This window comes from Adiantum capillus-veneris, chromosome 29 (assembly GCF_014529385.1).
Source record: "Adiantum capillus-veneris isolate H3 chromosome 29, ASM1452938v2, whole genome shotgun sequence".
NCBI lineage: Eukaryota > Viridiplantae > Streptophyta > Polypodiopsida > Polypodiales > Pteridaceae > Adiantum > Adiantum capillus-veneris.
The window spans coordinates 99,388,409-99,460,497 of record NC_140959.1 but is presented as its reverse complement, the minus strand read 5'-3'; the positions used below and the strand labels follow the sequence as shown (position 1 = coordinate 99,460,497).

General features: G+C 42.0%; 1 pseudogene; it reads left to right on the top strand.

The window, feature by feature from the left end:
- Positions 1-43,846: 43,846 nt before the first annotated feature.
- On the top strand, positions 43,847-44,510 carry LOC147419650 (uncharacterized; annotated as a pseudogene).
- The last annotated feature ends 27,579 nt before the right edge of the window (positions 44,511-72,089 follow it).

The following is a 72,089-nucleotide window of genomic DNA, read 5'->3' as shown; positions in this document are numbered from 1 at the left end:
GTGTGCACCAATGTGGGTTGCAGGGCGGCTTGAGAGAGAGAGCTCTTTGGTTGGGTGCAGTTGCATGCGAGTGGGTGGTGGGTGAGAGCGGGCAGGTGAGTAGTTGCGTGAGTATGAGAGCACCCCACACTTACACCACAGTTCGTTATGCAGGAAAGGAGTGAGAGGGATTAAAAGAAAAAAAAAAAATCCACCAGTGTTTACTTCTTGTGCATAAAGGCTGCATGCAACCCGCGTGAACTTGCTAAGAAATAAGACGTAGTGATAGCCGTTTTTCGGCTCTCTGTAATTGCCATAGTGAGTTATCTCACCCTATCAAATCACTCAAACACTGTGGTTACCCTCACCCTTTCACTGTATATAGCTGCGTGTGAGTTAGGAGACTTTTCCTATATCTCCTTACTGAAATAAAAAACCCTCAATTAGCTAGTCATTGGGCTAGTTGAGCCAAAAAAATAAAAAATATAAGTATATTATGGCCCATGCGTATGTAAATATTTCTTTGTATATAGGGCCTAAATAAAAGATTTTTTCATAATTATTTTGGTATTTATTTAAATATTTCTACCTAGGTGTGTGTTATTTATGCTCTGTACATTGCCTCACCATTACCACAATTTTTCTTACCATTTTTCATACTCTTTATTCCATATAGAAATATTTTCATGTAAGCTTCTCTTATATTTGGTGTAACTCCACCCCAACAAAAATCCAAAAAAACTAGTTTTATTTATGTGTATATTTTTTCACTATTGTGATTTTTCCCTTCCTACATCTATTTTGTTTTTTTTCTAAAAAATTAGAACACAGAAAATATTTATCTTTTTATGATAGCCTCATAATGAGAGAGATTTCTTTTGACCCCTTTATATTTTTTCCACTTATATTATTTATATTTGACATGTACATATTTTAGACCCCTCAATATTTGATTTTCTTAGTTGTACTATTCACTTATATCATGATCTCAACAATATCTTCAATTATAGACCTACCAAAAAAGGTCAAGGGTAGGTGGCATGCATACATGCACTATGGAGGGATCACTCTTGGAGGTATTCAAAAGAATCATCCAAAGAAGGACCCCACAAGGACCTTGTGCAGTGGAAAACAACGGTCGGTTTTGCTGAATTTTTAAAGTTCACTTGCTTTCCGAATTTGAAAAGGTGATATAAACCAAAGTTGTAGCTCGTGGGCTGAACTTTTGCCTCAATTTTTTTCATATTTTTTTGAGCTACGAGCTGTGAGCTATGATTTTATTAGTGGACCCCAGTTTTCCCATGCTATGCAGCCACACTCTCTCTTCCACTTTATCATTTTCCTCTTTCACACACACTTCTCCACTCATCATCCCCACCTCTCTCACCACTCCTCTCTACACCCTACTCACCTTCTCCTCAACCTTGAAGAATAAGAGAAACCATGGTGAACTCATACCTCCCACACACAATTCCATTCCAAAATTGACCACCTAGTCTCATTTTTCCTCCTCCAAATTACCCATATCTATCAAAAAAACCACAAAATTCAGCCTCTTCTCTTAAAAGACAGCATCATGGTGGTTGATTACTCAGCTTCAATTACCTTGTCTCTCAAGGAAGGTCAAGAGTGGAGAAAAAATGTACCGTCAAAGCTAGTGGACCGTCAACAAGCGTCAAAATTAGCCCTACTCAAGACACTTGGAGCATCAACCTTGTAAGAAATCCACCTTTTCTTACCTCTTAAGAGTTTTTCTTCCTTATTTGTATCCTACATGGATACTCCCATTGTAAATATCCAATTCCATTTGCAAATTAATACTAACTATACTAATACTAACCCACTATGAAAAGTCCTATCACCTCCATTTCTCTCCTCTCTCTTTCCCCACCAACTTCTTGATAATTCCAAGCAAAAAAAATTAGATAAATTGCTGAAAATCTAACCCAACCATGGTTAGAGGAGTAACCCTAGCCTTCAAAATTGCTATAAAAGGAGGGTGTAGCTAGCACAAAAAAGGGGGAAGAAAGAGCACTATGCTATAGCTTGAGAAGCCAAGCTCAACCTCTTGAGAAGGAGCTCTTGAGTGGAATCTCATTGGCATTAGGCATATGTATGTGTTGTATCAGGGGTGATTAGCAAGGGAACTCTATGCCATTGTAAGAGAGAGTGATCATTCAATTGAGAGTAGGAAATCTATCATTTCTCCTACCAGTGTAAGCCCAACATTTGCTGAATCAAGGAGGGTGAATTTGGACTAAGCATGGATACCTTGTCTCCCTTCCAACGTGAAGTCATGGACGATAATGATGTGTAAGTGTCTTGGTGTTTTATTTAAGTTCTTGATAGCTTGTCTCCGGGTATTGTTATCAATTTAGCCATAAATCCCACATGCAGTAAGAGGGCGACGGGGTGGAGAGGACTCCCTTTGCCTTAAGACAGTGATTGGGGTGGCTTTTTTCTTGTGATGTGTTGTGGTGTAATTTACTCAGGCTATGTTGAACAAATACTAATCTCACTTTAATTGGTCATGACAGATTTGTAAGAAGGCATTAGTGCAACAACCACCCCCTTTCCCCTTCTCTCTCTTTCTTACATATATATATTTATGTTTGCTTGATCATTAACGATACACTTCAAAGCAGCCCGAGCACCATCTCTCTCTCTCTCTCTCTCTCTCTCTCTCTCTCTCTCTCTCGTGTTTTAGTGTGTGAGAGTGTTCCATTGGTGTTAGGGTTAGTGTAAATTCCTTGCTTGTTTGTGGGTTGCTCTAACGATTCTCCTCTTTTGCTTCCTAGTTCGCTCTTAAACTAGGTGGTGCCCCTTTTGTAGTTGGGATTTGGCTGGGGGTTTGTTGTTTTGGTTTGTGTTGTGTTGTGCCCCAGCCCCATTGAGCAGCACGGGAGCCTTGAAGGGTGTCTAGAGGTTGCTCTTCTTGTTGCCCGCCCCGGACCGCCTCAAATTGGTGCCCCCACTGAGGAAAACAACTCGTGTATGTTTTTGTGTAGGAGCAACTTTTAGCATAGTCAAGTAGTTTGCATGAATCACAAGAGTTTGTATGATCCTTTCATTCCCATTGCAAGGCAAAAGATACACATAATTGTTAGTACTAAGTTGCAATTTCAACGGGTAATTCGTAGGATTTTAGGTCCTCTTAGGTTAGCCGAGATAAACACTTCGCTAAATCCTTTTATTTTGTCTCTTATTAGGTACGATATTAGCTTGGACGTCTATATTTTTGTGTTATTTTAAGCATTAGGACATGCATAGGCCATGGATAATGGACCGGGAATAGAGGTTTTCCCTTTCATTTTACTCCACACATTAGAATAAACGTTGCAATTAGTAGAAAGATCCATTTTCAACAACGAATGGTGTTCATGTTTGGTGCCCAAAGAGTAGGAGAAATTCTTGCATCACCAAACCCTGTCATTCTACCTCTCATCAACTACCACACTTCTTTTGATGTACATGTGTTCATTTTATTTTAAAATGAAGTGCAGCCCGGCAAAATAGTGTGTATGTTTGTTTTTCCTTTGTCCAAGTTGTTACAAGAAACAAAAAACGATCATTTGTTCTAGCAGGGAATGTGTGTGCAGTGAAAGTTCAATCCTTAGAGATCTAGCTCTATTACCAATTGAGTTGCAGGAGCAAGTAGTAAGGCGTCTCCCTCATAACAAGGGGTGGTGAAGTTAAGACGAAAGGTCCTACGCGTGGATTCCATTTTCTTCTTGTTGTTGGGCACTAAGGAAGACCACGCATTCATCCAACTAGTGTGTGCCCTAAGATTGGTAAATAGAGTGAAATTTGGCGTTTGGCGAGTGCATTTCACCATTGAGGAAGACTCTTCAGGAAACTTGCGGCCAGAGTTCATGCTTCATAGACTCACATTTGGTGAATTTTTTCCTCATTTGCGTCTTATTGATAGTCTTCCTTTCGCTTTCAACAAAGGAGATAGGGAGCTATTCAGAGCTTGTCTTAATAAAGAGAGCATAGAGAAGATTGCAAATTTGTATAAATTCTCATCCTTCTCTACTTTCTATGACACTTTGTTCATAGAGACATTGTAAATCTCTTTATGCTTTTGAATGATTGAACCATAATCCTAAGGAGTTTTTGTCCAGGAATTTTGTAGCGCAAGTGGAGTCTTTAAATCTTGCAAACTTGATTGGACTTGATGAGGATGTCTTTATGAAATTGTGAGAAGGTTGCCTCACTCCGACTGTGAGGAACTCGAAGGAAAGGAGCTCCTAGTCAATTGCTACTTTCTCACGGCCTTCGACGAGCATGAAGATCTAGTTTTTATACAAACCGCTTGTGCATTGGGAATTGTAGAGCAAGTGCAATTTATCACTTGGGACGTGGTTGCTCTTTTGGATCCAGAAAATGAAGTTCTAGAGATTTCTGTTTATCGCCTTAGCTTTGAAGAATTTCAACCCTTCTTAGAGCTCATCAATAGTCTACCTTTTTGTTTTGATCAAACAAATCGAGACCTCATTGAAGCTTGGATAGCTGAAGAAGAAAACCTAGAGTGGTATTTTCTTACTTCTTCATTTGCAGGCGAGTGGTTCTAAATCTCTATTGTATCCCTTATTGTAACTCGTGTTGTAATCTTTCATAATAATGGAGAGCCAACGCCAAATGTCTGGATATCCTCTTTTCTTTGGAGAGCCTGGAGAGGATGCAGAATTATTTTTAGCAAATTTCAAGATGTCTTGCCGTATCAAGAGGATAGTAACCGATCAAGAACGTGTAGAAATGTTTGAGGTGGTGCTTAGGAAAGATGCTAGTACTTGGTTTGACTCTTTGCCTGAGGAAATTAAGGGGAATTACACAGAAGTTTTGAATCGTTTTAAGAGATACTTCTTCGATCCCCAAAACACTCAAAAACTATGGCAAGACATTGTTTCTCATAAGCAAAAAGACTTAGATGACTACTACTTGTACAAGCAAGAGTTTCTACGTCTTTGGGCTCTATGGATACGAAATGTTGCTAACCCTGGTGATGGTGCAGAATTTTTACAGAAGGAGAGGTTCATAGCCGGACTCTTTCCTGACCTTAAGGTAAAAGTTGAGGCGGGTGGACCTGCTACCTTTGATGCAGCTGAAACTAGGGCTGCTAAGAAATATAGGAAACTCAAGTGCTTAAGGGGGGAGGTTCCAATAGAAGGTCTTAGACCCAAAGGTAAGTCACAAGCATCAATATCTAGGGAGCTTCCTGAGGTAACGGGTGAAGTGATTGAGAAGTTAAATGAATCTTTAAGCAGCCTGTCAATTCACCTTGCACAAGTTGTAGGTCCAAAGGGACAAGCAAAGAAGTCAGAAGAGAGAGAGCCACGAACTAGGAGAGTCTTGCAATGTTGGAATTGCGGTGAGTCTGGACATGGGATGTATAATTGTCCTTCGCCCCGTGGGGAGCCAGGGAGACCTAACTTGAATTACCCAGTGATGAATGCAGGAGAAGGAGCTGGTCAACAACCAAGGCTTCTACAAAGGCCAAATGGACCAAGACCACCTCCACAAGGGGTAGAAGGAGTTCCACCTTTGCCAGATCCAAATGTGCATGTGGTAGAGGTGACAAATTCAAATGAGGTTGACATGGAAGCCAATGGCATTAAGCGTGGCCGAGGGAAAGGTAAGGAGAAAGAAGGAGTTACATCACAAAGTGACCATGGACGAGAAAAGAAGGCAAAGGAGACCAAGGAGGCTAAGAGGACTCGACGTCGTATCAACCTCCAAGACTTCCCTCTTGGACATGGAATGGCTCCATACAACCTGTTGGAAGACATGAGAGGTAAGGGTCCTGATATCTCATGGCCTCAATTTCTTGCATTATGTCCACAAGTTAGGAGGGATTTAACAAGGGCAGTTAGCACTAGGAGAAAGGTAAAAGAGAGTGTGCCTGTTGTAAAAATTGCACAAGCTGAAATGAATGAGGACATTACACATGTGCTAGATTGTTACATAAAAGTGAGATTGGTTAGGAAAGGTATAGTGGATGGGGGTGCACAAATTTGCATCATGACAGAGGGACTCATGCAAAAACTAGGCATGCACATCCATGAGACACCTGAAATTAAGGTCAAGATGGCAAACAATAGAAAGGCTAGGTGCGTAGGTATTTGTAAAAATGTTTTTGTGGAGGCCTTTGGCATTAAGAAGGCAGTGGATTTCTATGTCATGTCTACCAAAGGAAATGGTTACCCATTTATCCTAGGGAGACCATGGCTAATGAAAATGCGAGCTTTGCAGGATTGGGAGAGTGGAAAGCTAATTTGCAGGAACGACAATCATAAGAAGGTTGTCTTTGACATGAAGGAGCAACTCCAAGAGGAGCTCCATGAAGAATCATCTCAAAGTGAGACGGAAGAAGGTTGGACCGATAGCACTTCAGAAGAAGAAAGTAGCGGCAGCATTACTGAAGAGGAGTCTTCCATCGAAGTCATGGGGGTAAGGTTTAAGCCAAGCAACCAAGAGACCTCTTGTCAAGGCTTGGAGGAGGTAGGTCCTCAAGAGAACGAAGGTGTTCAAGATGAAGGGATGCTGGAAGGTATGCTATCAACAACACTTACAAAGGATGAAAGAGAGGAGTTCAAATGTGTGCTAAGGAAGTTTCCTAGGATTTTTGCTAAAGACTACACCGACGTGCGTGGGGTAGATGTTGTTCAACACAAGATTGAGTTAAAGCCTGAGGCCACACCTAAAGCTCAGAAGCTACAAAGGCTAGGAGTTATAAAGGAGCATGCTCTACTCAAGGAGGTAAGAAAGCTTCTAGCAGCAGGTTTCATTTATCTAGTGGAGAATTCAGAGTGGGTCTCTCCTGTTGTTGTCACTGCTAAGAAAAATTGCAAGTGGAGGGTGTGTGTGGATTACCGTCCCATCAATGAGGCAACAAAAAGAGATCACTTTCCTCTCCCATTCCAGGATGAGATACTAAATGAGGTAGCTGGTCATGAGAAGTACACTGTGTGCGATGGTTACTCAGGTTACTTTCAAATAGGGATTGCATTGGAGGATCAATTGAAAACAACCTTTATCACTCCTTGGGGTTGTTATGCTTTTAGAGTCATGCCATTTGGTCTGACAAATGCTCCTGCAACATTCCAACGTTTCATGAATATGGTGTTTCAAGCATTCTTGGGAAAGTCAATTAGGGTGTTCATTGATGATTTCTGTATTTATAGCTCAAAATCATTGCATCTACAAAGGGTAGAAGAAGGTTTAAAGAAGCTCTACGACATGGGAGGTCAACTCAACCCTGACAAGTGCCATATAGGTGATGATGAAGTAATCTTGCTTGGTCATAAAGTTTCTTACAAAGGCATTGAAGTGGATCCTTCAAAGGCAAAGGCTCTTATTGAGCTACCATCACCCAAGAGTCTTAAGGAGGTCATCTCATTCATTCAAAAGGTGAAGTATATGTCACGCTTCATTCACTTAGCCTCGGAGTTACTTCACCCTTTGCAAAAGTTGACACAACAAGTAGAATTTGCATGGTCTGATGAGCTTGAAGAGTACTTTTGTAACATTAAAGCCATTTTGTCAGAGCTACCAACACTCATGCCTCCTTGTTGGGAGTACACATTCTTTGTTAGCTCTAGTGCTGGGAAAGAAACAATTGGTGTAGTTTTGTTACAACAAGATCCCTATAGTACCAGGATGCGGCCCATCTACTTTGCTAGTAGGGTCATGAATGCTTTAGAGAGAGGCTACACGGAGGCAAAACTCATGATGCTTTCTCTCATGTTTGCGATAAAGAAGTTTAGATCCTACTTGCTCCCAAAACCTTTTGTAATCCTCACCGCAGAGAATTTGTTTCCTTGGATGTCATCTCAAATGAATCTTAGTACTAGGATCTCAAAGTGGATTATGGAGTTGCAAGAGTTTCAATACTCTTTCAAGGTAGAAGATAGTGTGCGTGCACAATTGGCAGGGATTCTCACTTATAGGGTGCATGAAAAGGAGATTAAGGTGCCTGAAGTAAAGACCCTACCATTGCCACCACCAAAAAGTATTCCTAATGCTTTTACCTTGTTCTTTGATGGAGCTTTTCGTCGAGCCACAGGAAAAGCAGGGGGAGGGCTAGTGTTGCTCAACCCGAGTGGAGAGGTGGTCATGAAAGAGAAGTTAAATCTACCAAGTTCAGCTAGCAACAATGAAGCAGAATATGACACACTACTTCATGGTTTAAAAATATGCATTGGCCATGGTATACAACGTCTCATGGTAAAAGGGGATGCACTTCTCATTGTGAAGAAGATTTTAGGCATTTGGGCATGCAAAAATGAAAGACTAAGGGCCAAAGTTCATACGATCCGTAGGCTATTTAATCAACTTGAGGAGGTGCAATTATATCATATTCCTAGGAAACAAAATGAAGATGCTGATTTACTTGCACAACAAGCCGTTGCATGTGTAAAGAAAGAAGTGCAGGTCATCATGGTGGCGGCTACTGTGAAGCAACCGAGGTACCAGGGATTGGAGTCATTGGCTCCCATCATTGGCTACATTTTGGAGGGTGAGTTTCCACCAGACTTCACAAAAGCTCAGAAGAGGAGACTCATGAAGAAGGCAAACATGTATCTCTTCCTAGGGCTCCCTCTATCAAAGAGGGAAGGATAAAGTGTGCAGAAGAGTACCAACTATCGCGGAAATTCTAGCCATTCTAAAAGGTTTGCATGAAGAGGCATGTGGTGGTCATTTTTCCCAAGAATTAACTGTGAAGAAGATTTTGCTTGCGGGGTATGTTTGGCCAAGTCTGCATGTGGATGTCCAACATTGGTGTAAAAGTTGTCACATTTGTCAGGTAAATGGGAATAGAAGATTGATTTATGGTCCAAGGCAAATCGTGCTTGCAAATGGACCCTTTGAAAAGTGGGGCATTGATGCTATGGGTCCTCTGCCTAGGACAAAAAATGGTAAAATCTACATTCTAGTGGCTGTAGACTATATGACTAGGTGGGTGGAAGCACAAAGTGTGGCAAAGGTAAATGAGAAGACAGTGAGCAAATTTGTCTACACTCACATTTGTTGTAGATTTGGCACACCTTTGGAGATTGTTTCTGATAATGGTCCAGGGTTTAGAAAGGGATTGCTCACAGAAGTTTGTAAAGAACTTCGCATTCTACATCGTCACAGTACACCCTACTATCCCCAATCAAATGGTTTGGTAGAAAAAGCTAATGGTGTCATTGCAGGCATCATTAGAAAGATGGTGAAAAACAAGACAAACTTGTGGGATGACTTCTTGGATGGTGCCTTGTGGGCGTATCGAACCACATATAGGGAAGCCACGGAGTTCACACCATTTCACTTGGTCTATGGTCAAGAGGCTTTACAACCAATTGAACTAAACATTCCAACAATGCGACTTCATGGAAAATCAGCACAAGATGATCAAGAAGCATGGATGGATCAACTTCTTACCTTAGCTGAGCTTGAGTGGAAAAGAGAAGCAGCATACGAGTGCTATAAGAGGAAAGCCACACAGACAAAGAAGAAGCTTGACAAGAAACTAAAGGACAAAGGCATCAATGAAGGAGATCTTGTGCTAAGCTATGACAATCGACTCGATAATCGTTTTGATGCCAAATTTGAAACAAGATGGCAGGGTCCATACATAGTTAAGAAGGCTTTCAATTCAAGTTACTATCAACTTATGGACTTGAATGGGAAAGAGCACTCCAGGAAGGTAAACGGCTATCGCTTGAAGCCTTACTTGAGTCGCCTTCTACCAAAGGATCTACCAGAGCAAAAGGCAACTATCCCATGTAAGTATTGTTCCATGAAGCATGAGTGTAACACAAACCAAAATTCCAAGGGGCCAAACAATGAAGATCTTGTCAAGGACTCTGAAGCACTCTCTTTGGAAAAGATTCTTTATGATGGTACATGAATATACCATCATCCTGGGGGAGGGCTAATGATAGCCATTTTTCGGCTCTCTGGAATTGCCATAGTGAGTTATCTCACCCTATCAAATCACTCAAACACTGTGGTTACCCTCACCCTTTCACTGTATATAGGTGCGTGTGAGTTAGGGGACTTTTCCCATATCTACTTACTGAAATAAAAAACCCTCAATTAGCTAGTCATTGGGCTAGTTGAGCCAAAAAAATAAAAAAGATAAGTATATTATGGCCCATGCGTATGTAAATATTTCTTTGTATATAGGGCCTAGATAAAAGATTTTTTCATAATTATTTTGGTATTTATTTAAATATTTCTACCTAGGGGTGTGTTATTTATGCTCTGTACATTGCCTCACCATTACCACAATTTTTCTTACCATTTTTCATACTCTTTATTCCATATAGAAATATTTTCATGTAAGCTTCTCTTATATTTGATGTAACTCCACCCCAACAAAAATCCAAAAAAACTAGTTTTATTTATGTGTATATTTTTTCACTATTGTGATTTTTCCCTTCCTACATCTATTTTGTTTTTTTTCTAAAAAATTAGAACACCAAAAATATTTATCTTTTTATGATAGACTAATAATGAGAGAGATTTCTTTTGACCCCTTTATATTTTTTCCACTTATATTATTTATATTTGACATGTACATATTTTAGACCCCTCAATATTTGATTTTCTTAGTTGTACTATTCACTTATATCATGATCTCAACAATATCTTCAATTATAGACCTACCAAATAAGGTCAAGGATAGGTGGCATGCATACATGCACTATGGAGGGCTCACTCTTGGAGGTATTCAAAAGAATCATCCAAAGAAGAACCCCACAAAGACCTTGTGCAGTGGAAAAAAACGGTCGGTTTTGCTGAATTTTTAAAGTTCACTTGCTTTCCGAATTTGAAAAGGTAATATAAACCAAAGTTGTAGCTCGTGGGCTGAACTTTTGCCTCAATTTTTTTCATATTTTTTTGAGCTACGAGCTGTGAGCTATGATTTTATTAGTGGATCCCAATTTTCCCATGCTATGCAGCCACACTCTCTCTTCCACTTTATCATTTTCCTCTTTCACACACACTTCTCCACTCATCATCCCCACCTCTCTCACCACTCCTCTCTGCACCCTACTCACCTTCTCCTCAACCTTGAAGAATAAGAGAAACCATGGTGAACTCATACCTCCCACACACAATTCCATTCCAAAATTGACCACCTAGTCTCATTTTTCCTCCTCCAAATTACCCATATCTATCAAAAAAACCGCAAAATTCAGCCTCTTCTCTTAAAAGACAGCATCATGGTGGTTGATTACTCAGCTTCAATTACCTTGTCTCTCAAGGAAGTTCAAGACTGGAGAAAAAATGTACCGTCAAAGTTAGTGGACCGTCAACAAGCGTCAAAATTGGCCCTACTCAAGACACTTGAAGCATCAACCTTGTAAGAAATCCACCTTTTCTTACCTCTTAAGAGTTTTTCTTCCTTATTTGTATCCTACATGGATACTCCCATTGTAAATATCCAATTCCATTTGTAAATTAATACTAACTCTACTAACACTAACCCACTATGAAAAGTCCTATCACCTCCATTTCTCTCCTCTCTCTTTCCCCACCAACTTCTTGATAATTCCAAGCAAAAGAAATTAGATAAATTGCTGAAAATCTAACCCAACCATGGTTAGAGGAGTAACCCTAGCCTTCAAAATTGCTATAAAAGGAGGGTGTAGCTAGCACAAAAAAGGGGGAAGAAAGAGCACTATGCTATAGCTTGAGAAGCCAAGCTCAACCTCTTGAGAAGGAGCTCTTGAGTGGAATCTCATTGGCATTAGGCATATGTATGTGTTGTATTAGGGGTGATTAGCCAGGGAACTCTATGCCATTGTAAGAGAGAGTGATCATTCAATTGAGAGTAGGAAATCTATCATTTCTCCTACTAGTGTATGCCCAACATTTCCTGAATCAAGGAGGGTGAATTTGGACTAAGCATGGATACCTTGTCTCCCTTCCAACGTGAAGTCATGGACGATAATGATGTGTAAGTGTCTTGGTGTTTTATTTAAGTTCTTGATAGCTTGTCTCCGGGTATTGTTATCAATTTAGCCATAAATCCCACATGCAGTAAGAGGGCGACAGGGTGGAGAGGACTCCCTTTGCCTTAAGACAGTGATTGGGGTGGCTTTTTTCTTGTGATGTGTTGTGGTGTAATTTACTCAGGGTATGTTGAACAAATACTAATCTCACTTTAATTGGTCATGACAGATTTGTAAGAAGGCATTAGTGCAACAACCACCCCCTTTCCCCTTCTCTCTCTTTCTTACATATATATATTTATGTTTGCTTGATCATTAACGATACACTTCAAAGCAGCCCGAGCACCATCTCTCTCTCTCTCTCTCTCTCTCTCTCTCTCTCTCTCTCTCTCTCTCTCTCTCTCTCTCTCTCGTGTTTTAGTGTGTGAGAGTGTTCCATTGGTGTTAGGGTTAGTGTAAATTCCTTGCTTGTTTGTGGGTTGCTCTAACGATTCTCCTCTTTTGCGTCCTAGTTCGTTCTTAAACTAGGTGGTGCCCCTTGTGTAGTTGGGATTTGGCTGGGGGTTTGTTGTTTTGGTTTGTGTTGTGTTGTGCCCCAGCCCCATTGAGCAGCACGGGAGCCTTGAAGAGTGTATAGAGGTTGCTCTTCTTGTTGCCCACCTCGTACCACCTTAGTAGCTAAATAGATATTTGAGTAGATTACTTAATGGAGAGAGATAGATCTTACACACGAGATTATAGAGTAGCGAGAGAGACAGAGAGTACACACGATATACGTGGTTCACCCTGATAGAGGAAAAAAGAGCAGTGCAATTGGGTGGCCTCTGTACTCGTGCACACTCCACAAACCACGCCTCATGCAAACAAGCAAAGAACAAAACAAAGGGGGCACCACCCTAAATTAAGAGGTTAAGTGACCTCACACATAGTGCACATAGGCAAGTGAGATTTCTGGCATTATGATGGCATCAAAACATATGGCAAAACACCTAGAAACGAAGCTTAGGGACCTTATGTAGCATATATATACACAAGACATCAGCTTAACAATACAACGGCATCCGATCATACATAACATGGATATAGAGAAGCAAGCCAAGGATGGCATAATCCCTTGTCAAAAACAATCAACCCAGCAAGTAGGTATGGTCCTACTAGCAACACATCAATACCGTAGAGAATGATGGTGAGGATGGTGGCCATGGAGCATGAGAGAAGACTCCTTATTTAGGTTTTAGGGCTAGTAATGTAGCATACTAGAGGGAGAGAGAGAGAGGGAGAGAGAGTAGAGCTCCATCCATAGCTCCTCGTTGTGAGCAATGTCGTCATAGCTTCGTTGCTTGGTGAAGTGGGTGAAGTGTTGTCTTTTGAGTGAGAGAAGGCCTCCTTATATAGGTTTCTGAGAGGGTTTAGGATTAGGGATAAACATGCTTAAATCCGTTGATTGGGGTTACTTTTTGCTTAGGGTGTTCAACAGATTGAGGTCACCTGATATGTCACCATCAAGATATTCTCTAGAGTGATGTGAGAGGGGAGGGTAAATGCTGATTTTTCTGATTGTGACACATGGGGATAAGGCCTTGACCAGCATTTAAGAGCAGGTAGGTGGCTGTTGAAACTGGGGGTTCTCTTGAATATCAAATTCTCAAAAAATCCTCAACCATGGCTTCTTTTGACATGTGTTCTTTGAAAAAATCAGCATGTCTCTTTTCAACTCAAAAGTCTTTATCCCTGTTGACTCACCTTTACCATAAGATTTTCCTTTTTTCTCCTCCTGTAACTGCATTGTTGATGCCCAATCACTACTTCTAGTAACAGTGAACTGTTACCTACCAAATACTTATGGTGCAGTAAAAAATATTTACCATGGGTAAAAAAAGTTACTGTAGGTAAAAAGTGATTTGTATTTACCATGTAGGTGAAAAATATTTACTGTAGGTAAAAAATATTTACTGTCGGTAAAAAAGTGAAAACGGAGTATGCTGTGCTGTGAGTCCACACGAACATCCTCATGTAAATTTCACTAGAAATTCACACCTAGAATGGGCTATTCTGTAAGATATAGATTGTAGGCATGCATAAGAGCTCGTTCCCACGTATCTTCTGTCCATGGCACTTTTTACTCTTTGGTGCTTGTGAAGTAGATTTTTCTTCTCTTTCGAGATCATACTTACCTACCTGGTACCAATTGAATTTGCCATGTTACTACTTTCTTGGCTGATGCACCCTGTTTAGTCCTTTCTGATGAATAGTTGTATCCATCCATGACTAACAGCTGGTCTCCTAGACCCTTGAAAGCCATACCCCATCCATTGTCAATATCCGCTTTCACTGGTAGCATTCTCTTTTTTTTTTCCTCTTTTTTTCCTTTTTTTTTTTTTTTTGTTTGCCCAACCCCTCGTTGAGCATTCATGCTCAACCATAGTATTATTTAGGTAAAAGATGAATGTATAGAGAGAATTATATAACATAGAGCTATAGACTGTATAAGAAAAATGATAGTATAGTGGCTATATAGATAGGATAGAGATAGAGAAAAAAGCATCTGCTAGTGCATCACCCTCCACGGTCAAATGGAAAGCTCAAAGCTCCCCCACGCATGGTGTAGAATCCACCTGGATCAAAAGTAAAGCATTGCTCATTGCCATCAACCTGTAAAACATGTATATCCAAGCCTTCCTTTGCACTTGTAGGCCAATAGACAGGCCACCCTTCCATCTCTTTATAGCACGGAGCTTCGTCACCCTGCATCCATAATCCTTCGTGTCCACTATAAGCATACTTGCCATCACTTGAGAAACCTGAATCATAAGAAACTATCCTACCATCTGCTACAGAACCCTCCATGGTATAGCCCACTTCAAAAAAACCTCGCCATTGACACAAAAATATATGTATAGCAACCTCTAATAACACATGTATCCATAGCATCACATAACATAGCAAGACCCTGCCATTTGCCTCCACTTCCTGCATAGCCAAGCAAACCTGATCACTTTTGAAACCTGTATCCAGACCCTCTGTAAACGTCTCCACAACCATCTATTTATACTCAGAAACATGACCTACTAAAGCTTCAACCTGTGAAAATACCTCATCACCAACAAGGTTGACGGCACCTTCCTTTAATTGGATATGGTGTTGGGTTACCGTCACTCCTTTAATGTGCTCGTAATCAGTTATAAAGAGGCCAGCATGCTTCTTTAGTATCTACAAATAGGGTTCTCTCTCTTCTTCTAGTAGGTCCTTAGCTAGCATCTCCTCTAAGCCTGTGGCTTCTTCCTTGTTTAGAGAGTCTTGACCACCTTCTCCTTTTGGGTTTTGCAGTATTATACCCATGACTTCCAAAGAGCTAGCATCCACCTCAGATGACTCATCCTCAGATGACTCATCCTCAGATGAAGAGCAGCTGCTTGTGCTCCATTCATCCATAGAAGTCTCCATCTCTAGGTCTTGTTGTCTACCCTGCTTCATATCATACACAATTTTTTGTTGCTTGCCACCTACCTTATGATTTGGTCGCAACTCAAGGGAACCTGTCTCCCAATCTTGCCTAGCTTTCATAGCCATAAGCCAAGGTCTTCCAAGGATTAGCGGATAGCCCTCCCTCTTAGTTGGGATCACATAAGCACCAATTGAGATTGCCACACCAAAAGCTGAAACCTTCACTCCATTAACCTTTCCCACACAAGCCACCCTTACATTATTTGCCATCTTAGCTTGTAAGGAAGTTTGCTCATTTACTTCCAAACCCAACCTGCGCATTAATTTCTCTGTCATAACACAAATCTCGGCTCCACCATCTACGTACACATTGAAGACTCGCTGACTCTTAATCTCTACATCAATGACTGGCACGATATCCTTCATGCCTCTTGCACTAATAGACCCAACTGACTTTGCCTTAGCCCTTCTGGTGCTGACCATCTTAGACCAGGTTCTACGCATCTTTGGGGAAAGGTGGAGGAGTTGCTGCCATGAAATCTTTGGTCCTTGCTTACTCACATATGCTACCAGGTCGTAAGGTATGGATCCTACCCCAAGTGGAAAGTCTTCTACTCCTATGTGCCTCCTTGACCTACTCTTCCTTTTCTTGTCTCCTATCACTTGGGAGGAACCCTCATTCCCTTTATCCGGCTCTAAAGCTTCCATTTCATCAGTTCTTTGTCTCCTAACTCTCTTTATTGGCATGGCAATAGCTTCCTCCATTTTTTCTTTCCCTTTATCCTTACCATTGTCAAGACTTATGACAGTCCTCCCCTCCCGATGGTAGTGGAGGGATCTCTGCTAGTGCTTGTGGTGGTGGAGGAGGGGGTCTCAATATTTGGATTGGTGGAGCCACGTGTGCATTTTGTCCATTTAGTGGCCTAGCTCGAGGAGGAGTGACTTGCTGGCGAGGAGGCCGTCTTTGATTACCATTTCCTTGATAGCGTCGTGGATGGGGGCAATAATACATGCCGTGACCTACCTCTCCACAGTTGTAGCAAATGTACTCACGTGCTTGCCTTTGTCCTTCTTGTCTATTTCGTTCATTTCCTGGCTGGGGAGCCCTTACACCTTGAACCAGATTGATGGACAGGCTCTCTAGTTGATTGGTGATTTGTTGAAGTAATTCTTGTTGAGAGGACTCTTGGTCTGTTGCTCCTGTCCCTGCTACTACCCTTGCCGTAGGTTGAGCTAGCGGTGGAGGCTCCATTCCCCCTTGTAGTTGAGCTTGGAATTTTAACTTCCTATCCTTCTCCCTTGCATAAGTCATAGCTTTATCAAAGGTATCTGGGAATTTACCTTTTACCTTTTCTCGAAGGATGGGGTAAAGCCCTACCAAGAAACAGTCCTTCTTTAGGCATTCTGGCGCCCTTTCTCCTTCACCTAGTGATGCACACCATTTCTCCCACAGGTTGGAAAACGTTCCTTCATAGCTTCTATAGTCATTGGGTGATGTTTGGCGTAGCTCTAAGAGCTGTCTCCATATCTCCTCTGGAGGCTCATGGTGGCGAAATTCTTCGATGAAGGCCATCTTTAAGGACTCCTAGTCTCTTCTTTCTTCAGGTGCCAAAGTTTGATACCATAATTTTGCACCTTCCCTCAAGACCAAAGGAAAGGCCCTTAACTTAGTAGCTTCGTCATCCCTTCCCGATACCAGAAAGGCCATTTCCAAATTATCCAAAAAGTCTGGAGCAACCTCCCCAGGCTTACCATAAAAATTAGGGAAGGCCATAAGTGAGAGAGTAAACAATTACACAAACAGCTCCAATTTATTTTAAAATAGAGTATGGTAATTACAATTTGGAGCTTTAGCACAACTTGGCTCAAAATAGGATGAAGATCGACACATCAAAGGAATGGTAATAGTCTAGTAAGGGTAGAATGACAGGATGAGGAGAGCGCAAGATTTCCCCAAGTCTCTCGGCTCCAAACAACAGGGCTATTCTTTGCTGATAAAAGATTTTTCTATCAATACAAATATTCACACGGATATGACGCACAAAATGGAAAGGAAACATGCGGGGATCCTCATTCTCATTATTGGCATCCATACTTACACACAAGAGCCTAGCTTAGTTGCACTACCTTGGGACCAATGAGCCTGATCAGCCACAGAAGGTCAGCACCTCGGATCACTTCGACTCTTCCTGATGCATCTGTGAAGACGTAAGGCGTGATGGCAACACTTTGTACAATGCTGAGCCTTTTAGCAAGCAACAATTGGATGCTATTACCATAATCAGCATGGCGAATGAAAGTGACACCATTAATGTGCAGCACATCATCAACTAAGATAGTTTCCTTAGATTGAGATAACTTCTTGAAAATTAGCAGCAAAGGTAGGGCAGGGAGGCTTTTCACCCGGTCTCCAAATCACTTTGGACAATATCCAAAGTGATCTTCACGCGGACAGGAGGTTGGCTTGGGATTGGTGGTGTCTGGATTCACAAAATGCACTGGGAGCACTCATAGGTTGAGAGGAGAGGTATATCAAGATCTTCTTCTCACTCTCCTTCGTTGGCGACGATCACGAACAAGGCATGTAGAAGAACTTACTTCTTGAATTTCAATGACACTGCAACCTGGTAACAAGACCTCGATGAAAGCTTTTAAGGCCTCTAAAGCCTCCTCCTCTTCTGTTCTCCAATTTGCAAACTCCTCACGCCATTCGTCCATGTTGTAGATTGCACATCTTCATTGCTTGTGAACTGAAGGTCTGTGTAGCCCTCCTCCGTGGGGGCACCAGAATGATAGCGGGAAAAAGAGCAGTGCAATCGGGTGGCCTCTGTACTCATGCACACTCCACAAACCACGCCTCATGCAAACAAGCAAAGAACAAAACAAAGGGGGTACCACCCTAAATTAAGAGGTTTAGGGACCTCACACATAGTGCACATAGGCAAGTGAGATTTCTGGCATTATGATGGCATCAAAACATATGGCAAAACACCTAGAAACGAAGCTTAGGGACCTTATGTAGCATATATATACACAAGACATCAGCTTAACAATACAACGGCATCCGATCATACATAACAAGGACATAAAGAAGCAAGCCAAGGATGGCATAATCCCTTGTCAAAAACAATCAACCCAGCAAGAAGGTATGGTCCTACTAGCAACACATCAATACCTTAGAGAATGATGGCGAGGATGGTGGCCATGGAGCATGAGAGAAGACTCCTTATTTAGGTTTTAGGGCTAGTAATGTAGCATACTAGAGGGAGAGAGAGAGAGGGAGAGAGAGTAGAGCTCCATCCATAGCTCCTCATTGTGAGCAATGTCGTCATAGCTTCGTTGCTTGGTGAAGTGGGTGAAGTGTTGTCTTTTGAGTGAGAGAAGGCCTCCTTATATAGGTTTCTGAGAGGGTTTAGGATTAGGGATAAACATGCTTAAATCCGCTGATTGGGGTTACTTTTTGCTTAGGGTGGTCAACAGATTGAGGTCACCTGATATGTCACCATCAAGATATTCTCTAGAGTGATGTGAGAGGGGAGGGTAAATGCTGATTTTTCTGATTGTGACACATGGGGATAAGGCCTTGACCAGCATTTAAGAGCAGGTAGGTGGCTGTTGAAACTGGGGGTTCTCTTGAATATCAAATTCTCAAAAAATCCTCAACCATGGCTTCTTTTGACATGTGTTCTTTGAAAAAATCAGCATGTCTCTTTTCAACTCAAAAGTCTTTATCCCTGTTGACTCACCTTTACCATAAGATTTTCCTTTTTTCTCCTCCTGTAACTGCATTGTTGATGCCCAATCACTGCTTCTAGTAACAGTGAATTGTTACCTACCAAATACTTATGGTGCAGTAAAAAATATTTACCATGGGTAAAAAAAGTTACTGTAGGTAAAAAGTGATTTGTATTTACCATGTAGGTGAAAAATATTTACTGTGGTAAAAAATATTTACTGTCGGTAAAAAAGTGAAAACGGAGTATGCTGTGCTGTGAGTCCACACGAACATCCTCGTGTAAATTTCACTAGAAATTCACACCTAGAATGGGCTATTCTGTAAGATATAGGTTGTAGGCATGCATAAGAGCTCGTTCCCACGTATCTTCTATCCATGGCACTTTTTACTCTTTGGTGCTTGTGAAGTAGATTTTTCTTCTCTTTCGAGATCCCTTGGACTAGAGTATCCTCATCTCCCCAACAACTGACTGTGCCTTTATTGCATCTTCAGAAGGGGTCGTAAAAACCATGCATCAACCCAATGTGGGCTACGTCCACGGGAAAGAAGCCACTCAATGGCTTTAGCACTTCAAAAGAAGAAGTAGTTTACAAAGGGATTAAACCCTTAATAGAGCTCCCGCCTTGCTTCACTCTCACCACCTCACACTCACCTTGTTGCATCAACTTCACACTATGAAATGTGTGTAGAAATGGCCTCCTTTTATAGGCCAAAAGGGCTGCCCTCTCGTGTAGTCGCCCTTGTGCGAATAAGTCCAAATCGGACCCTCCAATCCACCCATGTGTGGCCGCCCTTGAGAAGACAAGTCCGCTTTTGAATTCGGCCACCAGCCCCACCGGCCATTGACTTCCGACCACCGGCCATCGGCCATTGACTACCGGCCACCGTCCAACCGACCGGTTGTTTTCCGATCACTTTCCGGCGAGAGAAAAAAAAAGTCTCGGGGGCCCCCAAGGCCCCTAAAGTTGCCCCTGATTCTTGTGTGTGAAAATTTTGGTTTTCGGTGATTGATTTTCCTTCACGCATGATGGCTTCTCCTCATAATGGGGGTCCTACAAATGTGCGCTTTTACCACAGAAAATTACAAGGGTAAATCAGACTCCATACTTAACAATCTCCCACTTGGTTTTCGGTGAGTGATTTTCGGTCACGCATGATGGCTTCTCCTCATAATGGGGGTCCTACAAATGTGCGCTTTTACCACAGAAAATTACAAGGGTAAATCAGGCTCCATACTTAACAATCTCCCACTTGGAGATTGATCTCCAAACCAAACCTGTGACTGCTTTCCATTCTGGCTTCTTATCCTTGAATGTCGATTGAAGATGAGCAAAATCTCAACTTCTCATTGTTGACCACCTTTGTAAACATGTCTGCAGGATTTTCACTTGTATGCACCTTTCCTAGCTTTAGCTGTCCCTCTTCCAAAAGAGTGCGTATGAAGTGATATCTCACCTCAATGTGCTTTGTCCTTGAATGAAAGGCTGAGTTCTTCGCAAAATGGATAGCGCTTTGGATATCACTATATAAGACACAATTGTCTTGTTTGAATCCAAGCTCTTCTAAGAATCTGTGAAGCCACAAAATTTATTTGCTTGCCTCCATCATTGCTACATACTCTGCTTTCGTGGTAGAAAGTGAAACCACTTTCTGCAGCTTTGAAGCTTAGCTTACTTCTTTGCCTCCAACCATGAACACATAGCCAGTAGTGCTCCTTCGAGTATCTTTGTCACCTGCCATATCTGCATCAGCATACCCTTCTATAAAGATATCAGTTCCTCCAAAATACAAAACATTTGTTGTTGTCCCTTTTAGATACCTAAGTATCCACTTCACAGCTTGCCAATGCTCTTTACCTGGGTTGTCCATGAACCTACTTACAACTCCCACTGCATGTGCAATGTCTGGCCTTGTCCAGACCATAGCATACATTAGAGAACCTAACGATGCAACATATGGAACTTTAGACATATAGGCTATCTCCTCTTGTGTCTTTGGACACATATCCTTTGTTAGTTTAAAATGACCAGCCAAAGGTGTAGAAACTAGTTTTTCATTTTGCATTGCAAACCTTTCTAGTACCTTCTTGATGTAATCTTCTTGAGATAGCTTTATTGTATTCTTCGTCCTGTCCCTTGATATTTTCATACCAAGTATCCTCTTTGCAGCACCTAAATCTTTCATTGAAAAAGATTTAGACAGCTCCTCTTTTAGGTCTTTGATGTCCTGCATGTTAGCACTTGCAATCAGCATGTCATCAACATACAACATTAGGATGATGAACTTCCCATCTCCCAAATTCTTCGTGTAGACGCAGTGATCCGAGTTGCATCTTGTGAATCCATGATCCAACATCCATCGATCAAACTTCAAGTACCATTGTCTTGATTCTTGATTTAAACCATACAAGCTCTTCTTTAATCTGCAAACCATTTTTTCCTTACCTTTTACTTCATAACCCCTTTGGTTGAAGCATGTAGATTTCCTCCTCTAAGTCACCGTGAGGGAATTCCGTATTTACATCCATTTGCTCGAGATTTAAATCATGAGCATCCACAAGGCTTAAGACAAGCCTAATTGAGTTCATTTTTATAGAAGGAGAAAATATTTCATTGAAGTCAATACCTTTCTTTTGAGAAAACCCTTTTACCACAAGCCTAGACTTGTACCTTTTCTTCCCACCTTCTTCTTCCTTCAGCTTGTACACCCATTTGTTTTGAAGTGCCTGCTTACCTTTAGGCAACTCAACCAACTCCCATGTTTGGTTGCGATGTAGTGAGTCCATCTCCACTTGCATGCTCTTCGTCCATTCTTCTTTGGATTCATGTTGCATAGCTTCTTCGTATGATTCCGGCTCTCCAGAATCTGAGATCAAGAGATGGTTGAAGGAAGGAACAAACCTTTTTCGAGGTCTACTTGCTTTTCTAGATCTTCGGGGAATAGGTTGAGGCCCTTGAGAAGACAAGTCCACTTTTCAATTTGGCCACCGGCCCCACCGGCCATTGACTTCCGACCACTGGACATCGGCCATTGACTACCGGCCACCGGCCAACCGACCGGTTGTTTTTCGACCACTTTCCGGCCGCCGTCCGGCCATAATATTCCGGAAAAAAGGAATATTCCGACGAGGGAAAAAAAAGTCTCGGGGGCCTCCACCCCCGAGGCCCCTAAAGTTGCCCCTGATTCTTGTCTGTGAAAATTTTGGTTTCCGGTGAGTGATTTTCCTTCACGCACGATGGCTTCTCCTCATAATGGGGGCCCTATAAATGTACTCTTTTACCACAAAAAATTACAAGGGTAAATCAGTCTCCATACTTAAGAGAACTTGCAGTTGGAACAGAAGGGGTAAGCAAAGTGTACTGCTTCAGCATTTGGAAAGATTTAGTTGCTTGAATGTAGATTTCCACAAGGCTTGGATCATCTCAAGCGGCTAGGCTTTTCCTCAACTTGCATCTGTTATACTGCCCTCGGCTCCTCGAAAGCTAACAAAGAGTCCTCCGTTGCATCACAACAAGGCAATGAAAATTGCAATGCTTCATCAAGTCACATGGTGACGTCAAAGCAAAACTGTTGAGCGTAGTGGCATCATCGCTACTCTGTCGCCCATTGCAAGAGTCGCTATTTTTATATATAAAATTAAGGTATCCTTCACCCTTGGAGGTTCTCCGGCTTGTATTTCACATGAACTTGTTCATTTATCCCCTAGCATTCCATCTTGACCTTCACTCATCGTAGTAGTTATGATACCACTGCTACAGTCGAAAGCCTGGCTTCCCTGCAAAATACTCAAAAATAGCACATAGCAAGACATAAACGACTAAATCTACGTACTTGCCGACTCGCACAAATCCATAATCCAGCACAACACAAATAGAGAGAGACAGAGAGCGGGAGGGGGCAAGAGAGCGCGTCTAGGCGCACCTCCTAGAGCAGAGTGCTACCTCGGCACAGTGAGAGAGAAGAGAAAAGAAGAGAAGAGAGGAGAGAAGAATACACTGACACTGGGTGCAACCCCCCCCGTGTAAGAGTGACCATTTCCCTCTTGCACGTATTTGTTATATAGATTTCTTCAATGGTCAAATTGGTTACAAACTGGCCGGCCGGTCATAAATGGCCGAAGCTCATAAAAGAGAACTTGAATAATAAAATGTACATGATATACATATCCATGCGCATAGGCCAAGCTGGGTCTAGTCTTTTCCATCTGTCAGCTGCAATAAATTATAAAATATCAGTTCTATAATAGGTATGTCACAAAGTGATGATGTGATTGTCTGCTATACACACACACCCTCGGCAGGGAAAATACTGAAATGCTGATGTGGTGAGCCGTACTGTCTGTTGACATGGCAACCCGCAATTTGCGGTGCAGAATCCAGTGGAAAACACGGATGCTAATGATGTGGCATTTACGTACGAACCAATTGCTTTTTACTGCTACTGATTTTTACGCAAGAAAGTTTGAGAAGAGAGTGAAATTCCTTCTGCTCTATTTGTTTACAAAGCTTTTGAGTTTAACAACTTTTGGGGCTCTGTTTTTGGCATCCTATGTAACCTTTAAATAAGCGGGTTGGCCTCTTACAACTGAGAGCATCTGGACACAAAGTCTAAGTGTGAGCGCCTGTCGGAACTCTTGTACTTTGAACACAGACTAATACAAAAAGAAATACCGAAAGGGGTGCCAGTCTTTGGGGCCAATATCTCTAGGCACGAAACTCCGCCGCGCGAGTGTCAAATAAATTGTGAATTGTGAAGTGTTTTAAAGTGGTTATTTGGTGCTGTCATGATAGATTCTTGACTTGGAGTGTCCAAGTCTGTCACACTTCCGCTGCACCTTACACTTGCCCTTCAATTTTACATCAAGTACAATTTTTCTGCCCTTTTCATTTTTCAATGTTGCTTTCTTTGCCCGATAATCGACCACGACAGTGTTCTTATGGTACCAAGGGACTCCAAGGAGGACATCACAATGTTCCAAGGGCATTATGTAGAAGTCCTTGTGCCCCAAATACCCTTGACAATGCAACCAAAGTTTGCCAATGACAGGTGTAATGGCTACGTCCCATCGGGGTGCCGCTAGAACTACCTCTGCTTGTGGTCCCATTCAATCAGATGTAATCTCCTACTGCACCGCCAATTCAGGTAAAATGAAGTTGGCCTTGGGTCCTCCATCAAAGAAAATCAGGGCTTCTTGATCTTTTACTTTGCCCCAAGCTCGGCAAAGTTCTGTACATTCATCAATCCCGCTTGGGTCAGTACCCATGCAATCTGAAACCAATCCTGCTTTCATCTTGCCTTTTCTGCCACGTTCCTCAGACTCTCTGGCCTTTCTTCATTTTGTTCCTGCTATGCCTTTTTAGGGCACTTTGCGGAGATGTGTCCATATTTCTCGCATCCAAAACACTTCTCCTCTTTGATGTATTTGGCCAGAGTGAGACAGGGTCGTGAATCCTTGTCTTTCTTTTCTTGGGACATCTTTCTCTTGGTACTTTCATTATTAGAAGTGTTCTCTGAGTCCAGATCTCATTAGTGGGGTAAGTCAGATTTCCTGAATCTATGGCAAAACCCCGTTTTGCATGACCCATCAATTCTTCAATAGAATTTGACTTTTGTTCCAAGGAGTAGTCTCGTATGTTTGTAGGAAGTTCGTAGCAAAACCACTCAATCTGTTCTTTAAACGAGACCTTCTTAAATGAAGCGGCTGGTAGAAAAGATCTCCAAATTCTCTTGCAATAAGCGTCCAAAAAATCTCCCTTGGTGATCCAAAGATAATTTCAAACAGTTTGTATATCTCGTTCGTACTCCCTAGTCAGCCAAGAAGAAATCCTTTTGAATTTCAACCATTTAACCACAGCTTCCTTCCTCAATAGAAGGGTCAACCACCATGTTCGAGCATTTCCCTTGAAAAAAGATGTAGCCCTCCAAACTCTTGGAGTGCTCTAAGTAATGCCCTCCAAAGAAAGCCATGTCAAACTGCTATATGAAGGCTAAAGCACTGGGAGCCTCTCGAAATTCAGAAAAAGAGTCAAACTTAGTTGACTGTCCACCTTCTTTGAATTCTCTTACTTTCTTGTGGAAGTCATATTGGTTGGCTTTATAAAAATGCTTTTTCTTTGCATAAAACATGTAATCGTCGGAGTCCGAACTATTTGAGGATGAGTCCTCTATAGAAATGTCAGAAACTGGGAGAAATTTAGGCTTCTTTGCCTTTTTCTTGCCCTTTCCAAAGCTTTTCCCTTTTTTCCTTTTCTGTCTTCTTTGATCGAGTTAGAGGAGCAAGAAGAACCGTCAAAAGAATAAGAACAAGAAGAAGAACTAGGTAGTACTTCAAACCGTACACGCTTCTTCTGCTTTCTCACAGATGCAAAGAAAGACTGACGACCCAAATAACCCGGGAAGTTAGTTCCTTTCTTGTGCTTTTTGGATTTTTTGTTTGCATCCAAAAGCCGGCTAATCTCTGTCTAAACCACCTCTTATAATTCTTGCTCTGTAAACATCCTCAAAGAAGGAGGTTTCTTGATGGCCGATTTTATGGGTGGTTCTGCCGCCTTCTGCCACTAGGTGTGTACTTCGGGGAGGCATTGCTGAGTGAAAAATTTTGCGAATTTTAGATTGTTCACAATTTTAATCATCTACTTTGTTGCCTCGTCAACCAATTGTCGACGTTCCATCTCTTCAATCTCAAATAGGATAGGCCAAGGTGAGCCGTACTCTCCCTCTGATTGCTCATGAGAATCCTGTCCATGATCTCCTCCCACATTCATAAATGCAAAAGAAGTCGACTGATTTTTGTTGGAATCCATAAGTGCGGCGAGAAAAGGATCGGATTTCCCGATAGAAGAGAAATCGGTGGCGCTCTGATACCACTGTAACAAACTTGGACACCCCAAGTCAAAATTCTACCGCGACATAGCAAAGTCACTTTAAAACATTTCACAATTCACAACTAGGTCGACACGGCCCAACGTAGTTCCGTGCCAAGAGGTATTGGCCCCAAAGGCTGGTGCCCCTTTTGATATTTCTTTTTGTATTAATGTGTGTTCAAAGTACAAAGAGAGCGGGCAGTTGCTCACTCTAAGACTTTGCATCCAGATGCTCTGAGAAGTGAGGCCTTGCCCACTTATTTAAAGCTACAAGGGATGCCCAAAAGCAAAGCCTCAAAAGCACTTAAACTCAAAATCTTCTCTCACTAGAATGGTAACAGGACACTTTTATGTCCTTGCACACTTTTGTGTCCTGTTAAGTGACCATTTTGCTTGAATTATTTGAAGAGTATGAAAATGAATTTTGAGGTGCTATATATCCACAAAGTTGCCTTATGAGCTGAAAAAAAATTATCATTTTTTTTTTGAGTATCGATCTCACCATTAACCTTACTCTTGCACAACATTTTTGAACCTAAACTATGCGAAAAAACGAGTCCTGTTTTTGGCTTTTTTTCAATTTTTGGCAACTATACCACTCTAAACTTCATGTTTGTGAGGTTTAGATGGCTAGAGGTTAGGCCTTCATAGTTCTCAATATGTTTTGATGCTTGTAGGGAGAGCTAAGTGTTAAAATTGAAAGTTATGACCAATTTACAAGAATTGCATAATCCTGTTTTTTGGGCAAAATTAGCACTTTTATGATTTTTTTGGTGGCTTTCTTGATATCCAAATATAATTTTGATTGTGTAAGTGTAATTTATAACATAAATCTAATCTTCCTTGAGTTTTGGGGGACCTAATATGCTATATAGCATAGTATATGATGATGGTTGAGTTTTTTGATTGCTGAAGAATACGATACATTTTAGAGTATCAAGTATAACTTTCTCAATATTGCTAGTTTCTTAGGCCAACTGTGTGTATTTTGTAGGTGGTGACCATATCTAATCATAGACTACAAACTTGGCTAGATATTGAGTAGTTTCTATGGGTTTCTAGAGGTCATAATGCTAAACCCATTTTCTTCATGTTTGCTGTATTTAGCACTTTATCATTGCCCCCAAGGTTCCAACTGTAAGAGATCCATTATCCTTTTGACATGCTCCATGGCTCCTTTTGAATCCAAAGGCCCAAAGGGAACTAAGAAAACATGTATATAGTATCTGTATTGAGCGTGACTATATAAACTTTGATGATAGGTCCGCAGAATGGCAAAAATGCAACTTTTTTGTACCTATTTTTTTTGCCCAAAAAAAAATTAGTGAGGTAAAAGCAACCATATGTTTTGGTCACCAACCCATTGAAGTTAACGGGGCATTTTATCTCTTGTCGTACAAAAATCTCCACTCTTATTTATATGCAATCAACCGTAAGAAATTACTATTTTGGGCAAAATGCACTGGTCCATCATCTTTGGAGGCTTGTAGTGACCAAGGGATGAGAAAAATTACAAGTTTCTCATTTTTTCCATATGTAGTAGTTATTGAACTATAAGCTCATGAAAGGATTTTTCAAAATGAGTGGATCTACTATGGGTTTGGACTTTTTTTCCAAAACCCTGAAAGGACACTTTTATGTCCTATTAGGTTACCATTCTAGTGTTAACACTAAGTTGGTAATGGGACACTTTTATGTCTTGTTAAGTTACCATTTTCCTTGAATTATGTCAATAGTTTCAAAATGGATCTTGAGGTGCTATCTGTCTAGAAATTTGTCTCATGATTTGAAAAAAACTCGAATTTTTTTTGGAATATCAATTCCATCTTTAACATTGTCCTTGCACAACATTTCACAACCTAAACTGTGTGAAAAAACGGGTCCTGTCTTTGGCTTTTTTCAACTTTTTGCAACTATACCACTCTAGAATTCATGTTTGTGAGGTCTATAATGCTAGAGAACTATCTTTAGTAGTCCTCAACATGTCCTGATGCTTCTAGGGAGAAATAAATGTTCAAGTTGTAAGTTACGACCAAATTACAAAAATTGTCAAATCCTGTTTTTTTTTGCCAATTTTAGCTCTTCTTTGATTTTTTTGGTGGCTTTCATGATATCCAAATGCAGTTTTGATTTTCTATGTCGCATATTGTAACATAAAGCTAATATTCCTTGAGTTTTGGGGCACCTAATATCCTATTTTGCATAGTAGACAACGATGGTTGATTCTTTCAATTATAGAAGAAAACGAAACATTCTAGTATATGGAGTATAGCTTTTTCAATATTGTTAGTTTCTTGTGACACCTACATGCATTTTGTAGGTAGTAACCATATCTAGTCATAAGGATCAAGTTTGGCTAGATATTGAATAGTTTCTATGGGATTCTACAACTCATAATGTTGAACCCAGTTTTTTCATGTTTGCTGTATTTAGCACTTCATCTTTCTCCCCAATATTCCCCTTGGTAAGAGATGTATTATTCTTTTGACATGCTCCATGGCTCCTTATGAACCTAAGGGACAATAGGGAACTAAGAAAACATGCATATATTATTTGTATTGAGTGTGGCTATAGAAACTTTGATGATAGGTTTGCACAATGGTAAAAATTCAATCTTTTTGTACCTATTTCTTTTGGCAAAACAAAAAATAGTGATCACCAACCGATTGAAGTTAACTAGGGAATTTATCTCAAGTCCTACAAAAATCCCTAATCTTATTTTTATGCAACAAAATGTAAGAGATGACTGTTTTGGTACGGGTCCATCAACTTTGGAGGCTTGGTGTGACCAAAAGATGAGAAATTTTACAAGTGTCTTATTTTTTCCATGTGTAGTAGGCCTTGATTTATAACCTCATGAAAAGATTTTACAAAATGAGTGGATCTACTATGGTTTTGGAGTTTTTTTTCAAAACCTTGAAAGGACACTTTTATGTCCTGTTAGGTTACCAACCTAGTGTTAAAAGCAATTATCCCCAAAAGATTTCAATAATTAAAGCATCAAGCGTCAAAAGCTGGCCAGTGTAATTTCTAGAAATCCGTACGCTGGCATGTCAGCGTGTTTTGCACTGCAATTCCCAGAATTTTGTATAGTTGACCACGTTAGCATGACAGTGCATTATGCAGGGGTACATGGAATTTCTGCCGCAGACAGTATGTGTGTGTTTCTGGAAGCCTACCACAGCACCCTGTTTGTGACATGTTTCGGGGATGTTCCTTAGAGGAGATTCTTGAAGAAGGTGAAGCCAACATCGTGGACGAAGTGGAAGACATGGATCAGCAATAGCTTTGTGTGTCGCTTTTGATGCAGCCCAAATAAGCAAGCATTGCAAAGTTTCCTAAATCTCAAGTATCATGTGACCCACGCAGTAGAGTGGGTCAGCGAAGAGTTCTTTGTAGATGGCCAAGAGTTGTTGGCGGACAATATGGAAACCATACAACTCGATACCAGTACCTCACCTTGAAAAGGGGGCGATGTCACGTGAACATCTAACCCTATGTGCATGTGGACAAGCTATACCTTCTTCTAGGCTTTAGGTAGCTTAGCACTAGAATGGTAACCTAAGAGGACATAAAAGTGTCCTTTTAGGGTTTTGGAAAAAAATTCCAAAACCATAGTAGATCCACTCATTTTGAAAAATCGTTTCATGAGCTTATAGTTGAAGAACTACTACATATGGAAAAAATGAGAAACTTGTCAGTTTTCTCATCCCTTGGTCACTACAAGCCTCCAAAGTTGATGGACTAGTGCATTTTGCCCAAAACAGCAATTTCTTACGATTGATTGCATATAAATAAGAGTGGGGATTTTTGTAGGACATGAGAACAAATGCCCCGTTAACTTCAATGGGTTGGTGATCAAAACATATGGTTGATTTTACCTCACTAATTGTTTTTGGGGCATAAAAAATAGGTACAAAAAAGCTGCATTTTTGCCATTTTGCGGACCTATTATCAAAGTTTCTATAGTCACGCTCAATACAGATACTATATACATGTTTTCTTAGTTTCCTTTGTGCCTTTGGATTCAAAAGGAGCCATGGAGCATGTGAAAAGGATAATGGATCTCTTACTAAGGGGAACCTTGGGGGCAATGATAAAGTGCTAAATACAGTAAACATAAAAAAATTAAGTTTAGCATTTTGACCTCTACAAACCCATAGAAACTACTCAATATCTAGCCAAGTTTGTAGTCTATGATTAGATATGGTTACTACCTACAAAATACACACAATTGGCCTAAGAAACTAGCAATATTGAGAAAGTTATACTTGATACTCTAAAATGTATCGTATTCTTCAGCAATCAAAAAACTCAACCATCATCATATACTATGCTATATAGCATATTAGGTCCCCCAAAACTCAAGGAAGATTAGCTTTATGTTATACACAATCGAAATTGAATTTGGATACCAAGAAAGCCACCAAAAAAATCATAAAAGTGCTAATTTTGGCCAAAAACAGGATTATGCAATTCTTATAAGTTGGTCATAACTTTCAATTTTAACACTTAGCTCTCCCTACAAGCATCAAAACATGTTGATAACTATGAAGGCCTAATATCTAGCCATCTAAACCTCACAAACATGAAGTTTAGAGTGGTATAGTTGCCAAAAATTGAAAACAAGCCAAAAACAGGACTCGTTTTTTCACACAGTTTAGGTTCAAAAATGTTGTGCAAGAGTAAGGTTAATGGGGAGATCGATACTCCAAAAAAAAAGTCAATTTTTTTTTAGCTCATAAGGCAACTTGTGGATATATAGCACCTAGAAATTTATTTTCATACTCTTCAAAAAATTCAAGCAAAATGGTCACTTAACAGGACACAAAAGTGTCCAAGGACATAAAAGTGTCTTGTTACCATTCTAGTGTTAGGAAGTGTTTTGGGACCTTTGTGAGCTTGTACGCAAGCCATGCATGTCCAGACACTTAGAGTAGCTGCATACCCTCTGATTTCACAACTCATGATCGTTAGCATCAGTACCCATCACCCAGCATGAGCACTTTCCACCGCATGAGCCCTCATTGGCATATTGCATATAAACCACCTCTAACAAGTCATTTATTACTAGATGATTTTTTTGGAAATTATAAATTGTGGAGGCTGACTAAAGGCTACTCAACCCACCCTTCCTTATTCACCTATATATGAGGCCCATTGGGTGCTAGAAGGAGAAAGAGACGTATAGGGGCAAGGACCCTGGCGGTACCAGGCAGTATCGGCATTACCCAGTTTCCTCCAGCATTTTCCTCAGTAAGAATGTCACAAAATAGTGACGTGGTAGTGCTCCTGGATAGACACACAGCCCTGTTGATGTGGCAAATGTGGAAAATGCACTGCAAAACACGTTGACATGCTGACGTGTTAGGCCGTACGGACAAGAGTACGAATGCTCTGCTTTTTGCGCTGTGACAGGCCGTATGGATTTCCGAAAATTACACTAGCCAGCTTCTGGGAATTATGCTCTGACTTTTGAAAAGCTTTTGGAGTTTCAAAAGCTTTTGTGTTTGAGATTTTTGGGCTCTGCTTTTGGGTATCCCTTGTAACAATAAATTAGTTTGTTGGGTCTCATTACTCAGAGCATCTGGACGCAGAGTCTGAGTGTGAGTCCTCGTAGACTCCCTTGTACTTTGCACCAAGATTAATATAAATAGAAATACCAAAAGCGGAGGCAATCTTTGGGGCCAATACCTTTGGGCACGAAACTACACTGGGTTGTGTTGTCTTTTGTGTACTGTTTTAAAGTGAATCTCTGCTATGTCGCGTTCGAATCTTGACTTGGGGTGTGCAATTTTGTTATGGTGGTATCAGAGCACCAAAATATTCTTCTTCTATGGAGGATCCAATCCTTTTTGCAGAACACACAGCTTTTGTGAGAGAATCTTTGTGCCCTTGACGCCGAACTTATTAGCTACTCCCACCCTTCATACATCGCGCATCCGGCATGCTCCCGTCTTCATCGCTCTGTCTTATAGGGCATAAATCCATAAAGAATCCCAAATTACACATGCGTTCTCGTGAAGAATCTGACAGAGATAACACCTCTCAGTGGGAAGGCAAAGAAAAGTTGAAAATCAGGCTCAGGAACTGAAGAAGAGAATGAAGATTTGGGTAAGTTTTTTTTCAACGGACAAGTTTTCCACAATAGAGTACAAACATCAATTGCGGAGTGGCATATGTGTGAACATATTGATTAAGTACTCCAGGGACCCAAGATTGGCAAGACACCTGAAGAATTACCCTACAGATAAGATTTAATTAAGATGGCACGTAGCCATTGCTTCTTCTCTCACGTAGAGAGGAAAGCCGAAAGGACAGACGAGTGCAAAAGAGCGGAACCTGTAGACGTAGAAAGAGATAGATCAGAACTCAAAGGAACAACAGAAGATACACTTGAGAGTTACAGAGCAGCCTTCGAGCGCAGAAGAAAAGGCAAGAGGAACAAAAAACTGATACCACATTGAGTGGGATCCAAACCGAATCAGATGAAGGAAAAGTACAAAACTTTGTTGCCCTTGGGGCAATGTGAAAGATCAGGAAGCCCTCATTTTTCTTTGATGGAGGAGCCAAGGTCAACTTATTGATTTGGTGGCTCGATTTGGAACTACGCCTGATAGGCTGAGGCCACAGGCGGAGGCAGTTCTAGCAGCACCCGGACGGGATGTTTCCATTACACTGATCATTGGAAAACTTTGTTTGCAATGTGAGGGGTATTTTTGGCACGAGGACTTCTACATAATTCCCTTAGGAAGGTTGTGATGTCGTCCTCAAATCCCTTGGTACCACAAGAACAACTCTGTTGTTGACTACCGGGTTGAGAAAGAGACTTTGAAAAATGAAGGGCAAACAGATTGTACTTGATGAAATTCAGTTTCTTTACTCCAGTTTTCTTGAGAGAACTGAATGATGAACGAAGGTCGAATATGTTTGACCTTGAAAGAAACGACAAGACTTTTTTGCAATAGAGGATGACTGTTTCTTTGAAGGCGTATAAAGCAAGTTACCTCCTTTACGTCGTGAAGATCACATGATTTGTGGTAGTACACCACAGAACCAGCCACCTTACAGAGTTAGCCGAGGCCAAAATAAAGAACCAATGAACTAGAACAGATTTTCACATTACAAGGATCGATGATATACTCAACGGACTTCAGAATTCTACTTGCCAAATTGATATGAAGAGTGAATATCATTAGATCTATATTTCTCCTGGAGACGTCTACAAGACAACTTTCAGAATGACTTTTTGGATTTTTAGAGAGTACCGCTCGCTGGTAGGTTTTCTAGACAGGAAGCATACTTTGTTTATAAATATGAAAAAGAGTAATTTTTTTTTGCCGGAGATACAGTTTCTGAGACACATCATCTCAACAACAGGACTTCAGATGGACCCGGCCAAGATTGAAACTATCTGCGGTTGGCCCAATTTGAAGAAAGTTCATGATGATTGGAAGCTTCTTCCACTTATGTTCTTACTACCGGCGGTTGATTCAAAAGATTATAGGGGTAGCTTCTCCTTTGCACTATCTGACACAGAAAGGAGTCTCTTTCTCATGGGGATCCACAGAGCTCATTGCCTTTCAAACACTGAAAGAGAGCCATTCAAAGTATATTGTAATCCTTGTGGTCGTAGTCTCGGAACGGTCCTAATGCAAGAAGGCCATGTGATTGCCTATGAAAGCCGATTGTTTCAACGGCCGGAATTGACAACATAGATTTAGGAGAAAGAGCTTTTGGCGGTTATCCATGCGCTTACTCAGTGGCGACATTACCTACTCGGAGCCAATTTTATGGTCTTCGCTGATCATCAGAGTTTACGCTACTTCTTATCACAGAAGTAGCATTCGAAAAAGCAGATGCGGTACGCTAACATCTTGTCACAATTTTACGATCTTCGCTGATCATCAGAGTTTACGCTACTTCTTATCACAGAAGCAGCATTCGAAAAAGCAAATGCGGTACGCTAACATCTTGTCACAATTTCACTTCGAGATTGTCCATGTTCAAGGTCAAAAGAACTTGGTGATAGATGCTTTGTCTCGAAAGCCCTTAGTCTTGGCTATTTCCGCGAATCATCATAGAAGCTTCGAGAACATGGTTGATCAGTACGCCTTAGATCCGGATTTTTTCTCGGATGTATCACTCAAATACATAATGGGGAGGTAGTAACGGGATATTCCATATGGGATGGCTACTTGATGAAGAAAACGATGTGCGTTACACAGCCGTTGAGGGAAAAGGTTGTGACTGAGTGCCATTGTCCACCTTTTACGGGTCACCGCGGCATCGACATCACCTTGAAAGGTGTGGAGCATTACTTCTTTTGGCCAAGACTCAAGAAGGGCGTGGACGATTTTGCACGCAATTGCTTGGTATGCCAGAAGGTCAAGTTTGACAGGCATAAATCATAGGGATTGTTACAGCCTTTACCCACTCCCAGCCGCCCCTAGGAAAGTATTGCAATGGATTTCATTTTTGATCTCCCAAAGACATAGAGTGGTCGCGATGGTATTTGGGCTGTTATTGACAGATTTAATAAGTAAGCTCATTTTATTCCAATGAAGAAAACAGTCAAGCTGGAGCATTTAGTGAGACTGTTCATTACCCAAATATTCAGATTACATGGAATTCTGAGACAATAGTCTCTGACAAAGATCCCCGATTCACGAGTTTGTTTTGGAAGGCTATTTGAGAGAACATTGGCACACGGTTGCAATTCTTGTTATCTTTCCACCCGTAGATAGATGGGCAATCTGAGATCGCAAATTCAATCGTACAGAATTTGTTGAATTCTTATTCTTTGGATCAGAAGACTAGATGGGAAAATTATTTGACCTTGGTGCAGTTTGCCTACAACGGCACATGGAAAAGAAGCCATTTGAAGTGTTCGAGGGTGCTAAGACGCTTCTTAAATTTCTTCGCACCTAAGTCGATTCTTTTGAAGAAGATTTATGAAACAAAGTCTAGAAGGCATGGAAGACCATCTAGCCGTTAAAGGAGGATAGTTCGTTCTCTTTTGACAATGACAAGATCAACAAGAAAACCAAGAAGTTCAAGGAAGGGAGTCAGTCCAGGACACCCATCGAGCCCTTGAGTTGATGAGGTCGCCTTCTCTGGAGCGTGGTTCTCAGAACATTGCTGAGAGCGCAAGGCGGCATCTTACTTGAAAAGAACAATGTATATGCAAGAGATGTCATTATGGCTTGGCATCACTTGAAAATGACTGAGAAAGATACATTGGATGACTTTTGCCAGAGATTTTGGGATACTTGTCGAAGATTCTTTTGAAAGACCAGATTGAGCAGTTTTGCTATGATTTGCAAAAGATATTCAAGACTAAGCTTTAAACCAAAAGTCTAACTCCATGGGACATGACTAAGTAACAATTTGGAATGCATGCCGGCTAATTGACTTATGCGACGGGCAGGAAAGTATTGACAAAAACGAATTTCGAAACTGCGACCGCGAGAACCAAACCCCAAGAAGGGGAGAGCATATTACCAAAAAAAAAAAGAGGTTTTTTTAGCATTCACCACCCCTCTAGGCTTAACCACTGGCGGGGCGCCACCAATTCGGCCACATCTTCCCATTATTGCCAAAAGACAGGGCTCTCTCTCTCCTATGGCTTGGCTCCGCCAACACACTCTCTCACACTTACTCTGTCGCTGCATCACTGGACCCAATGGGCGCATAAAACAAGATACCATTATCACACCCCCTCTGGCGGGCCACCAATTTTGTAAATATTCTCTCTCTCTCTTTCATTTTTCCTCTCTCTCTCTCTCTCTCTCTCTCTCTCGTCCATATCCGAGCCCCTGTAGGCCACATAGCATATACCCCTCCCTCTTCCCTCTCATCCACACCCCCTCGGCTTCACTCTCCTCCCTATACCCCCCCTTGTTTTCTTCCCATCGGCTAAACACCGCCCTATCCTCCCCTATCTCCCCTCCTCCCTCAATTAGCTCTCACTCTCTCCCCCTTTGAGTGAGCGGCCCTGCAGGCTTAGAAGAGAATCTCACTCTTCTCTCTCTCTCTCTCTCTCTCTCTCTCTCTCTCTCTCTCTCTCTCTCTCTCTCTCTCTCTCTCTCTCAATTCACTCCCCTTCACAATACCTCTTCCCATATTTTCCCCCCTCCCTCACACTCTCTCTCACTCTCTCCCCTAGGGTGGAAACCCTCCATAAGAAATTCTCTCTCTCTCTCTCTCTCTCTCTCTCTCTCTCTCTCTCTCTCTCTCTCTCTCTCTCTAAAACTACAAACCCCCCCCTTTTATCCATTGACTATACTATACCCCCCCCTTCTCGCCCTCTGTCGGCTACGGGCCACCCGGGCCTATCAACCTCTCTCCCTCCCTCATGCGCTCTTTGTATTGCCCACAATAGCCCAATGTATATGCAAGAGATGTCATTATGGCTTGGCATCACTTGAAAATGACTGAGAAAGATACATTGGATGACTTTTGCCAGCGATTTTGGGATACTTGTCGAAGATTCTTTTGCAAGACCAGATGGAGCGGTTTTGCTATGATTTGCAAAAGATATTCAAGACTATGCTTTAAACCAAAAGTCTAACTCCATGGGACATGACTAAGTAACAATTTGGAATGCATGCCGGCTAATTGACTTATGCGACGGGCAGAAAAGTATTGAAAAAACCGACTTTCGAACTTGCGACCGCGAGAACCAAACCACAAGAAGGGGAGAGCATATTACCAAAAAAAAAAAAGAGGTTCTTTAGCATTCACCACCCCTCTAGGCTTAACCACTGGCGGGGCGCCACCAATTCGGCCACATCTTCCCATTATTGCCAAAAGACAGGGCTCTCTCTCTCCTATTGCTTGGCTCCGCCAACACACTCTCTCACACTTACTCTGTCGCTGCATCACTGGACCTAGTGGGCGCATAAAACAAGATACCATTGTCACACCCCCTCTGGCGGACCACCAATTTTGTAAATATTCTCTCTCTCTCTTTCATTTTTCCTCTCTCTCTATCTCTCTCTCTCTCTCTCTCTCTCTCTCTCTCTCTCTCTCTCTCTCTCTCTCTCTCTCTCTCTCTCTCTCTCTCTCTCTCTCTCTCTCTCTCTCTCTCTCGTCCATATCCGAGCCCCGGTAGGCCACATAGCATATACCCATGCCTCTTCCCTCTCGTCCACACCCCCTCGGCTTCACTCTCCTCCCTATACCCCCCCTTGTTTTCTTCCCATCGGCTAAACATCGCCCTATCCTCCCCTATCTCCCCTCCTCCCTCAATTAGCTCTCACTCTCTCTCCCTTTGAGTGAGCGGCCCTGCGGGCTTAGAAGAGAATCTCTCTCTCTCTCTCTCTCTCTCTCTCTCTCTCTCTCTCTCTCTCTCTCTCTCTCTCTCTCTCTCTCTCTCTCTCTCTCTCTCTCTCTCTCTCTCAATTCACTCCCCTCCACAATACCTCTTCCCATATGTTCCCCTCTCACTCACACTCTCTCACTCTCTCCCCTAGGGTGGGAACCCGCCATAAGAATTTTCTCTCTCTCTCTCTCTCTCTCTCTCTCTCTCTCTCTCTCTCTCTCTCTCTCTCTCTCTCTCTCTCTCTCTCTCTCTCTCTCTCTAAAACTACAAACCCCCCCTTTTTTCCGTTGACTATACTATACCCCCCCTTCTCGCCCTCTGTCGGCTACAGGCCACCCGGGCCTATCACCCTCTCTCCCTCCCTCGTGCGCTCTCTGTATCGCCCACAGCAGCCCTAAGGTCTCTCTCTCTTTCTCGCCTTTGTACGCACAACCGGTTGCAGACACACTCTCTCACACACACACACTCACCTCACCCACTCACCCCCGCTGTCACAAGCCCCGTCTTTCGCTCCCTCTCTCGGTCACACTTGCGGTAAGAGAAGGCCCATACAGGCGCATGGTAAAACACACACACCCACACTCCACCCCGTTTCTCTCTCTCACACACACACACACCCCTTGCACACACTCTCTCTCTCTCACACTCACGCTCTCTACGTCGTCGCTCTCTGCAGTAAGCAACATATAAAAAAAATCTAAATCTATATATATATATATATATATATATATATATATATATATATATATATATAACATTATTCTCGTTCCCACGCACTTTGGCCAACTCACTTATCCATACACACTCACGCTCACGCACTCACACATATACACACATGCCTACCCACCCTCACCCATACACAATACATGCACGTGTATACGCACACACCAATTTTTGTAATAAAAAAAAACGAAGGACTCAACAACATCAATGCCATCGACAAAAAGGAGGCAACTAAATCTCGAGTCGCGAACACCAAAACAATCAAAGGCACTGAAGGCAAGCCCCGACCGACCCCCAAAGTAATGAATGCACTACACCGACGCACCAGGTAGGCTGCCATTCACCAGCATCGCGTCCACGATGCACTCTTCAGTAAAAACCCGTAGGTTATCATCATTTTTTCCAGTTTCAAACCAAATCTTGTAAAAAATCCCAAATTTGTAAATTCTCTCTAGGTGATGGTCACAAAGGCCCACCTTAAGGTTTTCCTTATAATATTTCCCAAGACTAAGCAAGGGTCAACCACCCAGGGCCCTCCACCTTGCTTTGTCTCCCCTAATTAGATTACCCTAATCTAAAGTAGCCAGCACCTATAAAAAGGCACAAAGAGGTCACTATAGCAGGGGAGAGGCAAGTTTATCAAAGGTCAACACTTTGTAGTATGTTGGTGGGAGGATTTGGCAACATTTGCACAAGAGAGGGGACTTAGTGTAGCGATTTTCTCTGGTAATTTGTACTATGTAAAACGAGCACGTCTACATTTCGACTCCAATGGTCGATGCACACACACTCATGTTAGCAAGGTTCTCGTGTCAGTGAGTCATCTCTAGAGAACGCACCAAGTAGGCTCACTATCTCTCCCTCTATCTCTCTATCACCATGATTTTCCACCTTGTCGGAAATAAGGTTGTTGTAAATATTGCAAGAGAATAATTCTCCCTCCCACCCCCGAGGGTTTGTATCACCTCTCTCTCTCTCTCTCTCTCTCTCTCTCTCTCTCTCTCTCTCTCTGGAGAGTCAGCCCCCTGTTCGCTTCACCGTGACCGGATTGCGGCATGCATTGGCTCCCAGCATTTTAGAGGCTGTCGGGGTCCGTGTCGCTCTTTGCGACCGTCATTTGTTGCCCCCACTAAGGAGGGTTTTTAAGAAACATTCAGTTTACAATGTTGAAAGCAATGCACCTCATCAATCATGGAGGAATGGTTGAAGGAGTTCTCTAACTGGACGACGGAAGAGGACAAGACTAAGGAGGCACTAGCCGCCTTCATTGAAGTACTACTGCGAGGTTGTAGTGTCGTCAGTATTCAAAAGATAAGCTCTGCATCTCGTGTTGCTCGTTCTAACCACAAATTGAGAGCATCAAGTGGGAGGCCTATGAAGTGCTATCACTGCTCTCAACCAAAGCACACTGTATGAGTGCCAGCAATGAAGGCAGCAAAGGGGTTGAGATCGTCTGCATCGACATTCACCATGAGGAGGTCGTCCATATCAAAGGAGGAAAGAAAACGGTAAGGACTCTCTTCCCTAAGGAAACTGCAATCAAAGGTATAACCTCTACTCCAAAAATGACCTAAAGGGGCTGCTCGAGCCAAAGGTAAGAAAAGGCAAAGCTAGATTGGAAACACATGACCCCAAAGGAAGAATCGTTTGGCCAAGCGAGTGGTTCAAGTTCGGAAAGCCGGGTCGTACCCAGTTTGCCAAAGAGAAGGTCATCCGAGGCTAAGCAGCGGAAGTTCGCCTATCGATTTGCACGACGCATGTGAGTACTGCCAGTCCATTTTTACAATCCTAAAGCAGAAGTGGTATGAAGGTTTCCATGCCCTAAGGAAGAGTGGTTACGCTACTGCTATCGCTGTTTTGGAAGACAGGTAGAGGGTCTTCCTCCTCTCCCTGTATAACTCATCCTGAAGAAGCTCTCCACCACAGGTGAAACCGAGTGGGCTGGAGACAAATTACAGTTGAATGGAGTGGAGTTCATGCAACGCGCTGACTACGGTAACTATCTGCACTTGCTGCTAGCCAAAAGACGGGGAGTAGTCAGACGTGCCACCATCACCCTATATGTGCTGAGCAACGAAGGAAAAATAGAACCTATGAAAGGCGATGACCTCCTGTGGATGTGCCGACTCATCAACACTGGCACCGTAAGAATATAAGTAAGTGCTCCAACCTCTATGCATGATGGAAAACGGGCCAACAACATTCCCGTTTAGATTTTTGCAGCATATGCATGTGAATATTTATGTAGATAGGAAAATCTTCTACCAACAGAAGATCTGAGATGAAGAAAATCCTAGCCACGCTTCCCACCATTTCACCCCCCAGATGGGACGAGCCATTTTATGTGAACCCTAGTGTAGGAAGTGATACACTCATAACTGTACTAATGCAAAAGGACCCCCAAACTTCTTTCATGCGTCCTATCTACTTCTCTAGTCGTGTCATGACCCCATCAAAAAAGGGATTCACCGCAGTAGAACACATGGTGCTCTCACTAATGTTTGCAACCACAAAGTTCCGCTCCTATCTACTGCCTAGACCTTTTGTAATTCTGCCAATGGAGGAGGTTTTTCTGTATGTAATGCGACACATGGATGTCTCATCTAGGATCTCTAAATGGCTGGCTAGATTACAAGAGTTTGACTACACCATGCAAGTAGAAAAATCCACTAGGGATAGTTTAGCGGGTATTCTTACTCATCGCCACTATGAGAAGAAGATGAAGGTCAACATGGAAGCAAAAGAAGAGACACCAATGGTAGAAAGTCCTAAGCTAGAAAGAGCTCACTCTTTTTTATTTGACGGAGCATACAAGAGAACAGTGGACCAGTCTACTGCTGGCTTAGTTATTTTCAATGAGCAGCAGGAAAGGGTATTCTCCATCGGGCAGCTATCACACTCCCACTCCAACAATGAAGCAGAGTATGCAGATTTAATTCTTGGGTTAGAACAATATATTTTGCAAGGGATTCAGTGTCTAAATGTGTTTGGTGATTCTTTGCTTTTGATAAAGCAGATAAACGGCACTTGGGTTTGTAAAAATCGGGATTTTCTTGGTCAACTACGCCAAGCTAACAATATTTTAAGGAAGTTTGAAGCAGTGTAATTATTTCATGTCCCCAGGACAGATAATCAGGAGGCAGATGATCTAGCTAAGGAAAGAATACACGACATTCCCATAGGAGCAATCAAACCGAAACTACCCCTCTTTCAAGGTAGTGATGCTATGCCTGATATCATCAACTTTCTAGATACAAGAGAATGTTCGGAAGGGTACACTAGGGACCAGAAACGATGGCTGGTAAGGAAGGATACAAGATACCACCTTGTAAACGGCCACTTGTATTGTAAGGGCAAGGATTAGATTCTCAGGCAAGTACCAACCTTCAGTGAGATCACAGAGGTAATTTCAAGTTGCCATGATGGTGTCTGGAGCGGTCATTTTGCCTTAGATATCACCAGTAGGAAGATTCTACAGGCAGGATATTATTGGCCTAGTATGAACATGGATGTACATCATTGGTGTAAAACATGCAAGGCCAGTCAAGTGGCCAGTGATCTCACACTAACCTATGAGCCACAGACTCCTATCATCTCATATGGTCCGTTTGAGAAATGGGGAGTAGATGCAATTGGTCCTCCCAGGGCGATCACTTTTTAGAATGTGTATGATATCACGTGAGTTAACCGGAGAGGGTTATTAAAAGACCAAAATGTATAAAAATGTATACATACAGAGGGGGGTGCGGGTTTTTTAAATAGTCTCACAGTGTAAGTATAGTATGTATATTGGGGTATTACTAATTACCTCTTGAACACACGTGATATAGGGGTCTTTTGATAAGTGACTGCCCCGGGTTGGTCCTCTACCAAGGGCCCAATCAGGTAAACTATACATTCTAGTTGGTGTAGACTACATGACCCGATGGGCGGAAGCAGCAGCCACCACCCTCATTACAGTCCAAGAGGTAGCAAAGTTCATATTTGAGCACATCTGTTGTCGTTTTCGCACTCCTCTTGAGATAATATCGGATAGGGGACTAGGTTTCAGAGGCGATCTGGTGGGAGAACTGATGAAAAAGTTAAGCATTACAGAACGACATTCCACACCCTACTATCCACAGTGTAATGGACTAGTAGAAAAAGTAAACAGAATGATCTGAAAAATCATCACAAAGCAGGTGAATAACCACACAGGTGACTGGGATAAACATCTCATGGCTGCTCTATGGGCCTACCGAATGACGTTTCAAACATCATTAGGTTTCAGCCCTTTCCATCTAGTTTACGGAAAGGAGGCAATTCTACCCATTGAGGTACAGATAGCCAGTTTATGAGTCATGGCTAGCCAATTACAACGCCAAATTGTAAATCTCCACAACCACATCGTGGATCTGGAAAGTCTCCAACTAGATAGGGAAGATGCAATCAATCATTATGCAGTGCAGGCAGAGTGACGTCGGCTCACCTTCAATCAATGGATTAAGGTAAAGGGCCTGGAAAAAGTCATGTTAGTATTGAGATACGATAACAGATTTGACACCAGGAAGGACGCAAAACTTCAACCCCGATGGGAAGGACCATTCATTGTCAAAAGGCGTCATGACAACGGCAGCTATAAGCTGATGGAAGCGGATGAGACAATTCACATGACTAGAGTCATGGATGGAGGCTAAAAAGATATTTCCTTAGGTTTGATCCAAAGTTCATGTTAGATATTCCAGAAGAGGGGCAACCCTCCAACTCTGTGACTAAAGAATCAGAGGTAGGGCTAGAACCATGAATACCTCTAGCCAGACGGGACGGCTAATGACGGCCAGTTTTCAAAACCGCTACCGTGAGAACCAAACCCCAAGAAGGGGAGAGCATATTATCAAAAAAAAAAAAGTGGTTTCTTTAATATTCAATAGCCCTGTAGGCTTAACCACTGGCGGGTCTCCACCAATTCGGCCACATCTTCCCATTATTGCCAGAAGATAGGGCTCTCCCTCTCCTACTGCTCGGCTCCGCCAACACACTCTCACTTACTCTACTGCTGCATCACCGGGCCCAGTGGGCGCATAAAACGAGATACCACTATCACACCCCCTCTGGCGGGCCGCCAGTTCTGTAAATATTCTCTCTCTTTCATTTTTCCCTCTCTCTCTCTATCTCTCTCTCTCTCTGGGACAAGCCATTTCATCAGCGGCTTGCACACTTTACCACCATAGCACAACCCACCGGACAATATGTGCAGCTTGAAGATGATGATGTGAGAGCAATACGTAACGAGAAGATCGGAAACACCATTTTATTTATCCAGGCCATAATGATATTCCTCCTTCACGAGTGCTTAGCAGGCCCTGACGTAGTGCTACCACACTTGCAGATCAGCGGGGTCCTGGCAGATGTGAAGGACCCCAAGCCCGCGCCCATTGTCACATCCGCAGAGGAGAGGATGCTTGCCTTGACCTACCCTGTAGGGATTCAAGGCCTCTTGGAGGCCTCTCCATCTGTCGGTTTGTCCTCAGGGCCGCCAGAAGGAACCAGCACTCAGGATGCGATCCCTGAGGTAGAGATTACTTGTTTCTCCTCCATTGTGGTGGGTGGGGAGGAGTTTTTGTTTCTACATGATCTGGAGAAATCCTTTGAGCTTTGCATGGATGAGTGTTTCGCCATCCTCCATGCCCATGGCAAGTTTGAGGTCGATACCACCACCTCCCATGACGATGATCTCCTACTTCCCATGGGGAATACTGTGGCGGAAACAGTGGCGATTGCACGAGCCGAGGTGGAAGCGGCTAAGCAGGACAAGGTCTATGAGGAGGATTTTGTGTCCGTGCAAGCTATGTGTTTGGCTAAACGCACAAGAGTGGATTCACCATCACCTGCTACAACACCTGTTTTGCTTGATCCAAAGGGGAAGTCAAGTGAGGATCTCTACTTGCACCCAGATGCTGATGAGGAGGATCGTAGACAAGAGGTATAGATGCTTACTTAAATTTGATTGTTACAATTTGATTTTGTTAATGTTGTAACTAAGTTTTTGCCATATTTCTCACAAATCCTATGTTTTGCAGGATGTTTTGGAAGGCGACGCCTGGGCGCAACGGTCAGGGGGGAGGAGGACGGTTTTTGGACCTCAAGAGGTACTTCCTCACTACCTTGGCACACTCCCGACTAGTGACGTGGTGTTTGTGCATGCCAACTACTCCCCCAATGGACGCTACAACATTTTTGCCCTCAATTCACTCTGCAAGGCCTTGTGCTTAACAACCCTTGCCCAATCGGCCAACCTTGTAGTGCTTCTAAAGAAATATTTTGCAATATCCACTTTCGGCGTCAACTTTCATGGGCGCCTCATCTCCCATGTCAGCATGAACCAAGCTGTAGGAGTTAATGACACCCAAGAAATTACAACCACTTTGCTTAACAGGGAACCACCTCAAAAGGCCAAGCGCCAAAAAATTGTAATTTGAAAGATCCTAAAGCAAAAGCCGGATATCATGTAAAGCGTTGATTTCCTTAATGAATCTACTTTTTGGTGTCTATGACTCTCTCTTACTTGCAAGATTTCGAATTTTTTATATGTTTGGCTTCCAATGAGTTTATGAGAAGCATCTGTGCTTAGTGAATCATGCAGTTTTTGATGCATGATGGGTTGGAAAGCATGTTGGCCATCCAACTTGCATTAAATCATGGGGAAAGTTATTGATATGCCTACAAAAGGGCTTGGGAGGCCCCAAAATGGGCTGCCACAAGGGCGCGCATCTAGGTCATCCATAAGCATATGGAAGGGGCAAATGCGCACCCTTGTGGCAGCCCATTTTGGAGCATCTCAAGCCCTTTAAAAGGCTTATCAATACCTTTCCCCATGAATTAAGACAAAATGGCTAACCAACATTCACTCCAACCATAGATCCTTTCATAACCAAGCTACTGTACAAGCCCAAATAAATTTCAGTTGCAAATCCAAAACTAATTACATGTATGCTTCAAAAAATCTATGCTACATTGACTTTGTGGGGCATGCACTTCCTGATGCATCCAAGCTATTTGAAGCATTGAAGTAAGTGAAATATCTTGAATGCTGGGCAAAACATCCTCTAAATCTTTGGAAAAGACCTTGGCAGGCCCTAAGAATGGTTACCACAAGGGTGCACATTTGGTCCCTTCATCGGCCTGTGGAAGCACCAAATGCGCGCCCTTGTGGAAGCCATTTTGGGGGCATTCCAAGCCCTTTCCAAGGCTTTCCAGAAACTTTTACCATGCATTCAAGATATTTGGGTTGCATCAGTGCTTCACATAGCTTGGATGTATCAGGAACTGCATGCTTGACTTAGCCAAGGTGCTTAACGTAGGCAAGTTTTCCCAATGCCAAGCTTTAAGCTACATACATACAAAAGGAGGTAGATAAAACATGGACCACTGCTACATCGCATGGTACACAATTAAAGCAATACAATGCACAAAGAGTGGAGTATACAGTCAATAGACGCTTATATTCAAGTTCTTACCAATCTTGGAAGTTAAATACAAAAATGGTTTGATGACTAATTAAAACTAGTGCTCATGGCGCAAACGGCGAGCAAGCTGCATATCCTTGGGCATAAACATTACACGCTTTCCATGGATGGCACATAGGTTTGCATCCTCAAATATGCTAGTTAGATATTGCTCTGCTTCCTCTTGGACTGCCTCTATAACCACGGTGCCCATCCGAAACTCAGTGTTGTACATTTGTAAAAACTCCCTGCACAGCCTTGCAAAAAGGGCCCTCCGAATCAAGAGCTCTGTGCTCTTCTGATAGTGGCTTCACTTTCGCACCTTTTGAGGTCGATGGGGAGGTGCACTTGTTGCACGAGTTGGGGCCGCTTGCTTCCTCTTCTTGTAGACAATGCTCTTTCTCTTTTTCGGCCACACAAGCACCTCTAGCACCTCATATTCCGAGTCCACCCACTCTTCATTTGATTCGTGCTCTTCACTATTGTGCGGATGTGATGGTGTGTATCCACTCCCTTTAGGGAGTATCTTACCCCCAATAGACATGTGAGCGGAATAAGTTTGTATTTTGACGCCAATCCATGCGGGATCATCATTCGTTTGAGTCTCTTCGGAGCCTTCTGACCGCTGTTTGTGGTTATTTATTTCTTTGCCTTGGTCACTCTCATCCTTCGTGTTTCCCTCAGAATTGTTGGAGTTCGATGAATAGACAACAAGGTGATGCTTCCTTCTCTCTTTTCTTGCTGTAGAGGACTGACCATGTTGATTTGAAGCTCTAGCTTCTTCTGTGTGAAGATCACCTTGAACTTGTGAAGTTCCAACTTCTTTTGTTGTAGATGGGATTCGTTGGCCATCCGGGACCTCTCGATATTCGATCGTTGCCATTTGTTTTGTTCTTGCCATGGTAGCACCTAGTATGGAAAATGACAAAATGAGCTCCCTCAACCTTTAAATAGGGGTTTTTGGGATTTGGGCCCTTTCACACTCTGCGGACAATTAAGTAAAAAACTCAAATAAACCAATTGAATTTAACCTAGATCATGCGAACGGCTGATGCGACACCCAAACGCTACCATTTCAATCCTTAGTTGCACGCCAAGCCTCATGGCCCAGGGCCGCTTGCGAGCATTCCCACTTTTTGGATGTTGTAGTGCGGGAGGCCTTGCGTAACTGCTTTGCTAACATCGATTCTCTTGCCTTCTCAATAGTGTGAGTTCTCCCAAAGGTGTGCCTAAAAAACCAGTTAAACATCTCTTGGAGGTAGTGGGAGTGTGAAATACCACCACCATGCCGAGTATTCTCAAAGTAGACTTCTTTTGCTTGATAGTGGGACTTCTCCATGCCTTGTGTACTCCATATATCAAGCAAACCATAGTGGTCCATGTAGTATGCACCATGCACGTAGAGAATGTGCTAAAACAACCAAAAAGGAGATAAGCGAATAGAAAAGGTGCATTTTCAAACATTGCATATCTATTAAGTCCGTTAAAACAAACCATGTAGTGTGTAATCTTGCTTTCAGACCATTCGTCCTTAGCGGCCTTTGTGAACTCATAAAGCATCTTCTTGAACTCCTCTCGCTGTTGAATGCTGGTGCTTGAAAGATTCATCAATTACACAAACTTTTGAAAGGATGACCACACTAGCTTGTGTTGGCTAGCAACCTCCACATTGGGATCTTTGTCCGTCGTGCATGAACACAAATCTTTCCACAACTCCCACCTCTTCTCACTTGCTAAATCAACACTTTCCTTGTGTGCCTGCATTGGAGACTTTGAATTATTCTTGAAAAATCGATGTGCCTTGGCTTCATTCATGGAAACCTTCTGTGCCACCTCATATATCTTCTCCCTGCAAGTCTCTGCAACAATGTTCACCCTTAATCGATGACATCCAATCTCATTAAGGAGCGTCTCCACCCCTGCATGGAGTCTTTTGACCGTTGAAGGGGCTTCATTGTGAAAGAATAATCAATGTGATGCTTTAGCATCCTATCAAATATTCGCATAAACGCACGCAATGTACAAAATTGAACATTGTTGAGTCAAGAAGGGAATTATGGGGTTCCACCCAGGATCTTTGCTATCTCTATTGGGCACCTCTAGCATATCACATGAAAGAACCAAAGTTTGCCACTCCCTATTTATATGATCATCATTATCTTTGTCCTAACCTTCCACTTGAGTTGATGGACTTGTCTTGTGCCCTTTCACACAGAATGGGTAGGGAAGTAAAGAATTTACACCTTGTTTGCATCCAAGCATGCACTTTATGGTCTTTAGATCATCACCTAAATTCCATTCAACATCAAACTCCCCATGCCCTGGAACCATGAGCTTCTCACCATTTATTTGAGCTTTAATGACCTCTGTGACCCATGGGATTCTACTAGAAATCCATTCAAGGACTTCATGTGTCTCTTTCGAAACTTCAATTGCACCAAGCCACCATATATCCTTCTCTAATTGCACACTAAAAGAGGGCTTTTTCTCTTCACTCGAACTGCAAGATTGCTTGGCATAAGCTAGGGCTTTGTTCATAAGCGTGATGCTCATGCTCTCCAACTTTCTCCCTTTTACAATTACACATGCATCCAACTTCAGCACAAACACAAGCTTGCCTTCAAGAACCGCCAACAATATAAAGCCTCAGAATGCATGTTATGACACATCATAGAGCATGTAAGCAACCCTAAACTAACCTGCATCACTCAAATTGTAGAAAACAACCATGGACTGCTGCAATCGTACCAAGTCCACAAAGATATTGTTGAATTTGGTGTAAACAAAGACTTCAATCTGCAACACACTGTTAGAAATAACACCGCTTCCTTTCCCATGGCCCTTCCTTCCTTGTGATTTGCTACGGAGCGGCTAAAGAGGCATCGTGTCCTCAATATATAAGTAGTCCCCTAATCGGTGAACAACATCTTCATTTGACACCCTCTTGGCAATCGCCACTCTGTGAGGAAGTGGGAATAGGTTTTCCGTGACTCCTCGACTTATTAATGCATCTTTTAACACTTGATGTATTGTTTGATAGCCCTTCGTACTAATCCCAATAGCATCACAATTATCCTGAACATCTAGGTTAGTGACAATATTAGAAAAACTTTGAAGAACTCTCTTAGTGATTGCGTCTTTCAAGTGGTTTTCCTCTAGAGCATCAAGCATCCCAATAAAGTCCTCTTTGTTGAAATAAGAATGAAGTATAGATGCTTGAGCTGACTCATTCTCTCCATGGCACGTTTCTTGGATGAATTTCCTACTACCCAAAACAACAATGATGAGCGGTACTAGACTTAAACAACATGAGGGGCAGAACATCTTACCTCATAGCTATCACCCTCGATTTTCTTGCCCCACCACATGGTGCAAGAGTCTGAATTTCAGACAACTCCCGTTTCCTTACCCTACCTCCGATGGCAGTACTCTTCATGTGTGAGAGAGTATCCTCAAGCTTTTTAATTTCATTTTCCCTAGTTGCGACGGTGCTCTTTGCCTCCTCAAGTGCACTAGTAGCTGTTCGCATCTGATCTTGACCATTGTGGAAACTCCCATTCAGGAAACTGGCAATGACACGAGTAGATCTCGGACAGAGCAATCTCGTGTCTGTTGAGTCTCTTATAGTAGCCCAACAAACCTTGCTCTCCATTTCCAACATATTGCAACAGTGATGGAAGGTTTGTAAAAGGCAGATGGACATTGAGAGAAGGATCCTTTGGGTACAAGCATCCCTCTATCTAGAGATCCACATTCTTCTCCCCTTGAGCGCGGCGTTCATTGGCTAAAGGTAATGTACCCAAGCATGTATTCTTTGTCGGAACATACTCTTGAGGTAGGCGCAGGAAAAGCCCTGGAGACCTACCACGTGAAGAGCTTGCTGGGACATCGATCACATCATCAAGAGGCATTGTAGTATGGAGAGATGGAGCTTGAAGGATGGAGAGATAGAAAGGAGATGGGTGTGTAGGTGCAGCAATAGGTGCAGGTGCAGGTGCAAGGGGGATGGGTGTAGGAGAGGAGCTTAGATTAGGGGCGAGGGTGGTCAATTTTGGGGGGAATTTCTTAAAAGTTTTGGAGGGAGTCAAAAAATGCTCAATTATGATTAATTTAGCTTAAAACTCTTTTTTTTTATATGTATATATGTTAGGGCCACTGTTTAGGGAGAAATAGAGTTTATTTGAATGTTTTTGAAAACATCACTTTTTTTACCTCTTTGACCCATGGATTTGATTAGGTGGCATGGGAGAGTTAAGAGGCCACTTACAAGCTGGCCAAAAATCTAGAGCGAGAAAATAGCATTCTCCCCCCTCCCCCCCTACTTTTCAAATGGTTTTACCCCCCCCCCTCCCCCTTCCCTATTTTTCAAATGGTTAACCTCCCCCCCCCCTTCCCCCTACCTTTTTAGGGGTCAAAGGTGGAGGAGACCCTACCAAAATAGCCCCATTCAAAGCCTTTGTCCCCCTTAAACTTGGTAGGCTTCCTTGAAATTAGGGATTCTTACAAGGCCCATGGAGAGTCCATATTTTTCCTAATGAGAATGTCATCAACATAGAGAACAAGTATGATGGGACTACCATCTTCATCCCTTTTGGTATACAAACAATGATCTGCATGGCTGTATTTAAAGCCTTGAGACAACATAAAAGTGGCAAACTTCTTATACCACTTCCGTGATGATGGTCGCAAATCATACAAACCCCTTTTCAGTTTGCATGCAAGTTCCTCACGTGTAGGAACTACAAAGCCTTCAGGTTGTTTTAGGTATATATCCTCTTCAATGTCACCATGGAAAAATGTTGTCTTTACATCCAATTGATTCAATTCCAAATCAAGAACCGCAATGAGAGCAAAAAGGACACTAAAGTTGTAAGCTTTACAAAAGGAGAAAAGATTTCTTGAAAATCAATTCCTTATTTCTGTGCATATCCTTTTGCAACGAGTCTTGCCTTGTACTTGGATTTTTCATCCACAATCTTAATCTTGTACACCCATTTGTTAGGAAGAGCCTTTCTCCCTTTAGGCAATGGCACAAGATCTCAAGTATCATTTTCATACAAGGATTTCATTTCCTTGCATTGTAAGCTCCCACTTACTGCTTGACTCACATGACTTAGTCTCTTTATGAGTAAGAGGTTCACCCTCATTTGTCAACATTACATGATGCAAAGAGGGATTAAATCTCTGCGGTTGCCTTCTCAAATGAGTTGACCTGCATACCCAATGATCTTCATTCTCACATAACGGTTCTACATCATAAGGCAGCTCATTTTCAGCTTTACAAAAGAAGAAAGGATTTCTTGAAAATCAATTACTTCTTTCTGTGCATATCCTTTTGCAACCAATCTTGCCATGTACTTCGGTTTTTCATCCACAATCTTAACCTTGTACACCCATTTTTTAGGAAGAGCCTTTCTCCCTTTAGGCAATGGCACAAGATCTCAAGTATCATTTGCATACAAGGATTTCATTTCCTCTTGCATTGTAAGCTCCCACTTACTGCTTGACTCACATGACTTAGTCTCTTTATAAGTGAGAGGTTCACCCTCATTTGTCAACATTACATGATGCAAAGAGGGATTAAATCTCTGTAGTTTCCTTCTCAAACGAGTTGACCTGCGTACACAATGATCTACATTCTCAGGTAACGGTTCTATATCATAAGGCAACTCATTTTCAGCTCTATCATGCTGCTGAAAATCATTTTCAGCCAATTCAGGTGGCTGTCTATCCTCATTCGGAACATCAATATCATGTCTTACCTCTTTTGGCTCAAGGTTAACCGGTTGATTGTCAATTTCACCTTGCGATAATGCATCATGACGCTCTTTTTCAATATCAATGGGTGGCATGGAAGGATGAAATTTGACTACTTTCTTGTCAGTATCAGATTTTGTAGCATTCTTAAGCAATTTTGCCTCATTGAACATTACATCTTGGCTGCGTATTACCTTTCTAAACTGTTGTAACCACACTCTATAGACCATTTCATCTTCTTCCCCATAACCTAGGAAGACTCCCTTAATGAACTTCATATCAAGATTTGTTCTCAAGTCATTGCGTACATGAACGAAAGCTTCGCAACCAAATACTTTCAATGGATCATAAGAGGCAGGTTTGCCGGAACAAACCTCCTCTAGAATGTCATTTTTCAGTGTACTATAAGGAAAGCCATTGCAAATATGAACTATAGTCTCAATGCCTCCCCCCAGAACTCTTAGGAAAGATTAACAGTGGACAACATGCAACACGCTCTCTCACATAAAGTATGATTATACCTCTCAGCCACACCATTAGAAGACGGATTATAAGGGGCTGTCAACTCCCTTTTAATCCCATTTTCATCACAAAAACGCTGAAATTCCGCAGATACATACTCTCCTCCATTATCATATATGAGACATTTAAGCTTAGTACTCTTTTGCATAGTAACAAAAGCATGAAACTTCCTAGAAGCATTAAAAGTCTCACTCTTATTTTTCAACAAATGCACCCATCCTTTCCTAGATTAGTCATCAATGAATATAACAAAATACAATGCACCACCAAAAGCCTCTTAACAGGCATGGTGCATACATTGGAGTGAATAAGATCAAGAGAATTAGCTTTGCAAGAGACTCGAGAGTAATAAGAAGATTTCTTTTGCTTTCCATAAAGACAATCGTTACAAAAAATCCAAGTTTTTTCCTTTTACATCAACCCTCTTCAGAGAGGAAACCACATCAATACCCTTTTGGCTCATATGGCCAAGTCTCTTATGCCACAATTTTGTGTGTGAACCAACTTTAGCAATAGCAAGAAACTTGCCAGGTAAAGCTTTGCATCGAAGATAGTACAAAGTACCTCTTTAAGACCCTTTTGCAACAAGTATAGATCCCTTAAGTAACTTCCATGAACCCCCAACAAAAATGGTCATATATATCCATGTGCATCTAATTGGCCAACAAATAGCAAACTTTTCTTAATTCCTGGTACAAACCTGGCATCATTCAGCACAATCTCTTGACCATTGTTAAGAGACAAACTCATAGTACCCATTTCCTCAATATTGCAAGCAAAATTATCACCCAGTTACACCTTGCCATAATTGTCTGCAGCATATGTAGAAAAACACTCCAAAGATAGAGTCACATGGAATGAAGCACCAGAATCCACTATCCAAGACTGGGATAGGCCATCATTAGCACTATGCAATGCATCAATGACACCTTTCTTTGAGATAAGCATCTCTTCCGCATTAGCTATCACCAAATCTGAGGGGCATGAAGCCGCAACCAAAATTTTCTCAACGTCTGACAACTCCTCAATGACCACACTAGAGGATACATTTGCATTCTCAGCATCCTTGGAGAAATCACCTGCTGATTTTTCCCTTTCTTCTCATCTTTCTTCTTCTTTTCTTATGTTTCCTTATTCCTTTCCTGCTCTTTCTTGAAATACTTGCAATGAGGTTTCTTGTGACCCTTTCTGCCACATTGATAACAAGTGACATCCTTATCGTTTGTCTTGCTCTTACTTCTATTATGAGTCATGTTGCCCGCATCACGTTTTTAATTTCTACCTCTTGCCTTGTAGGCAGAACTGGCACCTTCTCCACTAGACTCGTGTTTAATCTCTTAATTCAGAATATACCCTCTCACACCATCATACGTGAGGGTGAGACTGCTGCTCAAGGAGACGAACAAGGTTTCCCAAGTATCTGGCAATGTCATAAGCAAGAAAATAGATTTCATGTTATCATCAAATTCTTGAAGCCCACTCTGTAACTCACTCAACACACCTGTAAAAGCACCCAAATGCACTGGCTTCGAGTCATCAAGCTGCATATTCACCAAGTTTCACATCAAATGCACGTGGTTCATATGCGTGGTGTTTTCATCATTGGACGTAAGCTTTTGCCATATTGCATAAGCAGAGTGCAAACACTTCATGTCTGTCAAAATGTCATCATTGATGGCCATTTTGATGTAGGCCATAGCCTTCTTATTTAACCTGGCCCACTCTTTGTCAGACAAACCTGGTGGCTTATTCTGTTTCAATGCATCTTCACAATCCTTTAAGAAAAGGATACCTTGCATGCGTTCTTGCTAGAGGTCAAAGCCTTGACCATCAAACCCTTGGATTTTCATCAAACTTTTATTGTCAGATGTGGAAGAGGAAGAAGCCATTTAATTAAACCACAAGTGTGTATACAAGATAGATGCAATAGGCTGAAAATTTCAGCAAATAGGAGCAACCACAAGACTTTGCATACGATAGACCACAATTTCTTTACATGAAATTGTCCAAACTTGAAATTTCAGATGAAAGGTGCAATTTCAAGCACCTGTACTTGGCTTTTCACTCAATTTGTCGCGAGAAACATCAATACATGTGATCCCACAACTTTGGTACACTTGCGTGTTATTGTTTTGACGTGTTATAACCTGTGAATCACCTATTTTGACCTAAAAACAGTTTGTTTTGGGCTCTTTTGGTAGTTTTGGTGACCTTTACGACCCTGGAAGCAAGGGGCTTCACGATGGAAGCAAAATTGATCGCGCGAGAGCAATATTCACTTGTTGTCCAACAGACTCCACAGGGATATTTTGAAACCCTAGGAATCTGATACCAGTTGAAAGCGCGAAGCAGAAGGTACCGGCAAGAAGCAGGAGGCGGAATGCAGCAGAGAGCTAGTGCAAGCAATCAAAAACAGAGAGAGAGGGCACGCTCCTTTTTGGGGAAACCCACAATAATGGTTTTTGTGGCCATCCCACTTTTATTATAAGTGACTTTAAAACATGTGTCTATGTTCAATGTGAACCTGGACAAAGTATAAAAATGTACAATAAGAGTTCATTTAGGGCCTTTAACCCAACAAGTAGCTTGCTGATGTGGTGATGCCGCGTGTCTTCTTTGGTCTCTCACAGTAGGTTAGAGATTAAGTGAGGGCTTCTTTGTGGCTGTGCCTGGCCTTGTGTCCGATCAGTATGTGAGCCAATTGCCCAATGTCGAGTCAGTTTAGTCCAGTATGTGCATAATTGGCATAAGGTGCAGGGGAAGTGAATGTGCAACTTTGCTCAAGATGAGTGCTCCAAACTGTGCTCAAGGGTTCCTTTTTATTACAAAAGAGAGAGCCTTCCGTTCCTTTAGTGAGAGAGTGCAGATGATCACAGACAAACTGAACAACACTGTGAATGAAGAGAGATAGAGACAAGAATACCACACCAGACTGTTGTCAAACCCTCCTCCAAGGGCCCCTCTCTCGATGGCGAGAGAAGTCTATGCTATTGATTGCACAAATTTGGTACAAAGGTGGTGATGCAAGTTCTTGATGCTATGATGCAATGATACTCTAAGTCCGAGAGGAGGCCGACAACGACGCTGATGATTGCTAGTTGAAAACACTGACTTTAGAAGTTGAAAAGATTGCTTTATCTGGCTGAAAAAATGCTACTATATCTGGCTGAAAACGCTACTGAAAAATAGTGAGGCTAGCTGGCATAATCTGCTCAAAACGTTGTTGTAGGTTGACAGAAAACCTTGATGCATGCTTAGAGAAAAACGCTGGTCTTGCTGAGGTTCTTACTAAGGAGAATCACTAGAGAGCCTACTGCAAAGTCTGCCTATGCTCTCTTGGTTTCTTCTGCCTCTACTAAGTGATTGCCAGGTTTCTTTCATATTGACTTAGCAAATTTGCCCTACCTAGTTTCCCAACAAAGTCACTTATTATTAATAAGTGAAAAATGGATAAAATAGGGAAAATTGGTTATGTGCACTGCGTGCACATCTAAGCGTATGTGCATGTGGACAAGATACTTCAGGTCTAGGGTTCAGGTCAACTTAGGAAGTGTTCTGGCACCTTTGTGAGTCTGTGAGCAGACCGTGCATGTCCAAACACTTAGAGTAGTTGCATATCCTCTAGTTGCACACAACATGATCATCAACATGACAATTAATACCCATCATGAGCATTTTACAGTGCACATAATCTACTTTCCCTATTTATCCATTTTTCACTTATTATTTAATGAGTAACTTTTGTTGGAAAACTAGGTAGGGAAATTTGGCTAAGCTCCTATAAATGAAACCTAGAGCTAGCACTCTCTGGCAGAAGAGGCAACAGAAGTTCGAGTGACTTGTACTGCACCTTCTCAATAAGACCGGTAGGAGACTTAACTTTTTTAGCCACAAGACCAACCTGGCATTTTTGGGACATTCGAGATCAGCCAGTGTTTTCAGATCCCAGCAGATAGAGTTTTTAGGTTGCAAATCAACTTGGCATTTTTGCTACAACAGATTCCATCTGGCGTTTTTGTGGTTGAATACCTAGTCTAGCGTTTTGCAGCTTTCCGACGTCCGATCAGCTCATTGTATCAACGTTTCAGTTTTCAACACCTAGACACAAGATATCATCCCCTAGCCTCATAAATCTCACCCACCCACAGTAGATCCTCACCGTACCATCAGATCAGCCAACATTTTTTAGTTTTAGTCCACTATTTGCATATTTCAGCATCTGCGTTTTCAGCGCATCGTGGCCATCACCGTCCTTGCCGACACAGTGTCAGAATTCTACAAGAAGTCAGCGTTTGCAAATTTTAACCCTAGCATTTTCAGATTTAGCCCATTATCGTCGTCGTCATCATTGTCGTTGACATCTTCGGCAAGTCCATTGCATCTAGACCATTGTACTAGATTTGTGCAATCAATAACATAGACCTCTCTCGCCATAGAGAGGGGGGCCCTTGGAGGAGGGTTTGAGAACCATCGGGTGTTGTATTCTTCTCTCTCTCTCTCGCTCTCTGTGTGTGTGTGTGTGTGTGTGTGTGTGTCTCAACACCTTCAAGGTCCTGACTCCATCTGCGTAGACGCAGACGAGCTTTTTGTAGAAACCATTTTTGAGACTCGGGAATTAGCCAGTACGACTTATTCTGGGGATGGAATGTCAAAGGAGAGTGCCTTCATTGTCGATGGTTGTGCAGCTCAAAACGAAGGTACACATCATGCCCACAAGAAGATTTAAACAACATTTTCTAATGTAGGAAAACTGAGTCTTTTTGAGTGTTTTTCATACAATACATAACATTACGAGCTTCTGCTTGAGAGGCCCCGCATACCTATCTAGGGTACGATTGGGGTTAACACTAGGTTGGTAACCTAACATGACATAAAAGTGTCCTTTCAGGGTTTTGAAAAAAACCTTCAAAACCATAGTAGATCCACTCATTTTGTAAAATCCTTTCATGAGGTTATAGTTCAAGGCCTACTACACATGGAAAAAATAAGAAACTTGTAAAATTTCTCATCTTTTGGTCACACCAAGCCTCCAAAGTTGATGGACCAGTGCATTTTCATCAAAACAGTAATTTCTTACGTTTTGTTGCATAAAAATAAGATTAGGGATTTTTGTAGGACTTGAGATAAATTCCCTAGTTAACTTCAATGGGTTGGTGATCAGAACATATGATTGCTTCTCACTCACTATTTTTTGTTTTGCCAAAATAAATAGGTACAAAAAAGCTGAATCTTTACCATTCTGCAAACCTATCATCAAAGTTTCTATAACCACACTCAATACAAATAATATATGCATGTTTTCTTAGTTCCCTATTGTCCTTTATGTTCATGAGGATCCATGGAACATGTCAAAATAATAATACATCTCTTACCAAGGGGAATCTTGGGGACAAAGATGAAGTGCTAAATACAACAAACATGAAAAAACTGGGTTCAACATTATGAGTTGTAGAATCCCATAGAAACTATTCAATATCTAACCAAATTTGATCCTTATGACTAGATATGGTTACTACCTACAAAATGCATGTAGTTATCACAAGAAACTAACAATATTGAGGAAGCTATACTTGATATACTAGAATGTTTTGTTTTCTTCTATAATTGAAAAAATCAACCATCGTTGTATACTATGCAAAGTAGGGTATTAGGTGCCCCAAAACTCAAGGAATATTAGCTTTATGTTACAATATGCGACATAGAAAATCAAAAATGCATCTTGATATCATGAAATCCACCAAAAAAATCATAGAAGGGCTAAAATTGGCTAAAAAACAGGATTTGACAATTTTTGTAATTTGGTCATAACTTACAACTTTAATATTTATTTCTCCCTAGAAGCATCAGGACATGTTGAGGCCTACTAAAGATAGTTCTCTAGCATTGTAGACCTCCCGAAAATGAATTCTAGAGTGGTATAGTTGCAGAAAGTTGAAAAAAGCCAAAAACCCAACCCGTTTTTTCACACAGTTTAGGTTGTGAAATGTTGTGCAAGGACAAGGTTAAAGATGGAATTGATATTCCAAAAAAATGTCGAGTTTTTTTCAGCTCATGAGACAACTTTCTAGATAGATAGCACCTCAAAATCCATTTTGAAACTCTTGACATAATTCAAGGAAAATGGTCACTTAACAGGACATAAAAGTGTCCCAGGACCAACCTAGTGTTAAGGGACCGCCGGCCCGCCGGCTAATGATGTTGAGGTAAGTCACAATGTGGTAATTACTGTTAGATTTTAAAAAAAACTTTGTGTGGTTCTATCATAAGTTTTGTTGTGCTTGTAGAAATCATTTCTTTCCTTTCGTCCGTCCGATGATGGGTTTACTAGCTCTACATATTGTTAATGCAAACAAAGATGTTACTAGACATGCATGCCCGATAATGCATTTAATAACAGTAGGCATGCATGTGTTGTTGAGACTTTCTCAAAATAGTGTAGCATTTAGTATTCACCATCAAGGTCAACATAGCACACAAAATACATGTTAACAGCTGTTGCAACTCATGGCAGACAATATTGCCAATCCAAAGCTGAAAATAACCGAGATAACTACTGGGATTGAAACATTCCAAAGGCAAATCGTGCTCAGTACAGCACAATACACCTACCACTCATTGTTTTTGTATTAGCATAAATCAACATATAAGAAGACAAACTTGACTATGCTAATGTTCTCAAATTTAACTTTCAGAATGTTGTTGAAGAGGACTACATCTGGAGTAAAATTGACCAGATCATATAAAACCTTCTTTACTACCTTTCTTCCTTTTCTAATTACCTTTGTGGTTCTACTCATAGCAAAGATGATGCAATGATGTGACAACCGTCTTGCTTTTAAATCATTATTTGATCAAAAAGTTAAGTTGAGGCTGGAGCATGAGAATATTCCTAGCATTTTTAGGGCCTTTTTTAGAAGAGGATAGAGGTAATGAACTACCACTTACAATGCTATGTATGTATCATAATTCCATGTTGAGTTGTGAAGTACCACTAAAAGCTATATGTTTCTGGGTGTTGATTGCATTTTTCTTTGCAAAGAGTAGGTTGGTACAAGTTTTGTTGCCATTTTGAGTTTTTGAGTATCACTAGAAGCAATCATAGGGTGTATGTTTCTGGGTATTGATGGATTATTGATGTTTTTTTGTGTTTTCTATTCAAATAAATGATTGGACCATTAAAAGCTATCAATGGGTGTATGTTTTTCAATGATGATGTGTTTTGTTTGTTATTGACCAGATGTCAAATCACTCAGAAACCAACTGAAAGATCAGTGTTGCATTGAGGATGGCCATTGTACTCCCGATTTTCTTTGGGATGTATCCTTGGTATTAACCCTACCTCAAATATACACTCGTGCCATATACTCTTACATGGGAAGGCATGTTGCCAAGGATTTGTACAAGAAAGTGACTACATTAGGATGTGGTGAAGAGATGACTATAGTTGGGGCAAAGGGGTGTGGAATTAGGAGAGTTGTAGAGGCCTTGGCTGGCTACTTGATAGGTTTTGGCACACCAGCAGTATAGTTTTCTGGGAGGAGTTTTATCAGAAGTTGTTATTGCTTCTAGATGCAAAAAAAGAAGAATCTGCACTGAAAAAATTAAGAGACTGGAATATAGTGCAATGGTGTAGAACTTTCGAGAACACTATATATCTTTTTGTTGATGATTCAGATGCCTTTGAAAAGAACAAGGATCCAGAAAAAATGTTGCATGAAGCTTGTTATCTGCAGGTTATGATTTGCATCACTTCCACCAACACCAATTTAAGAATAGAAAAACTAGAGAGTGACAAAGATAGAGATAAGTTACAAATCATCGATGGTCCTTATAGTCAGGACGAGCAATCCAGCCTCAAGGTCACAGATGACTGCAATTTTTGGGTTCATCTTGCCTATTGGACGGGTGGAATGCCGTGCTTGCTAAAGTCCTATGAAGAGGTAGGGGGAAACTCAAAGAAGTTTATTCAATGTATAGATCAATCTCATGTTTTAAAGTTAATATCTATATTTATCAACACAGCCAAAACCTTTGAACAACTCATGGAATGTTTAAAGTTTGTGACAAAAGGTGAGCTATCAGGTGCCTTACCATGTGAGAAGGGGAAGAAATTTGCAGATTTGATTTGTTTCTACTAGGATAAACAATTCAGATGGCATGCTATGTCCCCTTTTCTGAAGGTTACAGAAGAAGCAATGATTGTAGATACTACGAGAGGTTGTGTGCTCTTGTGACGCTTTTAGTGATGGAAATACATTGGGATTTTATAACCCCCGGGGTCACTAAGAGCGTCGCTAACAGCATCGATACGAGAACCTCGCTATAAGCGTCGTTACAACAGTCGCTATAATTGTCACTATATAGCGACGCCTATAGCAATGATTATAGCGACGTTTGTAGGCCATCTATAGCGACGTTTATAGCAATGCTGCAGAGCCTTATATAGCGACGTTCATAGAGACGCCCGAGTACAACCAAACACGGGAGCCACCAAAAGGTAGCGGCCTCACGCCTCCCCCGGGGCGGCATGAAAAAGGGTGGGCTACTTTACAATGTGCAATGCTAGATGGCGTTGATCTTGTGAACCCACTACCCACAACTCAATGACACGCATTCATATTTGGAGGTGACAATGTACTAAATCTATCTATTCCAGGTAGTGTGAATTAGGCTATGTAGCCACACGGTCTATGCATTCATTAATTGGAACAAATGGTGCTTGAATTTATGCAACAAGGAGGCATTGAAAATGTTACTATTTGTAATGTGATAATCATGCTTTTTTTGTATGCGGATGATGTAGTGCTTCTATTACATACTTTAGAGGATGCTGGTTTTCCTTGAGAACTTATGCTTGCATAGTGGGCTAATTGTGAATGAATCCAAAACAAAGGTTGTGTTTGTGATAACCAAGCATAAGGAGAAGCCATGCATTGAGTACATTAATGAGACACTTGATGTTGTTGAGAGCTTTAAGTACCTTGGTCTCAAGGTTCCAGCCAATCACAAATGGAATGAATGTGCTTTTCATTATTTGGAAGCTAGGAAGGGAGCGTGCTATGCATTTGAAAACATGTGTAATGCAGGGATTCCAAATGTTGGGTTTACAAGCCTGAAGCCTGACACCAATTCCTATGTATGGAGTTGAAATGTGGGGCAAGAGCATATCAAAATCTACTTGGGAAAGAGTTTGAGAATGTCCAAAAGAATTTTTAAACAAACTTTCTCCAAGTTAAGACACAAACACAATCCATGCTCCTACTTCTTGAGTCAAGATCTCTTTCAATTGAGTTATGAAAATGGAAAGGGTTGTGGAGTACATGATAAATATGCATAAAACCCCTTTGAGGACTATAATAAAATCTCTCTCTCTCTCTCTCTCTCTCTCTCTCTCTCTCTCTCTCTCTCTCTCTCTCTCTCTCTCTCTCTCTCTCTCTCTCTCTCTCTCGCTCTCTTGGTGAGTACATGTGCATGTGCATGTGTTATCATGTGGGTATCTGTGCGTGAGAGCAACGTGGGTACTGATTTGTGGGTATTTAATTTCTGCAAATTTTGTGTGACAAAAGAGTGATCATGGTTTTGATGTATGAGCTCCAAGTGTGCAATGTGACTGCAACTCTCTCTCTTTTGGGTCTCACCCACACACATAGAAAGAAAGATAGAAAGATATAGGGAAATATAGAAAATACATAGATAGAATGAGAGAGGGAGGGCTTTAAAGAGAAAAATAGAAAATACAGAGAGAAAAAGGAAGGGATTTACACACACATAGAGAGAGAGAGAGATTCAATGAGGGAGGGATTTACACACACACACACAGAGGACCGATGGAGAGAAAAAAAATTAGAGAAAGAAATAGAACAAGAGAGAGAGAGAGAGAGAGAGAGAGAGAGAGAGAGAGAGAGAGAGAGAGAGAGAGAGAGGGAGAGAGGGAGATTTAAGTATCTTCAACAGAGGTCAGATATGACCTATGGGACCAAAACAAAACATTACATCCGTTTTGTGGGCTGGAGGCGTTAGATACATATCAGTTAGGGACTGAGGGTCCATTAAAGGGGAAGGAAAAAGGGTATGAACAAGATTTAAATCAAAACCTAAGCAGTGTTAGGTGGAGGGGGAGTTGGCTTGGGAGTTTGAAAGTCCTAAATGATACGCCACTTCAGTCCTCGCACACAGCTCCCGCACACTTCACACCGTATGTTTTTCTCTCTCCCCCTGACAACCAGTGGCGTCGCCGCCAACTAGAGCTACCAACCATTTCCGCATGACGGGCTACCCACCACATCTGCATGCACAAACCCAAACCGCGGCCACCCATGCTACCGACTAAACCTTTTTCTCTGTCTCTCAGCACAGTCCGCCATGCACGACTCGAGCACATTGATCCTGGTTCGGCAAAAATGACCCGAGACAACAATGGTGCGTGCCATCCACTTTGAGAGCCGCACCAACTTTTTTCTCTCATCTCTCTCTCTCTCTCTCATGCCGACCACAGTTAACTGCCCCTCTCTCTCTTACACTGCGGCGCCAACCGACCTCCCCTTTTTCTCAGCACCCCTCAACTGCAGTCGCCATCCAGTCTTCCTCTCCCTGACCTCCTAGCGGCCAGTACCTCTTACTTTCTCTGTCTCTCACTCTCCGCCAGTCATCACCACCCTCAGCCGTGAGAGAAAATGACGCTCTGTTTTTCTCTGGTGTTGTTCAGCCGCCCCACCTCTCCTGCGAGATTCACTTAGTGCATGCAATATGAAACACCATGTGAAAACATGAAGACTAGGTGAGCTTCGTAGGTTGATTCTTTTGATGCATAAGAGAAGCTCACTCAGTAGGGGTTCTAGGATTCTCATTTGCTCTTGCCGCTGCTCACGGCCATCGTCGTCGTCATCGTGACATCTGTAATTGATATCATTGCTGATGCTATCAGATACTTCTGCCAGCGATTGAGTGACTAGGCTTGTGTATGGTAGGTGGGTCCGGGTTCTCATAAGTTGCGCCCTCCAGGGTTCTGTTCCCGCGTAGCTTCTGCATTTTATTCATCTTCAAGTACACCATCAACAGAGTCCCATTATGTTTGGCATCAAAACAGGTGAGTGGGGATCTCCAAGTAAAATCCAGCATCTTTGAGCATATCAAACATTCCATGAAAGTTTGTGTGGGGATGATCTCCATGCCAATCAATTAGTATATCCTTTCGAACATCTGAAGACATCACACATTTGAGTACCGCCTGATCGCCCACACTCCCTCAACCTCCATGAAACCCTCATCAGATTTAAAACACGCATCCACTGTCTCGTTGGCCAAGGCATCCCCCCCCCCCCCCCTTTCGCACCATCACTGGACGCACTTACATGCTTTTAAATTCTCTCTTTCTTCCCACACGACTACAACAATGGTCTCAAACAAGTAGACTGAAGATCAAGGCTATGGATATTGGCACAGATAAGGTTAAGCCCACTATACCAAATTTTGTACCTACGAAGGCAGATGACAGCAAAGCCTTCAATCAATCAGTTGGAATAAAGGGAGCAACTGCAAAATAAGGCTTCCCCTTACAAAACCAATTACATGGGCCCTGTTGATATGGGGTGTTGTTCGCGGTGCTATAGCATCTCACATTGGATCAGATCCACACGGATTTTAACAGTTTAGCCTTTGAAGGCCTTAAATGTAGCATTTTATTTCATTCCTTTTCTCGCTCGTTCCCCTAGTCTGCTGCATGTGACCCCTCCACAACAGTTCCCCCCCCGAGACTACTTACAGAAGCGGAGATCAACAAAAATCTTAGATGACAAATACAATACCTTTTTGCGACGACGCCCAATGTCAGGCATCCACGAGACTTGACGACAATGACTCTGATTTTAGTTCATTTTTCTATATAGACATCGTATTAGATCCATAAAGGACTGTATTAGTTTTCTCTTATAGCTAATTTGTATAAGTTGTAGACTCTCATACCACATACCTAGTACAAGTTTAGAAGAGAAGCTTAAGTTTTTGGTCTTGCCAGACATTTTCTTGATGCATATTCTTTTACATATTTTGATGTCTAATTGGCAATGTCCGAAAGAGCAACTAAGGTCAAATCAATTTTGCATTGTTTTCTTTATTCGTGGACCAATCTACTATTTATAGTAGGGCCTTTACATGATGTATGCTCGTGATATCATGACTAGACACTAGTATGCTCGTGATATCATAACCAACCACTAGTCAATGCCCTTTAAACAAATATCTGCTATTAAAAATTTTACAATATTAAGCACTTTAATAAAGACAACAGTTTGCGATATCAAGGAGACTACTCCTTGATACCAATTTTGCATTCTTTTCTTTATTCGTGGACCAATCTACTATTTATAGTAGGGCCTTTACCTGATGTATGCTCGTAATATCATGACTAGACACTAGTATGCTCGTGATATCATGACTAGACACTAGTATGCTCGTGATATCATAACCAACCACTAGTCAATGCCCTTTAAACAAATATCTGCTATTAAAATTTTTACAATATTAAGCACTTTAATAAAGACAACAGTTTGCGATATCAAGGAGACTACTCCATTTATTCAAAAAAAAACAATCTACAATACATTGATTCCATCTCACTTTTCGATTAATCCGAGGCTCATCATTGTAAATGAATTTTGCTAATTACAGCTCTCTCCTACTTGTCTCTCTTTCCCCATGCACAGACTGGTACATATTTCAGATGCGGTACATCATCCAGAGTCTAATGATTTATAGAGAGCAACCAGGTAAGTTCTCTCCGCAATTTCTTTTTGGGTTTTGAAAAATCTTCTCAGAAACACAAGTAATTATACACTGATAACACTCTCTCAGATTCTCATAGTGCTACACATATTTCTTAATACCATTCCATAGAGAACAACAACGTTACATAAATTCAACACATCTAGCTTCCTTATTAGCTTGATTACAATTCATTTCTTGAAAGAAGGCATGGCTCTTTTCATTACCTGCATTCTCTAACATTGTGCCAATACTTGTATTAAAGGAAATTGCTATTGCGATCCACTACAACACTAAATGAAGATATCGACGCGCCTATATCGACGGCCATGCCTTTCCACGCATATATCGACGACATTAGCGGGCGTCGCTATACGCGTCGCAATGTGCGTCGATATACGCGTGGAAAGGCTTTATTTGCCATGCATATAGCGACGCGTATATCGACGCCAAAAAAATTGGGGGAAAAAAGAGAAACCCGCGCATAGGGGCCATTTTTGCCTGCTCGGGTCTTGGCCGAAACCTGCTGCGCAAGTATTATGTCCATCTCCACCCTCCCCAACCTCTCTCTCTCTCTCTCTCTACCTCTACATCGTGTGTGTGTGTGTGTAGAGAGAGAGAGAGAGAGAGAGAGAGAGAGAGAGAGAGAGAGAGAGAGGGAGAGAGAGAGAGAGAGAGAGAGAGAGAGAGAGAGAGAGAGAGAAATATGTGTGTGTAGGTAGGAAAGAGAGAGAGAGAGAGAGAGAGAGAGAGAGAGAGAGAGAGAATTAATGTATGCTTAGGAAATTAAAACTAAAGAAAAAAAATCAAAGAGAGAAATGAAATGAAATGTTATATTAACGTCTTCGAAAGGCCAAAGTGACCTATGAGACATGAGACAAGAAAGTTACAATGTGATGGATCTGATACAAAGTTAGAGTAAGAAGATGACAAAATAAAATATTATGGAATCCTAAACTGCTGGGTGTGGACTAAACGGCTAAACGAGCTAGTTGGGACAGGTAGATCTCCTCCATGGTCAGTACTCTGACTGGACATTGTGCATGTCGAGCCAAAGTGACCTAGCTAGATCCTCTGATGCAGCCTCTATCGATGTTGTGTAGTCCTCCGCAGTCGTGGGCGTCTAGATCTCCCTAGATCAGTCGCTCGTTCGATCATTAGAGAGATAGGAAAGTAGAGAGCGAGAGAGAGAGAGAGGTAAGTAGAGAGAGAGAGAGAGAGATAGGAAATAGAGAGATAGAGAAAGAGAGTTATATATATATATATATATAGAGAGAGAGAGAGAGAGAGAGAGAGAGAGAGAGATAGGGAAGTGAAGCTCCAGGAGTTATGGTAGAGAAATCGGAAAATAGAGAAATAGAGAGAGATAGGAAAATAGAGAAAGAGAGATAGCGAGAGTGAGATCAAGAGAGAGAGAGAGAAAGAGAGATAGCGAGAGCGAGATCGAGAGAGAAAGAACGAGAGATAGGGTACGTAGACAGAGAAAAAACTATGGAACTAAAAGAGGCAAAGGGGTTTTGCCTGCTACATGCATTGCCATGTACACCTGGGAGTGCACGTATGTGTCTACCCATATAGGATTTGACCAATAAAGACGAGATTTTGACCCGGTGGTCCTGATCTCCGTACACCTCTGGACCGAGGTGTACGGAGATTGGGCAAGACTAGAGAATGTGAGCTAGTTTACATTGTGAGGAGTATATATATGTATATATATATATATATATATATATATATTAAAACAACATTCATAATCATTGTAGATGGCAACGTCATCAACTAACATGGAGGAAAAGATTGCATGCTCGTGCACGCTCTGCAAGTATCAAATCCTACGCAAGCGTAGGATATGTAATGAGCATGTGCACAAGTACGGAGAGTTTGCTAGAGAAACCGTACAGAATCTGCGATACGACTCCTACGGAACGGGCATTGATTCCGCGACATAGCACCTACATCTGAGAGAGAGAGAGAGAGAGAGAGAAAAGATTATGTGTGAAGGTGCGACCAATATAGAGCCACGGATGGAAGCAAAAAAGGGCTTACAGACAGAAGACGACGGCATGGAGGAGATGTTGGATGCCTTCTTCCAGACAAGCGAGGAGAACGAGAACGAAGCAGCACCAGAATCCGTGCGCCTATCTCTAGAAGACATGTTGAGAAAGCTGGCACGTCAACCAATCTATGAAGGCGCCAAAATATATGTGCTTTGTACTTGTCTGGTGTTTTTGAATCTTTAGTCAGTGTACTGGTGGTCAGATGCAAGCGTCACTGCTTTGCTTAGGTACGTAATTTACAAAAGAGATTTTCCGATTGCAACGGTGATGTGCTCGGAGAGCTTTAATTTTAATTTAATGTGGCTTAAACAGGTTATTGTGGGAGAAACTTCTCCCGCCTGGCAAAGAAATGCCCCCCTCCAGGCCAAACACAAAGCAACTTCTAACCTCAGTTGGTTTGGACTACAACAAGATTCATGCATGTCCAAATGATTGCATTCTTTTTTGCAATGAATTCGAAGATTGTCTGTCGTGTCCTAAGTGCGGAGCAATGCGCTACAAACAACATGCAGTTGGCAAGACAGCGCCAGCTAAAGTGTTGCGGCATTTTCCTATTATTCCTAGGATAAAAAGCATGTTTCGTTGTGGTTCCATTGCAAAGTTGATGTGGTGGCATTCTACGAATAGATCCACTGACGCAACATTTAGGGTGCCCGCTGATTCGAAGGGTTGGAGGCACATTAAAGATACCTAGCCATATTTTAAGAGTGAACCACACAATTTGCGTTTGGGCATGGCAATAGATGGAGTCAATTCATTTGGCTTGAGAAGCTCGTCATGGAGCACTTGGCCTGTGTGCCTTATCAATTACAACCTCCCGCCGTGGCTTGCTATCAAGAAGGGTCATTTGATTTTAAGCTTGATTGTACCTGGTAAGTTCAAAGCAAAAAACATGGATGTTTATCTAGCTCCACTCGTTGACGAGCTCCAGGAGTTATGGCATGGGATCGACATAGCAGATGCGGTTGAACCAGTAGGACAACAACATGCAAGGATCCATGGACTTCTTATGTGGACTATGCATGATTGGCCAGGATACGGAGAAGCTTCTGGTAATGGTTATTGATTTAAAAAATTCTCGCTATTCGCAAGCCCTTTGCCTTGGCCTGATTCATGCTTTGATATATGCAGAACTAACAACTTCAGGATACAATGCATGTCCACTTTGCGGGCAGTCTTTGGATGTGCACTATTCTAGCTCTCTTCGAAAGACAATTTATCAAGGCCACCACCGTTATCGTCCAGATGGCCATCACTTGCGCGAAGGCAAGCTTGGTCGCGTCGAATGTTGTCCTATGCATGTACAAGAGTGGCGTCGCCGATGGGAGCAACATGAGGGGCAACCCGTTCCAGGAATGAAACGTTTGTCCATTCTCCATACGTTGCCGTACTGGGGTGATCTACTAACTAACCATTTTTTGGATCCAATGCATATATTCAAGAATGTGGGAGAGCTCCTCTGGAAGACAATCATGGGAATGAAAGAACAATCGATCTTCACGAGATGATTTGCATTTGGTTGGAAGGATGCCAGAGCTGTGGCCTTTCACCAATGCAGTTGGTCAAACAAAACTTCCAAGAGTGCCATGGGTATTGCTAAAAAACGAAGAGCGACAAGTGAAAAGGGTGATTTCAGAGTTCAGGACGCCAACAGGATATATGCGATGTCTCAAGACAGCATTCACCCGTGACGATCAACTGTCAGGGTTGAAATCGCACGACTGGCATAAGTTCTTGGAATTCATTCTTCCAATTGCGATCAAGGGGTGTTTAACGGAGGAAGTGTGGACCTGCATATACAAGATTTCAGAGCTAGTGCGGTGGATCTCTTCCAAGGAGATACGGGAGGAATCTATTGCAGTCGCAAGGGCTAACTCCATTGAGGCAGTTTGCATGATTCAGAAGTATCTACCCACAAGCTGCCTAACTATCCAAATGCACTTGCTCGTCCATGTAGTAGATGAGGTTGCAGTGGTAGGTACAGCCAGACGACGTCCATACTACTGTGACATTAGATTAGATGGACGAAGGTATGGAAGAGGAAGCTGACAGATATACAAGGGATGACGCAGACGATCCAGAATTGACACTTGTAGATGAAGATGCAATGGATGAAGACAATCTGCCAGAACGAGTTGGGGCAGATTTATGTTTGCAATTAGAGATAGACGATGATACGGTGCAAGATCTTATCGATGATGCCTCACTCATCGAGGCCTAGGCCTGTAAGTGTTTGTGTGAAGACTTTGATTTAAAATTAAGCTTAAAGTTAATTTAAACAACTGTGTTCTGACGCTTTATTTTACTTTCTTTGTGCAGGACTTTAGTATGGCAGACGAGATTCCAGATCCCGCTTCCATGAGTGCAGATGCATTCATGGGCTTCGTTACATGGATGACGCCTGCTCAGATGGCAGAGGCTTCTCAGTACTAGGTAGCCAGAGGCACGGGTACTACGCCTCCGAGATTCACACCTGAGGGTCCGACGCCTAGGCGGGGGGATGCCTACGGGGTTCAGGACTCCTATGGGTACTACGCCTTCTTCTCCCATCACGGCCGCCTCGACACCTAGGGGTGGGGCAGAGGCGGGTACGTCCTTATCTCCACAGCACAGGCGCACTCGCCGATCTCGGCGATCTTCAGGTGGAGGTGGTGGTTGCTGTGGAGGAGGGTCCACAGATGCTTCGACCCCTCCTCGCTCAAGACCCCCGTCTTACCCAGGCACACCTCTCGACACACCTCTTGGCACACCTCGGACACCTTGGGGGGCACACGATCCTAGTGCCTCCAAGCTCTATACTGTACGGGGAGATGGTTCTGTTGACATGGATAGAGTTGGGACTGAGATGCGACAGCGGATTCGCCATCTCGTGGAGTTGCAGTTTTCGACCAGCATTCTGACGTCTTGGGATCAGCAAGAAAAGGAAAAAGTCACTTACATAGTGGAGACCATCCTGAGAGAGTACCAGCCTGCTCCGGGTTCTTCCGTTGTTTCGGCGCGGTGGATCAAGGGTGTTGCACGGGACACCATCAAACATCGACGAGATGCAGCTCGGAAGGCTTTCAGGACCGGCTCACCGAAGCCTTCGGGCATCCCACACGAGACTTGGCTGTAGATCAGCGAGGATGAGCGGACAGCGGCCACGCGGTTCAGACAGCAGCGTGAGGCCGCGCAGGTACGACAGATGACTAGGGGGACATCTCATCTTGGCAGCGGAGGCTTCGACACCTTTCGCTATGAGTTTGTGAGTTTCTAATCCAATCCTAACTATGGCGTTTTTTAAAACGCGATGAATCATGTATTCTTATTACTTTGATTTTTGTATAAACACAGAATCTTGCGATGCATCGAGCTCCATCACGCGAGGAGGAGTCAAATGGATATCGCAGAGGTATCTATGAAGTACTGAATGATCTTGATGCTTCAGGAGAGCCTGTAGACTGGGAGGCCTTACAGTCTCGTTGATCGCTTGAGGTGAGACATTAATATGTGTGAGTTGATTTAATAAAGTCAGTATATGTGAAGTAATATCAATACTAATTTTGTGAGTTGTTCTATGTGCAGGTTGCGAAGCCTAGTCATTAGTGAACTAGATTTCATCTATATGCTTTGTGAGACACAGACACGCTTCTGTGTCTCTTTTTTGTACAAACAGTTAGTCTTCAGAGAGTTATTGTTTCCCTTATGGTTATGATTATTGTCATTGTCATTGTATAGACAGTTATTGTTTCTCTTTCTGGTTATGCTTATGGTTATTGTTAATTTTGTTTATGGTTATGATTATCTGCATTATGGTTTTGATCAAAGTGATTATAGATGGTTATGGTTTTAAGTTATGGTTATGCTTTTAAGTTATGGTCATGGCTATGCTTTTAAGTTATGGTTATGCTTTTAAGTTATGGCTATGCTTTTCAGTTGGTACGGTTGTCTTTCATTGGCCTTAAATCTCATGTGAGATCCTACTTGGATAGCATGAAGGAGGCGTATATATGATATGGTTTTTTTTTAAAAGTTTATGTAAAAACAAAGGGAACTCTGCCGAAATTTTTGCGCGCGGGAGCATGGTTGATATTTTGGTGTTGCTCGCTTTCTTGGGCAGAGGGCAGGAAGTCTGGCTGTGGTTGTGTCCATCTTTTAATTGGGCATAGGCCAGGCTACCTGCCCTCTGCCCAAGAAAATTTTTTTCTGCTATGGTCGTTGCTATGTGCGTCGCTATGCGTGTCGCTAATAGCGACTGGTTTCACAGCGACACGGATAGCGACGCGCATAGCGACGAGCCGCGTCGATATCTGCGTCGATAACATGTTTTTTTGTTCTAGTGATCATTTCACATTGAGATATGCAGCTACTCACGTGAGTTGCGGTGCTTTCAGTTAAATACCAATTTGTCAATATTTTGTTACTCAATCTTACTCCAATGCGGTGTGAAACAGGTAGTACATTTTTTTAATGTTTTTATGCTCTGCCTAGTCTGTTGGTCACATGCACACAGATCCGCCGATTAAGGCAGTGTGTAAATGCTCGTCTTGGTGTAGATTCGCCGATTTAGGCAACACCAATTATCTGTGCAGATCCGCCGATATAGGCATCACACTGACAAATTGCAAAGTCACAATGGTAAATGCAGATTCGCCGATATAGACAACATTAGTGCAGATTCACCGATCTAGGCAGCACGTCATATTGGTGTAGATTCGCCGATTTAGGCAACACCAATCACAAAATCATGCTACAGTGGCTGGCCACCACTGTAACTGGTATGATTTTGTTACTCAAGTACATAATGACAGTCATTTGGATTTGGACTTATATTCTGGAATTGGAATTGGATTGGGATTTGGTATCTGGTGATTATTATGATAGTGTTTAAGTGATGAGACTTGACATTATGAGATTAATGATGAGTGTGACCAATGATATCCCGATTCATCAGGGTATGACGTATACTGCTTATTATAGTGGTATGGGACACTAGAATAGGTAGTATGTGGATGACGACAGGCATAAGCTAATGTTGTTTAGTTTCATAAATTTTTCTTTATTATGTGATGTTTTTGACACAACATACTAATCACTGTTTTTGACAAGTATTGTTTGCAGATTTTTATATTCGCAACTAAGGACAGTTGCTTTCCAATGGAGAGGTATGTTATAGAAATGATCTTTTATGATTTATTGCAGCTGACAGGTGGAAAAGACTAGACCCAGCTTGGCCTATGCAAATGTATTTGTATATCATGTACATTTTATTATTCAAGTGCTCTTTTATGAGCTTTGGCCAATTATGACCGGCCGGCCAGTTTGTAACCAATTAAACCATTCAAGAAATCTATATAATAAATACGTGCAAGAGGGAAATGGTGACTCTTGCACGGGGGGAGATTGCACCCAGTGTCTGTGTTATTCTCCTCTCCTCCCCTCTCCTCTCCCTCGCCGTGCCAGGCGTAGCACTCCGCTCTCGGAGGTGCGCCTGCGCATGTTCTCTTTCTCT